General features: G+C 39.3%; 2 protein-coding genes across 4 annotated transcripts in view; one reads left to right on the forward strand and one right to left on the reverse strand.

Annotated features, from left to right (window-relative positions):
- cd164 (CD164 molecule, sialomucin) overlaps positions 1-11,280 on the reverse strand; it is a 14,279-nt gene extending 2,999 nt beyond the window's left edge. The window contains exons 1-6 of the mRNA XM_017712986.2: positions 11,094-11,280; positions 9,691-9,759; positions 2,302-2,370; positions 2,113-2,181; positions 1,801-1,860; positions 1-715 (exon numbers count right to left, since the gene is read on the reverse strand). The exon at positions 1-715 is cut by the window's left edge and continues 2,999 nt beyond it. Of these exons, the coding sequence (XP_017568475.1) occupies positions 558-715; positions 1,801-1,860; positions 2,113-2,181; positions 2,302-2,370; positions 9,691-9,759; positions 11,094-11,160 (492 nt within the window). The 5' untranslated portion in view covers positions 11,161-11,280 and the 3' untranslated portion in view covers positions 1-557. The remainder of the gene's footprint in view (positions 716-1,800; positions 1,861-2,112; positions 2,182-2,301; positions 2,371-9,690; positions 9,760-11,093) is intronic.
- A 6,093-nt stretch (positions 11,281-17,373) lies between these two features.
- grm1a (glutamate receptor, metabotropic 1a) lies at positions 17,374-60,431 on the forward strand. Of its 3 annotated transcripts, none has more exons than XM_017712987.2 (10): positions 17,374-17,491; positions 19,572-20,419; positions 25,096-25,345; positions 45,819-46,054; positions 48,415-48,423; positions 51,783-52,029; positions 53,253-53,424; positions 54,260-54,386; positions 56,245-57,187; positions 59,085-60,431. In XM_017712987.2, exons 2-10 carry the CDS (start codon positions 19,684-19,686, stop codon positions 59,833-59,835), a joined length of 3,471 nt encoding a protein of 1,156 aa, XP_017568476.1. In that variant the 5' UTR covers positions 17,374-17,491; positions 19,572-19,683; the 3' UTR covers positions 59,836-60,431. The 3 variants fall into 3 exon arrangements, with proteins under 3 accessions (XP_017568476.1, XP_017568479.1, XP_017568477.1); XM_017712990.2 differs by having other exon boundaries at positions 59,120-59,369; XM_017712988.2 differs by lacking the exon at positions 48,415-48,423.
- The last annotated feature ends 517 nt before the right edge of the window (positions 60,432-60,948 follow it).

Genomic DNA, 60,948 nt, shown 5'->3' on the forward strand with positions numbered 1-60,948 from the left:
CATGTTATTTCCATAGGCAAGCATGAACTCATGGTATCAAACTTTCACATTCCTAGAGCAGTGGCATTCAAAACCAGCTTACCATTTTTACAGTTGCAGTAACACAAATGGAGTAAAATGGCAGCTTCAACATAACGACCTTGGATTGGCTGAGGCAGTAATCTGCATATGGTCCTTAATTATTATAAAATGCAGAAGTGTTGAACAAAAGACAGTTACAGCGGGGAGCAGCTCTGAATAAGAATACTGTAATTTCTAGAGACTACAATGCCACTGCTCTAGATGCCACACTTAGGGCACCACTTTCTGTTTGTGTGTAGAACTACACATTTGTGTGAGCCTTCACTTCATTGAAATGTAAAACTCAAACCACAGGCATCAAATACATTATAATGGCTGACAACACAGGAGGATTGAGGAATACAGGTTGTGTGTGTGAGAATGTGTGGGGATTTGTATGTGTGTATATATATATATATGTGTGTGTGTGTGTGTGTGTGTGTGTGATAGAGAGTGTGCATGTAGTGCAACGTGCTGGATCCAGGTGCCTTCATGTGTTACAGAGTGTGGTAGTTGCGGTCCTTGGACTTGCAAAACTTGTAGAGGAAGAAAATGACAGCTTGGAGGCCGAGTACTAGCACAATGCCGCCGATGAAACTGGCAGCATCAAATGTAGACTTCTTCGAAGGAATTGGTGGTGCTGCTGTCGTGGTGTCTGTTGAAAAAGCATTACCTGAATCAATTTATGGATGAAGCAGTCAAATGCTATATTTGCATTTTTTGTTTTCTAGGCTAGAACAACAATGCATTACATGGCCTAAACCTTTTGGACATCTGACCTATATGAGCTGGTTGGTCACCGTAATCCAAAAGCGTGGGCATTATAGGGAGCTGGCCTTCCCTTTGCAGCTATAACAGCCTCCACTCTTCCAAAAAGGTTCTCCACAAAATTTTGTATATTGAGTGTCTGGGAATTTGTGCCCATTCAGTCAAAAGAGCATATGTGAGGTTAAGAACTGATGTCTGGAGGAGATAATGGTCCTTCTCAACACCAAACTTTACTATTTGCACTATACATTTCAGTAAGTAGGGTTTTCTTCACATCCACCACACCCGGATTTGTTCATTAAACTGCTAAATAGTAAAGAGTTATTCATCACTCCAGAGAACACATTATCAGTGCTCCAGAGCCCAGCAGGGGCATACTTTACACCACTCCAGCAGATGCTTGGCATTGCGCATAGTGATCTTAGGCTTGTGTGCAGATGCTAGGCCATGGAAATTCCTTCTATGAAGCTTCTAATGCACAGTCCTTGTGCTGATGTTGCTTCCAGAGGCAGTTTGGAACTCTAGGGAGTTATGCAACATAAGACTGACACACAAACTACACACTTCCACATTCAGCAACCCTGCACTGTGAGTGTGCGTGATGTACCAGTTCATGGCTGAGCTGTTGGTGCCCCTAGAGGCTTCCATTTCACAATAATAATATTTGCAGCTGGTCGGGGCAGATCTAACAGAGCAGAAATTTCCCAGTGATTAGTGGCAAAGTTGGCATCCTACGAGTGAGCAAGGCTAAAAGTCACAGAGCAGTATAAGCCATTCTACTGCGAATGTTTGTCTATGGAGATTGCATGGCTGTGTAAGCTATATATTATATATATATATATATATATTTAAAAAAACATGTTGGCAAAGGTTGCAGCTGATACGCCTGAACTCAACAATTCAGAGGAGTGTCCACATACTTTTGGCCACATGATGTATTTTCAGAAAAGACAACAGGTCGGGAGCACTTACTCGGTGTGGTGCTGTTTTGGGTTGGAGCAGCCGTGGGTGGTAGGCTCGTATGTTGAGAAGCTAAAAAAAAATTAACAACTCTAGAAACTTCAGTAAGTCACTTTAACTTAAACATGTGGATGTTTGTGTAGATTCTCTATTATGAATATTAAAATGTGAGTGCAACAAGCTATTATTTGTGCTACTTCATGCAAAGAAGGTGTGCTAACTACAATAATGTGGGTGTGCACTCATTAACTACTATCTGTGTAGAAATATATGCGAGTGTTATGCCAATTGTGTAGATGGTAAAGCATATAAGAGCCATTTTACCTGTAGGAGCAACAGAAGTGGCGTTGGGTGTCGTGGAGTTAGATATGGGAGCCGCAGTACTTGGTTCAGCTTGAGAGAGAGGGAAGAGGTAGTTAGGTTACTACTGAAGGCTTATAACATAACATATTGCTTATTGATGTTTTAAGTGTATTATTTAGGAAGCATTTTAGATAACAAAAGAAAGCTTACGTAAGCAAGAGGTGTTGGTGCAGTTCTTGTCATGGTCAACACTGGCATTAAAACAGCTACTGTTATTGCCTAAACAGTAAACAAAAACAAGTTAAATCACACATCCTGAGAGAGAAGGAAAGAGTGTGGGTTTTGATTCAGAGTCTTCAGTTACACGTACATATTTACAGATTTAGATCAATTAATATTCTTCAACTGAGATGGCATACATCTTAATATTATTTGTATTTTAGCTTGCACTTCAGGCTGTTGGATAAAGAATTTAACTATTAGTCCTCCATCTCTAGTCAACAATACTTATAAATGAGTCTTTTACCAATAAAAGTGATCATACAAAGATGGACATTATTCAATTTCCTTTGATGTAAATCTCCTAGTGTACAAAGGCCTCTGTTTACCAGACAGATACAATGCAATCCTGATCAAAACAGTACACCCAGGGAATTTAAGAAATAAAGGCATATTTCACACAATTAAAGGGTTGGTGTGAATAGCTTTCCTAAGAATAGGATAAAGGTGATCATAGATTAACTTTTTTAGTTTAAGATACGCAATAAAACTCCAAGCACTGGCATTGTGAAAAGGGGTGCCTGTCATAAATCCTGCTTATAAAAAATTTAAAATGGTGAGAAAAGAACAGAACAGAATATTTTTGAGTCTGTGAGAGTAGGTGTAGGGACATGCAATAATTGGGACACCAGGAACAGTATAGGAACAGCATGTGCTGAAATTTTCATCTCACATGCATATGTGAAAGGTAGCACAGTCTTGGGCATTCCGTACTGTGATGCCATCACTCAAAGCAGGGTCACTCTGCACACCAAACGCAGTCACAGAAGCAGATTTAACAGTTAAATACCTTAAAAAGCTCTTGACTCTCACTTTCCAAGAGAATGATCATTTTATTTTTACAAATTCTATGCAGATTATGTAAATCACACCAGGACGTCTACAGACAGATCCTACTGATCGTTTTATTTCAAAGTGAGCGAGCAAGCTTTCTCTATCTTAATATGGAAATATTTTAATGATAATACATGGAAAATTTTTAAAATAAATTATAGCTGGTTTAGTGGAATGCATCACTAATTCATTCAGTGCATCTTGCCTATTTTGTAAGAATAGTGATAACTGAATACCACTGTGGAAACTAACTGTGGTCAGCATAAATGCATTCTGTTCACATAACTGCAATAGGCCTAATGCCTGCTTTCAAAGGTGATTCTGAGAACACTGAGAAGCATTTGCAGCCTGTAAACTGCTGTTCCAGTCTGCCATAATAGTTTTACATATAGTTTCGCACAGGTCTTCACCCAGTCATGATAGCGTTTATTGGCAGTGACGGTAGACACTACTTAATACAGATGTCTGCAGCTTCTTCCCATCTTATCAGTTTAAATGTATTTAACTGGGTCAGCAGATATTTCTGGATATGGTCTAAGCAATTCACTTTTTTTTAAATATCACATTAATTCAAGTTCAGGTTGTTTCTGTGCAATCATGCTGCGGGTAGTCTTCTATATCCAAGCATTGTGGCTCAGTGACAACCACGCAAATCTCTTGGACCCCTCCAGTTCAGGCCTAGTCACTGCTGGGAACCACCCAGACCAATGATGCCACAAATATACCACAGAGCAAAATTTCTAGATTAATAATCAACACTGCAGTGCAATTAACATTTTGATTAGTGACCTCATAGATTGCAATAAAAAGCTCCTCAACTTCTTGCTCAAAAAAAAACACCATAGCACGCCAATGGAACATAATGATTCTGTTATGTGAGATATATACAGTATTTCACAAAAGTGAGTTCACCCCTCACATTTCTGTAAATATTTTATTATATCTTTTCATGGGACAACACTATAGAAATGAAACTTGGATAGAACTTAAATACAACCCCAATTCCAATGAAGTTGGGACGTTGTGTAAAACAAATAAAAACAGAATACGATGATTTGCAAATCCTTTTCAACCTATATTCAATTGAATACACTACAATGACAAAATATTTAATGTTCAGACGGATAAACTTTGTTTTTTGCAAATATTCACTCATTTTGAATTTGATGCCTGCAACACATTCCAAAGAAGTTGGGACAGGGGCATGTTTACCACTGTGTTACATCACCTTTCCTCTTAACAACACTCAGTAAGCGTTTGGGAACTGAGGACACCAATTGTTGAAGCTTTGTAGGTGGAATTCTTTCCCATTCTTGCTTGATGTACACCTTCAGTTGCTCAACAGTCCGGGGTCTCCGTTGTCGTATTTTGCACTTCATAATGAGCCACACGTTTTCAATGGGAGACCGGTCTGGACTGCAGGCAGGCCAGTCTAGTGCCCACACTCTTTTACTACGAGGCCACGCTGTTGTAACACGTGCAGAATGTGGCTTGGCATTAGCTTGCTGAAATAAGCAGGACGTCCCTGAAAAAGACGTTGCTTGGATGGCAGCATATGTTGCTCCAAAACCTGTATGTACCTTTCATAATTAATGGTGCCTTCACAGATGTGCAAGCCCACTAACACAGCCCCATACCATCAGAGATGCTGGATTTTGAACTTTGCGCTGATAACAATCCAGACATTCCTTTTCCTCTTTGGCCCGGAGGACACAACATCCATGATTTCCAAAAACAATTTGAAATGTGGACTCGTCAGACCACAGGACACTTCACTTTGCGTCAGTCCATTTCAGATGAGCTCGGGCCCAGAGAAGCCGGCGGCATTTCTGGGTGTTGGTGATATATGGCTTTCGCTTTGCATGGCAGAGTTTTAACTTGCACAATTCTCCAGATTCTCCAAATCGTTTGATGATATTATGGACTGTAGATGATGAAACCCCTAAATTCCTTGCAATTGCACGTTGAGAAATGTTGTTCTCAAACTGTTGGACTATTTGCTTACACAGTTGTTCACAAAGTGGTGAACCTCGCCCCATCCTTGCTTGTGAATGACTGAGCCTTCCAGGGATGCTCCCTTTATACCCAATCATGACACTCACCTGTTTGCAATTAACCTGTTTTCCTGTGCAGTGTTTTTTGAGCATTCCTCAACTTTCCCAGTCTTTTGTTGCCCCATACCAACTTCTTTGGAATGTGTTGCAGGCATCAAATTCAAAATGAGTGAATATTTGCAAAAAACAATAAAAAGTTTGTTTGAACATTAAATATCTTGTCTTTGTAGTGTTTTCAATTGAATATAGATTGAAAAGGATTTGCTAATCATTGTATTCTGTTTTTATTTGTTTTACACAACGTCCCAACTTCATTGGAATTGGGGTTGTATCACACAGCCATTAATGTCTAAATAGCTGGCAACACAAGTGAGTACACCTCATAGTGAACATCAAAATTGAAAAAGGTTTCACTCGGAAACAGGCCTCACCAGGGTCAACCAAAGAAGTTGAATACATGTGTTCAGCGTCATATCGAGAAGTTGTCCGCAAAAAATAGATGCATGAGTACTGCCAGCATTGCTGCAGAGGTTGAAGAGGTGGGATGTCAGCCTGTCAGTGCTCAGACCATATGCCACACAATGCATCAACTCTGTATGGCTGTTGTCCTAGAGAGAAACCGCTTCTGAAGCTGACACACAAGTAAGCCCGCAAAGTGAGAGCAAAGTGTCTAACATCCACCAGCTCTGTGATGTCATCATGGAGGAATGGAAGAGGATTCCAGTAGCAACCTGTGCATCTCTGGTGAATTCCATGCCCAAGAGGGTTAAGGCGATGATAATAATGATGATAAGGCAAATAATAATGGCGGTCACACAAAATACTGACACTTTGAGCACAAACAATGTTCACTGTGAGGTGTAGTCACTTGCGTTGCCAGCTATTTAGACATTAACGGCTGTGTGCTGAGTTATTTTCAGAGGACAGTAAATCTATACTGCTATACAAAGTTGTGGCATTGAGTTTGTATCGTTTGTTTGCATTTGGGTGAATTAAAAAGATATGGCTTCTGCAACCCTGAACCCTGCTTCCAGTGTACTCCTTCAGCCTGGGGTAGCATGCTACAAAGCTGTACACTGACTACTTTAAGTTATATCCAAGTTTCATTTCAAGTGTTGTTCCATGAAAATATTTTATTTATATTATTTATTTATATATATATACATATATTACACACACACACACACACACACACACATACACACACATACACACACATAACAAACAAACCTAAAGTGAACGCTGCAGGCTTTGTTATGAGAGAGCGCTCGGTTGCGAACGCCAAGTCTGCCCAGTCCTGTTGAACCACTTTCACTCCACCCTGCGCTGACTTTAAAAGCCAAACCCACTGAAACACACGCTGGGTGTGGAAATAGCTGCCTTCTGATCTGGCTTTGAGAACAAAGTCTACTCTCACTTGTTTGTCACAACTGTAAGGGAAGTGGTTTATATAGTTTCAAGTAGTTTGAAGGGGGAACTCCATTTTTACCAACACCTTGCAGGTTCACAGGTGGATAGTCAAATGTATATTTAAATTTGCATTAACAAACTTATGCAGGCTAACTATACTTATGAAACAAGACATTTTGTTCATTCGTTTTCTCAACAAGTTCCCAAAAGATATTCATTTACATCTGCAATGACTACAGCATTTGGGGGGTCTATCTCACTTGATGATCAGTTCTTCTGACAAATTGAAAATGCACTCTGTGGCCTATTTGTTCTTTTCAAAACTCTGACAAAGTGTCAAACACAATGCTGTATTTCAACAACAGCAAGTTCGCTACCTGACACATAACTTTCAAGTCTTGGGAAATGCACTACCTTCAAGGCTGGAACGGCAACACAGCCAGCTCTAAAAGGGTTATGTGCTCATGTGCAACTGGGTGGGTCAGCTAAAACATTTATAAGCTCTGGACACTAGTAGTGTTGTAGACCATTGTAAAAGAAACATTTATCCAAACAAATTTCACTGCTGAAAATAAACCACATTATTATGTGTTAAATACTACAATATTATGCCAATACTGTAGACCAGTGATAATTTGACCTTTCTTTAACACCTTGTTAGGAAAGCATCTCTGTAATAGAGATTAATGATTGTTGATCAAACACGTGCCTCCACTGTCCAGAGGCTTGTATGTGGGTGAGGCAGGGCTGCTGGCCTAAAGCCAGTGCCTTAAAAGTTACTTATAAACACAATGGGCATATTTAACCAGCAGCAAACCTTCTGATAACATTGCCATCCTATTTGCTTTGGCATATTTATTGTAAAAGCTTGGAAAGAAATCACCCAGACTGACCACACTAAAGTAAACCTCGGCAAGCACTGCTGCTTATATTGTTTATTCTCAGACTCCTTTTCTGTCATCTACTAGCAAAGAGGCTTCACAAGCCGGAGACAATCGGACAACTCCCACGCTCACTCATTAAGAATAAAACTTTCCATTTAATCCAATTTATCACTGTAAGCATTACATAGGTTTATCATAACACCTCCAACATATTTTCCACATCAACAAGAGCTTCTTGAAATCACCAGTATTTGCCCATAGGCACTTCAAGCGTTGGCCCTATCATCAAGAGATTGTGAGTTCGATCCCTGGTGATGCTACAGCCATCTGTAGCTGGGAGTTCAGGAGAGCACAACTGGCCTCGCTCTCTCTGGGTGGATAGGATGCCCCCATGTCCCCCTCCCCCCATCAATCAACATGATGCTAGTCAGCGCAGACGTCTGTTAGCTGACGTAACAGATCTGGGGATTATTGCTTTCCTCCGAGCGTGTTTAGCTGTCCAATGACGTCGTGTGAGCAGCAGTTTGAAAAGATGAGGTGGCTGGTTTAACAGATCTTGGAGGAAGCCTGTGCTAGCCTTCACCCCACCCTCCTAGCGTTGGTAGTATTGTGTGTGTGTGTGTGTGTGTGTGTGTATATAATGTATAATATATATATATATATATATATATATATATATATATATATATATATATATATATATATACATACATACATACATACATACATACACACACACACACACACACAATATATATATATAAAAAAAAACACACACACACACACACACACACGAGTCTGACTAGTTTTTTTGCTTACTTAGATAGCAGCAATGAATCAAATTAAACCCAGAAATCTGAACATGTTTGTTCAGATCAGTTTTCTGTATACCCAAACGGATGTCTCTAATTATCTTCATCTTTCAGCTCCGTGGCAGGTAAACAAGTGACTGAGGACACACACAACTTCTTCCCTTGAATATCTTAAAGTAACTTTATCTAACACCTACAGACCACCTGCTACAGCGCTATATAAATGTGGAGTGCGTCATTCCTGTCTCAGAGTTTTGTAGTATTTCCCAGATGCCAAAAGTCATCTAACCTCAGTCTCAATTCAGTCTAGTATGGAAAAAAATGAATCCTACACCAAGAGGTTTGGTCAGTCTTTGTCAATCTCATGCCAAATAAGCCTTGAATGTTTGCAACCTGCTTGGGGGGGGGGGGGGGGACTTAATATAATGCTACCATGTAAGTCAACGTGGTTCTCTCTTCTGATGATGGGTATGCGGGTACCGAATTCCGACTCCCTGACAGAATCCGACCTATACTTGCACGCATGTGCATCATACAGCCATATGGACAGTACACTCATGATGACCCTGACGATTTCAGCTGTTTATACACTGAAATAACTAAAATCATGAGCGTAATCTATAGTGTCCATATGCTGGCACGACACGTGCACTCACACAGAAGCCGGATTCTGTATCCTTAAGCGCACATGTACAGCTGTCCATGAGGCTGGCTCAAAGTGTGATTTGTACAACAGTGGCGTAAAAGTAAACTACATTCCACAACTGTAGGGAGCCCCAAGAGCAAAAATATCTAGCACAATGCTGCTCTAACAGTCAAAACTACAATCAACCTAATTATTTGTCTAATTTGGCATTTTTCATTTAATGTTGTTTGCCATTTTAATATATTTTACTGTGCTGCTTTAGTTTTCCAAAGAAAAGGGATGATGGAACAAAATTGTAGTGGCTGAATTCAACTTTTAACTTTTCTAAGATTATGTGGGAATGACATTTTTTATAGCCTAACATCACACCCATTGCTAAGCAAATTGTTCCTTGTTTTTTTATTTAATGTTTTATTTAAAACAGTGATAAATAAGCCTCCTATCTGAAAACTGACAGGAAAAGGGTTAACAAACGACAAAGCTTCTGAACCACGAATAAAGAAATGAATACTGCTGTAACAAACAAGTACTCAAGTATTAGAGGTTTCCCGGGCAGCCTTGGTGAATCTATGGGACCAAGCCGTTTACTAAAATGTGCTGTGTTACGATTGTTTGGCTAAGACCAGGTAGATTTCTGTAAATGTAATAAGAAAAAGTGATAAAAAGAAATAGAAACTCACCACATGTCCGCCAAACACAGCCAGTCGCATTTGTGCACTCATCGCAGGAAGAGAATTTACAGTCAGCATCTGAAAAAGGAAAACAATAAACAAACACCAGAAATACACTTAACCTTTCACTGCTTGTTCACATCATATCAATACACATCCAACCAATATGCAAAATTACTTTTACATTCTACAGGGTGTGTCAAAAGTCACAGGACACCGTTTTATTTTATTTTTTTTACGCTGTCACAAGCCTCCACGACGTGGTGCTGAAGGTGGTGTTTGTTGCAGATTTTCCCTGCATACACAATTTGTTTAAGATAACCCCACAGATAAAAAGTCGATTTAAAAAAAAAAAAGGTGTCCTGTGACTTTTGACTCACCCTGTATATATGTATACATACACACACACACACACTTAGCCGGCGGTCTTATCTACTTTCATGGCATAGTAGCACGCATTTTACTGACAAAAACCTGCCCTAATTTTCTCAAGCATTTTTTGCACACTCAGTAACCCGCAATCAAATTTATTACCTCAACTTAACATGGACAAAATAGTCTATAACAATACTGGAATCACCTGGCTACAGTTTAATGGCTCATTAGGCCACACCGCCGCTGACAGAAAACCGCCCAGTCTAGAACTATCCTGGCTAACGGTTAAGGACGAGTTTGTGATCTGTTCAGTAACTATACGAACACTAGACAGGACAAATAGTAACTAGTTAGCTGTCGCCAACAGAGACGCCTCAAATAAGGTTAGATCTCTTCGACCACGCACACACGGCTAGTATCACACGATGTAAAGACAGGAAATAAACAAAGAAGAATTGTTGTTAAGAATCAAGGTTACGACAGACCATCACCTTAGCGTAACATTAATCGACATTAAAATATAACATTCATTGCCCTGAACAAATCTAGAGAGACTTTAGATACTGTTGACGTAAACTGACGTTACGCGTGTTGAAAAACAAAAATGTAGGCATATGTATACAGCTTTTTACAACACAGACAAGATTGTTATGTTTAAATATATTAAAACCTTAACAGACAAACCCAACTCATCTGTTGTTAATTACAAAAAAGAAAGAATCACAAATTAAGTCCATTTGTCTACCCTGAAGTGGCTAACCTGGCTAGCAGTTAGCAACGCGAGCTGCAGTTCGGTTACACCTTGGCCGGCAGAAACACAGTCTCATTTAGCTAGTTTTCTATTTAACGTTAATCATATTTATCAAATATCCTTAATATGATTACGACAAACGCAGTCCAACGCTATTAAAGAAATTCTTAGCTAACGTTCATGTTATTTCGGTCGAGTAAGAAGTTCTCCCAGACTTAACTAGCTTAGATGCTAGTTATCTTAGCTTAGCTGGCTAATGGGCTAACAGATCAACAATCTCACTTACTCGTATCCTGGATGCTGGATCCCAGAATAGTTAGTGCGAGTGTCACGAAGAAAATTCTCCAAAGCATCGTCTTGGTTTTATATTTTCCCCGTTTAAGTGCCTAAAATACTGGACACCAAGCTCTCGGAATCAAATTTCAGGTGGATGTGTTGCTGCTCAGCGGCGTTTCCTGCTTTGTAAGTCATGTGGCTGTTTTTTTGGCCCTAATGCCACGTGTTCCCTCCCCCTCCGTCCAGGCGTAGTCATGGTAACGAGCTCGATTGCACCAGAGAACCTGTAGAGAGGAGAATTACCACTCTGCAATGTCTTCCGCTTTTCCCAAACGCTAGAGGGCGCTCCCGAGTGAGTCCAAAATGAAAGGGTTGATCTGGAGCATTTATAGTTTATAAATGCTTAAACATTTTAATGTAAAAGAATACTATACTTTCCTGAGCACGAAACAGCATAAACATTTTAACGCCTCTGTTATATTTTTAAGACCTTTTAAAGTCGATTTATAAGAGTTTAAAACGGCACCTCAACTATGTCCATGACGTCAGTGAGCGCGAACAGCCAATAAGCTGCTCCGCTCGCCAATCAATCGTCACGCTCTAGCAGTAAGGCCCGCCTCCGGATGCCCAAACCAGAGCCGGTTTATGAGGAGCCTGGCCAGCTCCTATCCCCCCGTTATGACCAAAACAGGACTGCTAATCAGCAGAGGGCGCTCCCGAGTGAGTCCTAAATGAATGGGAGTGAATGGAGCCCAACGGCTAAAAACGAAAAGTTAAAATAGTTTCTTATCACTCGTCCAGAACGTTGCTTTAATTTTAGAAAGTTAGAAGGATGTATTTCACTAAAAAGCAAAGAAAACTCACCTATATGTTTCCTTTTTGATGCAGCAAACGGGTTTGGGGCAGCAGGAGGCGGGCATTACTGCTCGGGCGTGATGATTGATTGGCGAGCGGAGCAGCTCATTGGCTGTCATGGACCTACATGAGGCGCCGTTTTAAACTCATATAGCTCGAGTTTAAAAGCTCTTAAAAATATAATAGAAGCGTTAAAATGTTTTATTATATTCATTGTTCAGGAAATGATTGCATTATTTTACATTAAAAATTTTAAGCATTTATAAACTATGATTTTGCTCAAACGCTCCATAAAAACCCATTCATTTTGGACTCACTCGGGGGCGCCCTCTAGCGTTTGAGAAAACCGAAAGACATTGCAGAGTGGTTATTCGAGACTCCACAAGTTCTGCTGCCCAAACCCAGTTTGCTATAGAAAAAAAGGAAATATATTTTAACTTTTCGTTTTTGGCCGTTGTGCCCCTTTCACTCCCATTCACTGAGGACTCACTCGCGAGCGCCCTCTGCTGTTTATCAGTCACGTTTTTGACCTAACGGAGGGCGAATAGGAAGTGGCCAGGCTCCTCATAAACCGGCTCTGATTGCACTTGCATTCAACATGTACCGAGTTCTAGGTTTTAAAAAGAACTGATTAAACACTATATTAACGCTGGAAGCACTGGCAGGATGCTAATAGAAGCCCGTTTCCACTAATGAAAAAAATAGATATAGCCATTTAGTAAGTCATAAAATGAGAAGGTTTAGATGATTATGATTTACTATCTCATAATTATAACTTTCTCACAATTGTGATTTAGCATCTCATAATTCTGAGAGAATTTTCTCATTATGATGTGATAGTACGTAATTATTATAAGATATTACTCCTTAACGATGAGGCAGATGTTTTTCTCCACTCTTGACTCTTGCAAAAAAAAACAAAAAACAAAAAAACCACTCCATGTCGTACAGCGCCGCTTGCTGGAGCGCAGCCTCCAAGTCGCTCCTCTGTAATCATGTAATAGAATCTTATCTTAATAGTTTTATAATTAACTACAGGCCGTCTCGATTCCACACTGAATTCTTGGGTCAAGTTACACCACTTATGCACAAACCTATTCCTGTGTTTCTATCCGTTTTTCCATTCAATCCTAGGGATCAGAAAGGATGTGTAGTTATCAGGAAAACATTAGTGAGAGCGATGGAGTAAATTTGCACTAGAACACACTCTTGATATCTAATATGTGGAGTAAGATTTTACGGATTGGCAAGTGTAACGTCCTTCACACTTCAGTGGTCCATATATGGAAACTAAGCTTCAAATGTGATCTGTTTTACGATTTGTTGTTTTTGTGGTGACTTGAAAACCAATAGAGGCCACTAGTTTCCTGTCGTATACCTTTAGTTCCCATTAGTAGACCATCAAATGCATTTAGAATCAGCCAATGGTAACCTGTTAAACCATTAGGATCCTTTATATCGTGATATCAACCCATTTAAAAAGCCAAAACACATTACAAAACCATTAGGAACCAACAGAAACACTTAATGGTTTCTGTGGATTTTTCAGCCACAGTAACAAAATAGCCTGTTTAATTCTAAGATTAAAAAAGTGAACAAGGTTCATTGAACATAATTATTGACTGTTGAATTATTGACTATCGATGAATTATTAATTGTATATACATTCAAACAACAGCATGAGTAGACCCCAGAGAAAGAAAAAAAAAAATACAAGAAAAAATCTAAGATTTGTCTGTTCATGTAATTTAGTGTCATTGTTTTGACCAGTAGGGGACAGCACTGTATCGCGACTAAGTTTAAGTTGCATTCGTTCCCTCGACACGAGATTTAAAAGCTGCAACATTTTCTTTTTTTTGGCTCATTGATAAAACACCTGTCTATACTCCAGCTATCACTTATACAAATTTAGTCAGTTGTATGAAAATCATAAACATGGGAATATTTCCATAAATACTGCTCATACTGGACTGGGAAAAAATCTGAGGTCTATAAAGCTTGCAACAGCCAGATGGCGATCTACGTGTAAAACTTACACTTCGGCCAGAAGCACTTTGGCTGCCTTTATGAATTTATCAGTAGTACAGTACTATATTTGTCACCCTGCGCTGTTGAGAGAGAAGGGTGGAATGGTCTTCCTCATTTATTTTGTACTTTTTGGTAGTCCTATTGGTGCTGTGTAGCATGTGTATGTTCAAAGACATTTCCTCACAGACATTAACAATATACTGGTAGAGCACTGCATGTACTCCTGCTATCATTTGAATGGCACATAACAAATAGGGGCACCAATATGCAGGAAATATGAGAAGAGCTGAAGTTTTCACCCTTTTCTTCTTTACAGACCTTCCAGAGTAGTGCTACACTTTTGTGCCTGCAAACTAGTGCAGTGTTTCTCAACCCTGACTCCGGAGGCCCACTGCCCTGCACTTTTTAGTGTTTTCCATGCTCCCAACACTCTCTATCCAATCAGTCAGCTCACTGGCAGCCCAATATTGACTTTAAAAGCAGGAAAGTGATAAAATGTGCAGGGCAGTGGGCCTCCAGGACCTAGGTTGAGAAACACTGGACTGGTGTAATGTTAGTCTACTAGTATGCCATTCCAATGTAAAAGTAAACATACCTTTATGTAAAACAGCTTGAGCTGAAGTACAAGAGTAGCAACATTAAAACTATCTAAAAGGGGGGGATTTCTACATTTAAAAAATGGTTAAGACAAACAAATTCATTTAAAGTGGTTTGATGTGAATGTGACGTCATAGAGAACATATTGAGTCAAAATTGTACACTGTAACGTACCAAACATCTGCAGCGAACATTACCTCAGAAATCCATATCACAGCAAGTAATTACACAAAATAGATATAAATACACTGACTCATGCCTGAAGCATTGCTTCACAATATATTTTTTGACAGCAGTAATGGAGGAGAGGTGCATGCAGGGCAAAAAAGGCAAAATAGTACCCAAAGAAAAGGATTTTTTGGAAATACCTCCAAAACATTGTATATAAAAATTAATTAAAAATGAGGTTCACTAAGCATTTTGCATTGGAAATACATTGTCTATATTTGCATTGTAGACGTCGCAACCTCAGTTCCTAACACCACCACTGTAAACAAATCAGTGATAAGTCAGTAAGTTAATCTACAATGAACAATTTTCCATCAGCCTTCAAAATCTTCAAGTACTGAGTAACTCATATAACTGCGGTGAAACATTTTGGTACAGGGGCAACAAACTGTGCTCCTGTACGGCCGGCCTAGAAGGCCGAGCACAGGTTGATGATTATTCTGCTCTTAAAACACCTGCTGAACCCCTGGCAATTAGCCGCTGAATTGAATCAGGTGTGTTTGAGCAGGTAAACCACCAAATTGTGCCAGACTGGAGTTTGCCACCTCTGTCTTAATATATGCGGCATCTGTCAGCAAAGGTAATAGAATTTGATAGGCTCTGTTCTTCTCTAAAATAAAATGCTAAACCTTCAAAGTTAGAGGTGTGACCAAAAGCAAAGCAGAACTTATGCTGCCAGTAAGGTAAATTGAATAAACATGGAATTCGTGGCTACATTTTAATGACTAAAATATAACAAATACAAATACATTCCATTACATTCAGAATATTTATGTAGAAGTTTTTGTAGAATACAATAGAAGCACTAATTAGCCATAACAAGCCATTTCTGATCTCCATACACAGTGTGTGTGTGTGTATGTAACAGTATATATTTTTAGCTTATTGTGGGCTCCAGATATTCCAAACATAGGAAAATAAGTAAAGTGCAACAAAGCAGTGTTTAAATCCATTATTACACAAGTCAATGGCAATACACCAAGATAACCTTGTGTGTGTGTATAAGTTTGTATGTGAGACACAGTGAAACTAGCTCAGCTGGTGGTACCCCAACAGTCCTGCTCCCACTTGTGGCAGAAATGGGCAGAAAGTGCTCTACTCATCAATATGTGGTCCATGGTCCAAAGCCAAGCAAGAAAATGATCAACCAGAAAACACAGCATTCAGGTTAAAGTGCTCAAAACAGGGTCATTATCATCATTATTATGAATGCTGCACCATGAACTAACTAAGTTTGTCCAATGGAGCAAAGTATTAGGATACATTTGAATGTAATTTGACTGGATCTGGATCTGCCTTAAAGTATTTTAAAATATTATTACAGTTCTATAGAGCCATTCAGCTATAGAGCTACCAACATACATATACATACACATCTACAAATCAGTGGTGTCAGAACAAAACCTCATATATCCAAACGATAACTTAACAGGGGAAGCAAAAAACTTTCTTAACTTATAATGGGAGTTAATGTAAGAACATTTTGTCCAAGTCATTTTGGACCATTTCTATTGATGTGTTCAAATGTAAAGGGTAACTGGATTTTTACAATTTTGACACTATTTTATCATCATCAGCATTATATACAAAAACTCAGCAGACACATGTAGGTTCACTGGTGGTTTTGGATGGTAAATAACATGGCAACATTTGCTCTGTATGATGAGCCCTCGTTCCTATTACCACCACCTTAAAGACATCTTTAAGAGTCTGTAAGTTTTTCTGCAATAAAACATTTTGCATCAAACCACTCTGAAAGAATGTGTTTACATTGGAACGATCAAATAATACAGAAATAAAAAAAAAGTAATTAAATTAAAATTAAATGTGGCAGGGTTACCCTGTAAGGTGAGTTTATGGGCAGATTAAATGATCCAGTAGTTCATTTACCCTGAGAGTATAATTTCACCAGAGACTAGACTTTGTGTTTGCTTGGAAAACCAGTTAGAGGAATGCCAACAAGAAAGACAACATTTTTATTGTGTGTCTACTTCCTTTGTATGAATAAATTTGTTATGTTTTATTTCAAATGTTTGTTGATGTTTGTGAGGACTAATATTTTTTTTTGTTAGGATAATTGCATGAACCTTCAACTACAGGACGTGCTTTTAACATGAGGGCATCTAGCATCGCACCAGGGCAACTTATCATGGACTAAAACATTAAGGCCAACTTCATCATCTCGGTCTGAAGATCTACACTGACAATCAGTGCGCTGTATCAACTGATACCAAAAAATGCAGCTTTTTAACTCAAAGAAGTAACTAACAGTTTTGAGTTCATTGAACTCATATTTAGTGAACAGAGAAATAAGTTCAATGAATCCAGTTGGTTCAGTGATTCGCTTGTGTTTATGCACACCATGGTTTATTTGTGCACATTATTATTAGTAGTAGTAGTACTGATAGTATTATTATACCTATATGAATTGTAAACATTGTTGCTGTTGTTGTACCAGGATGTATTTATTTTTGCTTAATCTGATTCAGATGTAATGCAGGTTCTGCCAAGATGTGGCAACGGGCGAATGAGCACAGGAGGAGGAGGAGGCAGAGCAAGAGAGAGTCACACACACACAGAGAGAGAGAGAGAGAGAGAGAGAGAGAGAGAGTCTCTCGTTGGTTGAGGGAGCAAACTGAAGTATCACATCCCGGCACCGGCTGCTCCAGAAGCTGGGAAGGCGATGCATGAAGGGCTCAGGTGCGTAGCTACCGAATTCCTCTACAGATGTCAGATGTCCTGACCGGCGCTCGCGCGTTGGTCGGACAGATGTAGGGAAACAGCGCGGATGAGGCAGCGCGTTGTTTATTATAATTCTATATGGCCGTGTGGTCGTTCAGCTGAATGTGGACGGCTGAAGCCAGCGACGTTTGCAAACGGGTGAATGAAAAGGAGAAGTCGCTCGCTCGCTGCGCTGAATTGTCTCTCGTGACGCGGCTCGTCTGTAACGGATCTTAGTATAGCTGCTATAGGCTGCACTTCACTGAGGAGCGAGGCTGGCGCGATGTTTGTTACACAGAGAGCGTCCATGCTGAAAAGCAGACATGGGTTTGTTCTCGTTTCTAAAACGGCGTGACTGCCTATCTTTGCAGGCGAGTCGGGTCGTCCAGCGCGTCGTGGCGCGCGGGGTAGTTCTCCTTTCACCTTCAAGGCGCGTGCTGGTGTCCATGTGCGCTGTCCACGGTCCTGAACCAGGCTGCAGGGCGACTGGGCCCCCCAAAAGGTCGATTTCTATATTAGTCTTCTTCCATCCTTGGACTAGATCTACTGTACGCACTGATATATAGCCATGCCCCGGCTATTACGGTAAACTGATTGCGAGAGATTTGCTTGTACAGTTTTTACACCAAACGATGCGCTGTAGGCGTGTATTCAAGCGTTATGTGAAGGAGCGCTGGTCTATGCCGAGCAGGGTTTACCCACAGTTGAACGTGGAAATGTTTTCCAGTATACGTTTCACGGCTTTGACCTTTACACAGCAAAATCGCCAGAGCTGTTTTCACTCGGAGAGCTGAATTCAATCTTACAACCTTTGATTCACTCCCACAGTGTTTGATTCACTGTCCTAGTGTTCAATTCACTCTTAATAGTCTTGGCTTCACTGTTACAGTGTTGAATTTAATCTCACAGCGTTTGACTCACTCTCACAAAGTGTGATTCACTATCCTAGTGTTGAATTCACTATTCATAGTGTTGTTTTCATTTTACAGTGTTACACTCTCACAGTGTTTTATTCACCTATCCAGTGTTTGATTCACTGTTATGGTGTTAAATACGTTGCTAATAGTGCTGGCTTCACTTTTACAATGTTGAATTTACGCAGGTGTTGAATTCACTTTTAGTCATGTTGGTTCACTTTTACAGTGTTGGACTCACTCTTATAGAGTTGAATTCACTCGTCATAGTGTTGAGTTCATATTTACAGTGAAGCATTCAATCATAGAGTGTTGAATTCATGCTTATAGAGTTGAATTCACTCTTACTTGGATTCACTCTTAATAGTGTTGGATTCGCTTGTGCAATGTTGAAGTCAATTATATAGTGTTGAATTCATGCTTGTAGAGTTGAATTCACTTTAGTGTTGGCTTCACTATTAAGAGTGTTGGATCCACGTGTACGACGCTGAAGTCAATCATACAATGTTGAATTCGTGCTTATAGAGTTGATTTCACTCTTAATAGATGAAGGGCTGAATTCACTCTTGTGCAGTGTTGAGTTCACTCTGACAGTGTTGAATTCACCCTTACAGTGTTGAATTCTCTACTAAAAGCCATGGGTTCACTTTTACATTGGTGAGTTAATGCTTACAGTGTTAAATTCACTTGGACGAACACAATTTGCCTTTTAAGTATTGAGCGAAAATTCACATGACGTGTCAGTCAGTTAAACATAACCACAGTGTTGCATCAACACATTAAAAAAAAACTTAAAAACAAGGAAAAAACAACTGAGACATTTCAATTATATAAGTTAAATGCTCTATGTATTGTTGGTGTAGCTGTAGTGTTTGCTCTTAAAGTGTTTTTGTTCCACTCTAACAGCGTTGAAGTCGTTCTAACAGTGTTGAATTCACCCTTGGGTTCCCTCTTCCAGCGTTCATTCGTGTCAAACTGGGCTTTAATAGACACTGTAGGTGTTCATTTATCACTGCAGGTCTGCTTTGGCCGCTGGGGATTCTGCTGCGTGCGGCTGGGTAATTGGGGATGCTTAAAGTGTTACACTTTCTCTGGCCTACTTTTCCTTCCTGCACGGCCTTTAACTGTCTGCTCTCTCTCTCCAGGATGCTCGTGGACGCTCCTCCATCCTCCTCGTGCCAAGCCATGCTCGCTTCGTTAAACACGGATCCAGCGCGCACCCCCAGCCGCTCCTAGTCCCCGCAGGCACGCCTGAACATGTATCATCGCCCGTGGCGCGCGCCTGTCCCGCTGCTTCTCGCGCTGCTCCTACTGCTGCTGCCGGCGGCGCTCTTTTCCTCCCCGCGCGCGTTCGCAAGCCTCCACGAGCGTTCGGCGGTGCCGCGCGCCGTGGCGCGCTCCGTGGCCCGCATGGACGGCGACGTGATCATCGGCGCGCTCTTCTCCGTGCACCACCAGCCGTCGGCCGAGCGCGTAGCCGAGCGGAAGTGCGGCGACGTGCGCGAGCAGTACGGCATCCAGCGCGTGGAGGCCATGTTCCACACGCTGGACCGCATCAACGCCGACCCGAACCTGCTGCCCAACATCAGCCTGGGCTGCGAGATCCGGGACTCGTGCTGGCACTCGTCTGTGGCGCTCGAGCAGAGCATCGAGTTCATCCGCGACTCGCTCATCTCCATCCGGGACGACTCCAAAGAGGGCGCCAAGTGGTGCGTGGACGGAACGCCCTCCAGCCACCCGCCGCCCACAAAGAAACCCATCGCGGGGGTCATCGGGCCCGGCTCCAGCTCCGTGGCCATCCAGGTGCAGAACCTCCTGCAGCTCTTCAACATCCCGCAGATCGCCTACTCGGCCACCAGCATTGACCTCAGCGACAAGACCCTCTTCAAGTATTTCCTGCGGGTCGTGCCCTCAGACACGCTGCAGGCGCGAGCCATGCTGGACATCGTGAAACACTACAACTGGACTTACGTGTCCGCCGTGCACACAGAGGGTAAGACATCAGTTCTGTCTTATTTTGGAGAAATGTGCCTAATGAATAACGGATTATCTATCTATCTATCTATCTATCTATCTATCTATCTATCTATCTATCTATCTATCTATCTATCTATCTATCTATCTGCCTATGTGTCTGTCACATTTTAATATACAACTTTTTAGTATATCACTTAACGTATTGGGAAAACAATAAAACATAAATCTAATATATTTTATAACTTTTTCAGAGGCCACTTTTTATGTTAAATTCAGCACAGTAACTGTGCCCTTAAATGCGCACAGTATCTATCTATCTATCTATCTATCTATCTATCTATCTATCTATCTATCTATCTATCTATCTATCTATCTATCTATCTATCTATCTATCTATCTATCTATCTATTTATCTATCTATCTATCTATCTATCTATCTAGGCATATTTCTTTTTTAATCTATTTTGTCTGTATATGTGTGTCTATCCATCTACATATGGGTTTGTGTCTGTTTGTCCATTTGACACTGACTTTTGCATTAAAGACTAAACACTGAAATTGGCAGTTTGATACATTGAATTTCAGTATAATAGTCAGAGCAGCACTCTTTATTCCTGTCGATGTATAATTAAATGCTAATTCTATTCCATTAGATGTGTACAAGTGGGCTCTCTATCTCTCTAATTATTTGCATATCTAAGCATGCCTTAATTAATCAATCAGCTTCTCCATATTTAATGAGGGAACTAATGCATTCTTCCCTCTGCCGCTCCCCCTCCTGAGGCTAAATGGCCTGCACAGCTTTAGATTTACCAGTCACCACTGACCATTGAAATGCCTTTTAATGGTCTTATGCTTCTCTGAGAACCCTGAAATATTCTTGTCATATTTCAAAACTCTCAGATTACCGAGCTGACAGATTTCAACCTGTCCAATGTCTGAGCTCACCAACATTCCAAGCTGTCAGGTTTCTAAATGGTCCGATGTCTTTGCCATCTGATTTTTTTTATGGGCAATTTTTTTCTCTGACAGATGCCCAGACTGATACATTTCTTGGCTGCTCAAACAGTCAAAGTATATAGGCTAGGATTTCAGAGTTGGCCTCTGTAGAAGCTCAAACTCAGTTGACATTGGCTCATAAAATGTAAGTGAAGCAGCAGCTGGTTTATACACACAGTATAATCCCCTATGTTGTCTCCACCTCTATGCAGTGGTCTGTAGTGTACACTGTGTGGTCACACCTGTACAGCTGGTTCCACATATAAGCAGTTTAAGCAGACACTTAGGGTCCCTGAGCCATAAAGGGCCCCACAAGTAGTAATAGTTCGTGAAATAATACACATACCACTTATAATTTATTCTCGTGTTTCCATATTATAAAAATTTTGTTTGTCTATTGTAAGCTATTATAAATAATTGATTTGTTCATATAGAGCTTTGAAAGCTGAAGTTTATTTACACAAACATTATGGAAATTGCTGAAATATTTGTTCATTCTTGCTTACCGAATAATATGACTGAAGTGAGCAGGGGGACCCCAAATATAATGTCGCTTGGGCCTACATACAGCTGTATGCAAAAGTTTGGACACCCCTGGTCATTATGTTTTGTCGGTTTTTAAGTGAATATAAGTTATCACATCCTGTATAGAGAACACATTCCTAAACAAATGTTAATGCACAATTACTGTGTTTTTGTTTTAAGATATTGGGGAGAAAATTTGACATGAAATGTGACCTGTGCAAAAAATACAGTACATTTCAATTTTATGGTTTATTTTTTTCTGATGTGTTAAACTTAGCAAATAACAGAAATGGACATATTTAAGGGTATTTACTGTGGAGCATTAGTTCACTTCAAAACATTCAATTTGGCTGGAGATGTTCATACTTTTGTGTACAACTATATGCTCAGAAATGGCCCTAGCTGGTTTGACACTCTATGTGTGGCAAAGTTTTTGATGTGAGTAATGTTTGATGTCCAGAGAAGTATGAAACTGAAAATTGTGTCTCTCAGTCATAATATACTTTGGGAGTTCAGTTCTCTCAGGCCTTACTGACCTTACTGATTGAAAACATAATTGATGTGGTAACAAGCAGTTTAGCTGTTTTTTGAATATGTTATTTGATTACAATGGCGTTATATTCTTCATCAGCCCAGTGGCAATTAGGCATGAAATGTCCTTTACATGTTTATCTTGTGACACCAATGGGTGACCTCAAAATGCTGTTGTTATACATTTGCAGTAGCTAAAAATACAGATTTGAGATTGCATTTTTCATAAAAGTAGGTATGCATGAATTTAGCATTGAAAGTGGACCCATATATAAGCACACACACAGTTAGGCACAGCAGCAGCAGCTGCACTCTGCCACAGACATCTTCAATGCTGCCTGTTGCCCCTAGCAACAGCAGAGGTCCTTGATTGCATTAATTACCTGGCCTGATTCAGATCTATCTGTCTGACTAGCTAAAGCATTTTAAATGGCCAAGTCTCAATGAGCATCAGTTTGTCATCCCTATGATTGGCAAATGGCAGAAAAATTGGATTGCATAATTGTGTCCCTGGTGCAGCGATGGAATCTTACAGTCCAGTGTTATCAAAGCAACACAAGAGAGAAATGATGGAATTAGGGTTGTAGTGCATTGTTGAGATAGATTAATTTAGTATCATAAGTTAGAGGTCATAAAATGGAACACACAGGTCACAATATGTGAAACTGAGAGAGAAAAGAGAGAGAGAGAGAGAGAGAGAGAGAGAGAGAGAGAGAGAGACAGACAGAGTGGAAGAGAGACATTCAGAAAAAGACACTACAGCCTGAAGGAGCCAGTGTGTTAAATACAAAACATAGAAAGTTATGAACTGTCAAGGTTACATCTGGTATGGCAGCCCTAAAGGGCCATGGATTTGCATGTTTTTTACTCCAAGACATGATATTAATGTCATTATCACATTATTTTTTTCCAAGTTATTTATATCATTACCACAATATAATGGATATTTTAGCGAGACAACATTTGTTATGTTGTGACAGTAGCATAGAAATGTTGAGAACCTGAGAAAATAATATTCATTGGATCATGATAATAATATTAAAAAATGTAAAGAAATTACATAAATTTTTTATAATTGGAAAAAAAATGAGTAAAAAAACATCTTTGGCTCATGCATGGCTTCTGTAAGTTGGGGCTTGTGACATCTTTATAATAATTCTTCTCATTCTTTTGTTTTGCATGTTTCACTATTATTTTATACTACATCTTTAGAATGTACATGGAAAAACTCCATGGGGAGAACTCCTAGCAACACAAAGCTAATCTCAGTATATAAAACCATTCATTCACTCTTTCACTTCATTCTCTAATCCACCTAATAAGAATACCTTGCATGTTCACACCTCTGTTGGATTGGAGTTTTAGTTCATTTCTAAGAGAAATTGACATTGACTTGCACTCAGTGTCCTCCAGAGGCACCTGTTCAACTTCAGAGTCAATTCAATTCAGTTTAATTCCATTCTCTTCAATTCTGTTCTGTTCTGCAGTTCACTGCACTTCACTTTGGTCTCGTTCAGTTAAAATTAGTTCATTTCATTTCAGTACAATGAATTCAATTTAGTTTAATTAATTTCGGTTCAGTTTCATTCCATTTTGTTTAATTCAGTTTATTTCTAGACAATTCATTGAGTTCGCATCACGTCACACCACTTCACATCACATCATGTCAGTGCAATTTGGTTTAGTTTAGTCCAGTTAATTTACATGAATTTGAGTTTAATTCAGTTCAGTTTAGTTCTGTCTAATTTAATTTGTTTCAGTTAAGTTCAGTTCATTTAACTTCAGGTCATCTCAGTTTAACATTTAAAAACTCTTTGAAATTGTAAGGTCTTTTTATATTCCCTGCGGTTCCTTGCTCCAAACAAGTTTCCCTTCAAATGTCGCTCCAATGTGTTACTGTAAATAAAACTTCATAAGAAGTTGACCTTTCAAAGTCAAAGGGAAGAATGTAATGAAGCTGATATTTGGGTACAGTGTTATTCAAATCAAGCAGTATTATCAGACTTTAGTCTGCATCTATGCATGCAATCACCAGCTCTCTCGTTCTCCCCACTCTCATGATTAAAAGAGCTGTCCAGAGTGCATGCAGTCAACAGCAATGACCTCTACTCTGGGTACTGCACCAGTTGTATTGCACTGAATTATGCATGAGACTGGATGGCTTTTGTCTTTTGGTGGCACCATAGAGTTTAATAGCAAGTGACTTCCCATCCAAATTGCATTTTGTTGCATACTTTGTTATGTGAATGTGTGATATGTTGAAATAAACAATGAGTGTGAATGCTAACTGAAAGTCTATAGTGCATTTGGTTTTCCAAATGAATATTCATGTTATGTTTTTATGTTGACCATTTCAGATTGAACCTGGCTGCCATTTGCATCTCAAATGGTAGTGACCATCTCTCCATTTCATGTCTTTTTCAGTTGCCTGTGTCCATTTTGTGTCTTCCATTGTGAACTGTCGTCCATTTCTAATCCCGGGTTCTGGCTGCTCTGCCTGTGTTGAGTCACTGGAGGTAACCCAGCCTCCATTTTGGATCTTTTAAAAAAATATGCTGCACTTCTTTGACTTACTAGTTTTCATCAGTTGCATGCATTTCCAATCTGGCCAATCTGCTGTTTTCTGTTTCAACTCAGGCAACTATGGTGAAAGTGGCATGGAGGCATTTAAGGAACTAGCATCAGAGGAGGGGCTGTGCATTGCCCACTCTGACAAGATCTACAGCAATGCCGGGGAGAAACACTTTGACCGTCTGCTGAGGAAGCTGCGGGAACGCCTGCCCAAGGCCCGTGTGGTGGTCTGCTTCTGCGAGGGCATGACCGTGCGCAGCCTCTTGATGGCCATGCGACGCCGAGGCGTTTCTGGAGAATTCTTGCTCATTGGAAGGTAAGGATGTTTGAAATCCTTTTGAAAGTAATGATAAGAGGCATGTGGGGAGATGCCAGTGTGAGCCATGTCTATCTTCAGGGCATTTCCTCAAAACATAGTCAAGTCAAATTTATTTATATGGCACATTTTAAAATCAACAAAAGTTGGCCAAATTGCTGCAAATCTTATTAACTGTTGGGATTGAATAGTCACATTTCATTGCAAGAGTCAAACAACATCATTCAAAGAATATCCCTATGAATCCAAAGCCATCAAACCAGGAAGGTCAACAACCAAAACACTACAAGAAATAAAAACACAAAGAGAACCATAGCAATAAGGAAAAAGAGAAGTGAGAATAACCATAGCTTGAAGTAGCAGTGTAAATGTACAACTTTGCAACCAATGTATCAGACACATGACATTCAGTCTACCCTTATCAAGTCGTAAAGACATGAAATTGTCACCAAACCTTAACTACTACTTATCTGCATTCAGCTAGTTGTGAAGTAATTTTATTACACACTTCTATAACCTAAGAATAGCTCAGTTGGTTTGTGTTGAAGTCACTGTAGTTACTGAATAATAAGCCTTAGCATGCCATCAGTTTTGGATTTTAAGGGGTTAAATACATGCATTTTAAATACCTTATTACCACAATACTAGCCAACCACAGAACACAGTAGGATTTTACATTACAATGTGCATTATTAAATTCAGAGCTACATTGTATAAAGTTGTTTATTCAGTGTACAACATCACTCTATGAATGCTATATATTTCTACAATGATCTGTGACAACTAACTATTGGACAGTCCAAAACAACTGTAAATATCTCTACATAGATTCCACATGGGTGGTTGTACTTTACACAAACAATCTGTGTGGTGACCCAGATATTGTATTGGCTTTTCTTTCCAACCATTCTCTTTCACCTTTCAGCGAGTGGTCTGTATAACAAATCCTTTTTGAAAATCAGTCTAAGGTGCATAAAGATAATTGGCACGAAAGTTTCTTCTAGATGTGAGTGAATCCCTTTTATAAAAGCTTTCTTTTCCAAACAAGCACAAGATGAAGTGCCAAAACCTGTATTTCTTTCACTGACTCAAAACGATGAGGCAGTGGAATGCTTAGCTGCGTGTTACCACCAAGCACACAAGTGCAAAGACAAACACACACAAGTTTCCAGGGAAACTGATTGAGATTTAAAATGTTGGGTGCCAACAGAGGCACTTTTCACCACTAATGAATAAGTTGTGATGCAGTCGCTGGAACACCAATCTAGAGGGTGAATTCTGCTCCCTGTCAACACTCTGCTCTTGTCTTCTGCTGTGTGTGTGTATGTGTGTGTATGTGTGTGTGTGTGTGTGTGTGTGTGTGTGTGTGTGTGTGTGTGTGTGTGTGTGTGTGTGTGTGTGTGTGTGTGTGTGAAAGAGAATAAGCAAGAGAGACAGAGAAATAGAAATAGAGAGAGAAAAAGAATGAGAGAGAGAATGGTTTGATCTGAAGTTTGGAAAGATGCTGCAGGCTGAGCATTAAATATTCAATCTGGCAGCCTCTCAGGAAATGTAGGTTTATGCCAAAAAACCTGTTGTTCTGTAGTGTTTCTTTTTAATGCCACAGTACAATATGACGTAAAATCATTACTGATGCTTTAAATATGAATAGGAATTAATGACACTTCTCATAAACAATGCACCAAACCAAATTCACTGATTTACAGTATTAGTGTGGTAGTCAAGACCACTAGTGATGAGTATGAGTCAACATTGAGGTCTGGACACATCGATCCTGAGTCAAGACCAAGATTATGTAGCAGTAAAGTCTGAGTTAAGAGCGAATATTTTATATATTTATTTTATATAAATAAATATTATTATATAATACTCAAAGCCTCACACTGCACTGATATTTTTGGAGGCAAATGATGGTTATTCTCTGTCCCTTCTTAAAAACATATTGGGACACACCAACTAAAGTCAGCTGAATATAGACCAAACAACATCCACACATTATTATTAAATTAAAACAACCAATCTGCCCAGTTAAGATATCATAGTAAGGATCAATTATATTCACAATTAGCAGCAAACAGTTGTAGGGCTGAAATCTCAAACTCAGCTTACCTCGGGGCCAATAGCCAGTTCACCTTCTCTAAAAAAGTCAATAGAAAATATGTATGAAAATATGAGAAAAAGTGAATCCTGTATTTTTTTTCAAAATATAAATTTTAATAACATATATGAATGCATTTAAATGCATCTAAGTCAATGCTTGTTAGCAAATCTTCTGTCACAACAAACCACCACTACGACTACTAGTACTATTACCACTACTACTACTTCTTCTTCTTATTATTATTATTAATAATAATATTAATAATAATAATAATAATAATAATAATGCATGGAGTGTTTAATAAACATTTTAGCTTTCACTTGAATTAAATAAACTAACATTTAACTGTCAAATTACTTGGGAATATATAACATTGGCGTTTCTGCTAATCGCAAGTGAAGTTTTTGCAAGTGACGAGTTGGGATTGGAAAGCAGTTATCAGCATTCTCAGTGGTTTCGTTTAATGATTCTGTTCATTTCTTAATTATGACAAGCTGTATCTACCACTGTGTTAGGAATAGATAAATTATGAAAAATTCAATTTTTAATTACCTCAGATAGAGACACTACACTCCTCAACAATTTCAGAGTCCACCTTCCCTGGAGACAGAGACACAACCAAGTCCAAAGATGCCAAGACCAAGACAAAACTGAAACCATCAATCTATTCAAAGTACGTTTGTGTTTGTGAAAGTACCTGTGCCAGTAGAGTGAAATGCAGTCAGAGTTAAATGCATTTTAACAGTAGTCACCATTATTGTCACTATTGCTGAAAGAAAAAAAAAATTGCCAAGCATCATCAACTAGCTGCCAAACAGCTATATGTCTTAGATGGTGCTTTGTTGTCATTTCACTGCATGTCAGCTCCTCTGTTAAAGTTAGAAATACACAGTAGGAACTGTGCTTCTTGGAAATTGGATTTTGTTGAAACTTCTCAAACTGACATTTCTCACAACAGTACCTGTTGTTGTGTCTGGAGCTTCACAAAAGCCCCAAATAAGTTTTTGTTGGTTTTGTATTGTATGTTGCAAATGCAAAGAACACACTGAAAGAGGAACCTCACAGAAACAAACATCTGCCAACAAAAGATCAGCAGTCTAGTCCATACAAAGAAACAGCTTTTGCTGAACATTCAAACTGAAATTAAACCATGACTAAGAGGTTAAAATGCAGAATGTCACTTTTAATTTCTGACCTATCATAAAAAAACATGTATCTCCAAAATGGTAACTTTACAGGAGAAGGCAAAAACACACTTTCTTAACTTTTTTAAAAAAGGATGGACTACTAACTAGGCTATGGTCAAGTGGCCTGGTACTGCTAGGGCCCTCAGAGAGCCTTGGGGGTCCTCAGAGCGGGAAGGTCCAAGGTGCATCCAAAACCAGTCCACTGCAGTGAATGAAATAAAGGCTCTCGGCCCCTACCCTGCCACCTCATGCAAATAGAAATTGAACAGCACGTCCCTCAGCCCTCTTCAATTAATTACACACTCAGATTATGCACACATGATTTGTGTATAATCTATTTTGTATAATGACATTTAAAATCATTACAAGCCCCCTAACACCACAAATGCACAGGAAAACAACTGTGAAGGAAATAATAGGTTAGTGCACTCTGACTGAGAATGAATCATTTTGTTTATTTACATTACATTTTCATTCCTAAATAAACAAACACTAGGCCATAGTCAGAGTGTGGGGGTGGCAGGGCCTTCAAAGATGTTTCTTCCCAGGGGCCTTGTACGACAGTGACTTGCCCCTGCTTTTAATGTATTGAAATCTGAAAAAAGATTTTATTCCAAGTAATTTCGGACCATTTTAATTGATCTATTTAGCTGCTGTACAAATGTATTTTTACTTTATTTGATAGTTAAACAGTTAAACAGCCTTTCACACTGGTAATGACATACAAACACAAAGGCAGGTCTGTAGTATAATCTTAAAACAACAGAAAGTGAAAAATACATATGAGTGTGACAGACTCATTAGTCAGAGCTAATGGGGAACAGATTAGGCTAGATGTCCTGTATCACAGGCTTATACAGCTGTATATCTGTGACAGAACTATATTTTACATGTGTAAAGATGTGTTGACACCTACGTTAATTAAAATAGGTAGCTGAATGACATTTACAATAAAACATTGCAACAGTTTAATAAGTATTGACCATGTTATTCAAAATAATGTCTAAGGCAAAAGGAGGAAATGCATTACCTGCGTAGCCAGCATAGGTTAGCCAGTGAGCTAATGGCTGGTTTCTTAGGGTGGGAGTTTTGTATTTGTGAAAAGCAGACTTTGGTATGATTCAGGAGGCATAATTGGCTGCTGATTATAATGCAATTTTCTTTTGTTCATGTGAAAGAAATGAAGATGGCAAATTGGATAAAATATATTCATTGATTGTGCTGGTAACTTTCTCCTTTGTCTTTCTCTACTAAACTTAACATCTTACTAGACTCTAGACATCTAACTTACTAGAGCTGTAGTTTTGAAACTTCAAACTTTTGAAACTGTTGCTCTGTTTTGATTGGCTTTCAGTATTAAATCTTATAAATTTAAACAGGCTTATGGTTTATGAGCTGAAACGCACATTTATTTTTGCTCTGGTATTCCATGGTATGTAAAAATGATGACAAGATTTTAAAATGACAATTACAAAATCAAATTATGTCAAATTTTTATTCCACATCTGAAAGGATAAATAAACACATTCTACCCATTTATAAAATAAAGGGCTCACTGATAGGTGGTGTTGAAGCTCACGATCGGTGCTGCTAACTGAAAAAATCAGAGCCATGCTGCTAAGCATGATAGCAGCTCAGGCAAGAGCTACACATATCGGACCTGTGCATTGTCTGCACACATCACTGAACATGTTAGATTTCAGCTTTCAGTCCAACACAAGTCACTTGACTTTTTGCTATCCTCTAAATGGGGCCACTATCCTCAAAATGGGTGTCATTTACCATCATTTAGCTACAGCCAAGCTTGTGCAGTGGTGTGGCAGGTTGGGACTGCTAACTAAGCTTTCTCCCAAACATCACAGAACAAGTTGGATTTTGGCTTACTATCGCTGTACTTTTGTTTTCTCAAACATTTTTATCAAATAAATTTATTTATTTCAAGAGAGTGCTGATTTTCAGAATCAAACCTGTGCTGCACTAAACCTGTGCTAGATGGCACTGATTGGGTCTGTAGCTTGCGTTAAGATCTGAACAGAGAACAGCTTTACACCAAAGAACAGATTTAAGTTCACCTTTCTGTCCCTTCAGTGGTTTCTTGACTCCACACTCTCAGATTTAAATTATTATTTGTAATGATCTAAACTTTTGTCTATGCTTTAGTTAGCCTGAATAGAACATGTTCTGTGGTGGGCAGAGCTTTTAGCATGCTAGCAAAGCTAATGCTAACCAGCTCCTCTCTGCTAGTTTGCAGCACAGTTTAACATTTATGAATTGGTCATTAGATAGTATAACATTTATTGAATGATGCCTTGAAAATCATGCACTATGTTCACTCATTTGGTAACCATGTAAAGCGAACTCCTTTTTTCAATATTGAAATAACGCTAGACAAGATTGCAGAAAGTGTTATAGGTGCACCCACCAGCAGAAGGTATTAAAGTTTTTAAAAGTATTAAAAAAGTCTCTAAAGGCTGGAGCAAAGTCTTATGGACAGATGAAATGAGGATTAACCTGTAGCAGAATGGTAAAAAAATGGAGGGTAAAAAGTGATTTAAAGTGTATAACATCATCTGTGAAACATTATGGCAAGAATGGTTCACTTGGAACTGGCTCACTTTATTTATGATGTGACTTCTGACAGCAGCAGTATAAATTCTAAGGTGTAGAGAAGCATCTTAACGGCTTAAATCCTACCCAGTGCCTCAAGACTCTGTGAATGGCATGTCATCTTGCAGTGGGGAAATAACTACAGTGTTTTCCAGGGACAAAATGTTTGTATATTTTTGATTGGTTAAACCTGAGCCTTGCTTGAACATGAACTTCACATTCTGAAGAAAAGACTGAAGTTAAAAAAAGCCTCCCAAACAAGCAGGAACTGAAAAAGACTGCTTTACAGCCTCAGCTGAACATCACCAGGGATGATACTTGGCATCAAGTGTCTAGGGGTCACAGACTTCAGGCAGAAACTGACTGCAAAGGATTTTCTGGATAATTCAAGATTATGTTAATTTCACAGTTACTTATCACATCCCCCCCCCAACCCCTGAAGTAGAGGCCTATGTGTAAAAGGACTGCTGTTTCGCCTTATATGGATATAAATATCCTTACATTTCAACTTATCAGTTCCAGTCTTTAGCATAATAGGCACCATTCATTTTGAATGCAATGTGCTGGAGCCCAGAGAAAACAACAGAAAAAAATATGTCACTGTCCAATTACTCATGGACCATACTGTATGCTTATCTGCTTATGTGCGCATATTAAAATATTCATAGCTGTGAGCATCCACTAGTAAATGAGGGTAAGATTACCTACTGCATTCAGATTTGTTTTGTGTGTGTATATATATATATTTGTGTGTGTGTGTGTGTGTGTGTGTGTGTGTGTGTGTGTGTGTGTGTGTGTGTGTGTGTGTGAGAGGGAGAGGGAGAGAGTTTGCCTGGCTATGGCATCATGGTCAAAATAGCTTTAGGGCCGTAATGGAGATTTATTCATCAGAAGCTAGTCTGATGCTCTCATGCTAATTTGTGCCTCAGCCTTCAAGCCAAGACAGGAGCTGATGATGTTTATCTCGAAAAGATGAGCTAGAGAGAGAGACAGAGACAGAGGGAGAGAGAGAGAGAGAGAGAGGGAGAGAGAGAGAGGGGGGTAAAGAGCATGTGGATGGCTCTTGTGTGAAAAGAGTGGCTTTTCAGTGTTTAGTGTTCCTCTTCAGCAAAGGTCTACATATAGTCCTCCAGTGAAAATTGTGTGAATCTGTGTGTGTGTGTAGTGTGTGTGTGTGTGTGTGTGTGTGTGTGTGTGTGTGTGTTAAAGAGACACTCTGGCCTAAATTAAATATTTCCCCATCGCTACATCGCTGTTTGAAACATGCCTACCTGCCTCTGTCTCTGCCTCTACAGTCTGTGAAGTGAGATTTCTTGGTTTAAAGACCTCATGATTATGTATCTTGAGGTGGAAGTCAGGGGTGCCAATGGCCAACAAGTACCAGGACCCGAATCAGGGGGCTATAGCTTACATGCAGCAATTCCAACGTAAAATTAAGTAAACAAAGTCAGCCATACATTTTAACTTATAATATTGGTGTCATGTGCTTTATTTTTTTCTATTGTGCTGCTACAATTCTTATTCAGAACTACTTTTATACACACACACAAATATACTTTTATACACACACAAAAATAGTTTTATATATCACACAAATATGACGATAAGAAGAAAAATGAAGAACTATTAATAATTGTCACAGCCAACAAACAATTATTGTAAAGTAAAGAAGAGTTTGTGTTTCTTCTCTTTTGTCATTACTGATTATAACTATAATGAAACAACAGTCCATTTTGGCTTTAAAAACCCAGGGAACCTAAACCTAAATTTCTTTCTAATTAGCTCTAATTAGTAAGTACATGTACTGTAAACTCTGAATAATATTGCAATGACCAATAAATGACCGATATACACTCACCAGCCACTTTATTAGGTTACTATAATTACTTTATTACTAGTAAAAGGTTGGATCCCCTTTTGCCTTCAGAACTGCCTTAATTCTTCATGTCATACATTCAACAAGGTGTTGGAAACATTCCTCCGAGATTTTGGTTGGTTATTTGAGTTACTGTTGCCTTTCTATCATCTCGAACTAATCTTTATCAGTCAGATAAACTTAGTGAGCTAGAGTTAACCCAGCATAACCAAGAGCTAACAAGCTAGACCACCTATCTGTAGCTGCCTGTCGCCCATTCATTCATTTATCCACACACGAACGTGTTTGTTTATCAGGTTCATTCACGTCTTGCATTGTCCATCTGTTTGTTTCTTTGTCCATCCTTCTGCACATGTATTATATCAGTTATTGCCACATAAAAGCTGGATAATTATTTTAATTCCTTATGAGTGGCAGAGCAAGCTAGGAATGTTGGCCCGAGAGCTGTCCATCAAGCTGTTTAATAGCCACACCCTTGCAGTTGTAAGACAGGTCTTATCAGCTGTATTTAAGCCATATTTTATGATATTTATGTCTTATATTTTTTATTCAGACTTTGCTGAATGTTTAATATTACACTCAACTGGGGTTTAACAGTGTTTAACTGACAGGTTTATAATAACTGATATTTGACAACTGTTTTGCAGCTCAGCTATTACTAGTTTTGACAACCATCTCACAACCTCCAAATGATCTTGCATGAATTCAATTATGCTGACAGAATGTATTTTGATGGGAATTTGTATAGAGTTTGTAGGTGAGCATGCATCTAAATCTACATTATTAGAGTGTTTTTTTGCTTGAATGCTCATTTTTGTTGTGCAGTTGTTTGTGGTTTTTGATACCATTTGAAGCTGAAATTGTGCTAACCTCAGCATGGTTGTCATTATGATGAAGTGTGAATTGTTATTACAGCAGGGGTTCTCCCTCGTCCCCTTTGACCTCTCATTACTCATTAGCAACTCAATACAGAGTCACAGCATTTCACACACAGAGAACTAACAATATCTCGGTTAATCTGATAACAGAGCTGCTGAGGAAAATGTTATATTTGATTATATTATGTGGAGTTTGCATGTTCTCCCCGTGTCTGTGTCCTCCCATAGTCTAAAGACATGCTGTCACCCCAAGTGGACATGCTAAATTCCCCCTAGGTGTGAATGTTTGTGTGATTGTGAGTGTATATGTCTGTCTGTCTGTCTGCCCTGTGATGGGCTGGTTCTGTCCAGACTGTATCCTGCCTTCCGCCGTGACAGCTGGGATAGCAGTTTGGAAAATGTGAGTGTGTGTGTGTGTTTGTGTGTGTGTATCTGTGTGTGTGTTATAGGCTGGATATATACAGATATTTTTTTTTCTATAAACCACTGAAGCTCTACATTGCCTTGGGAAGCATAGTTGTTTAGTAAAAGGGGTCAGGTATATGCTTTACACCAGTAATCTGGATGTCCATTTAGCTCTGCTTTCACAGACTGTGAATTTGATCTCTCTCCACATTCAGACATATCTGATCTTTCTTCTTACATCTAAAAGCAAGCTCATTCAATGTCTGTTCATTTCAGATTTGAACCTTTATATACAGAGACAGTAATTATAGCTAATCACCACATGTTGACAGCATTTCTAATCTGATCAGGTATAACAGCAAAGCTGATCTGAGCATTTTTTCTCCACCGTCTAAGTACACGATCAGGCATTTATTTTCCGAAAAACAGATAATCCCTGTCACTCTCTAGCCTAACTTCCTGGCTTTGTAGCTCCGCTGTATCCTAGTATTACTTTTAACGTCAGTTCTGGGACAGCTCTCTCTTCAATGTTTAATGAAAGCTGTCTCTTCACATTTTGCTGAAGCACCACTTCTGCACAATGCCCTGATTTTTAATTAATAGTTTAATTTCATGCTTGATAACAGTGTTTTTTTTTTCACTTCCACCATTGTTTAAAAGCTGTGGCTGTGAATGACTATAGTAAAATCACTGCAAGCTCCTGTTGTTTTTAAAGGTCTCACAGTTTAAGAGGTCTTCTCTTTTTTTCACAAGATGTTTAAACAGTTTAAAACACTAACAAGAAAAGTATGAAACCAAATATCAGTAAGCAACTCACGCTTAATCATTGACAGTGATGTATGATGATGAGAGAAAAAGGACGAGTTTTATACACTCTTAAAAATAAAGGTTCCTAAATTGTTCTTGGCTTGAACAAATAGTACATGTAGGTTTTTTAAACTTTGAAAACTACACATCTAATTAAAGGAAAAGTGGTTCTTCTACACTGCTAAAAAAGTGATTTTTACTAAAAGCAAGGGTCAGTCTTGCACTTTAGATTAAAATGACTTTGCTTTAAATGACCTTATACTTTAATTATGTTCATTTTAGTAATTTGGTGGAGGCACAGGGGGTACAATGGGAAAAAAGTAAATAGCTGAATTAGAAAAAGAGCTGTCAGATCTCAGTTGTTGCATAGCTGTTGATTACAGTTTAAAACATTAAGTCCAAAATAGATTGTTATTTCATTTAGTTATAGTCAGTAATGACCTAAAGAAAGCAACTTTGTAGCAGTGCCATGTTCATTTGTTGACTTATATGTATACTTTCTTTTTTTTTTAATTATCATCAGATTTATCTTTATTGGGTTTTTTGCTAAATATTTATACAATGGAAAGAAATAAGGGAGGAGGAGACAACCCCCCCCCACCCCCCCAGACAAGAGACAAAAAAACACCTCAGCATTAGCACACAGTTCCACACACACAAAGTCCATGACTTGCAATGGGGATGGGGTGGGGGGGTACAGACAAACCCAGCACAGCAAGCGGCCATCCGGATCTGCAGCCATTAATCCGGCGCTGATCAGCAGACCCGTCATACCATACCGGGGGGGGGGGGGGGGGGGGGGGGGGGGGTTAAAAGCGGCGAAGGCGTTGAGATTTTTATATAAAGCATGAGCTATCAATATGATAAGTGTAACTGTAGGAAGACATTATTTACACAGTACTGTGCTTTTAGTTGTACATGGGCAATATCCTCTTGACATGGGGCATCTTATTGAGCTGGTAAGTAACTCACTTGTGCACTCACTCACTTGAGAAGGCTGAACATTCTCCACAAGGAAACACAGTGAAATAGCTTTTAGTACATTATAAGAGTAATGCTTTGCATCATTGACACTTTGGAACTTTGTTGAGTGGTTGGTGGACCAGTCTCAACCTAGCAGCTTATGGAGCTTATAAATGGACAGTGAGGAAGTACATATGAAACTCTTTTTCAAAATGAAGTGTAAAACAATTGTAGATTGTATTAACAAATACAAAATATAAAAGCAGAATCAGTTCTTGTTCTACAAAGCAACTCCCTTCCATATGAATGGCATGAAAAAAGACAGAGAATTAAAAAAGGAAAATGACAACAAAATTTCACTCCAATAAAGCAAAGAAGATCAAGAGAATAAAAAGTACAAGTTCCTCCCAAATCCACTTAATCATAACATACTGTCATTCAAAGCCACCACTGATTAAGTCTTTCTAATCCAAACTGTATTTTCATATGATGTTTTCATTTCACTCCACATGCTCACCTCAATTCAAATCAGTCCTCAGCATAGATAGCACTTTATGAGAAATGTACCATTTTTGATTTGCTCACATTCTTTCCAGTCCCTATTTCTCATTATATTACTAAACTTTTCCCATTAAAAAATGAAAGACTGCTGCGAGAGCCTCCGTCTGTAATTAGCAGTGTGGTGCCTCTCAGCTCAACTCATTTTGAGTGAATATTGCAAAAATGTATTTGCATAATCTGCCGTCATATTATTGTTTTTTTTAGATGCGTCTGCTTGTGGGGTAAAATTGAGGTCTTATCACTGTCACAGTTAGTGTTCAATGAGGTGGACTGAGGGATGGCGGCAGTAGGGTGCGTGTATGTATGTGGTTGTCTTTCTAGGGAGAAAATGTAACATTCTCAGCATTGTGAGACATTCTGCTAATTGGTATGAAAATAAAGAATACCAAGCATCTTTCATCTCAAAAACCAAAAGACTACCTGTCCAGTTTTGAAATTCAAAGTAATACTTCAGAGGTTTTCAATCAGTCTCTGGGAAAACACACTTATAACAGAAGCCAAAGGGCAGTTCATTATAAATGTATTTTGAGTGAACAGGTGTTTTTTTTTTTTTTACATGGAAAATAATTTTACTTAGTAATCAACTGTGTGCTAAAGATGTGGCATATAGATTAGGTTGAAAAATGCTGGAGCATTCCTTTAAGTTTGGGTTTAGGTTTAGTACCTAAACCTAAACCCAAACTTAAAGGAATGCTCCAGCACCACACTGTGCTAAAGTCAGAGACCACCCTTCCAGGAAAAAGAAATAAAAATTGGCCAGTCTTCTAAGAACTGATCATGTGAGCTCCTGCTTTGCTGTATGTGAAAACCTGCAGCCACACCGTAACTGGTCCTACGAGTCCAAACCAGTGCAGAATGGCAACTACGGCGCTGACAGCCATTTGACGCGACAGTGGAAAAGAGGCCTATAAGTCTGAAAGCAGCCATTACTAAGAAAAGGAAATAGAAAAAATGCACATAATTAAACAAATGAGATCTGTAAGGTTCTCTGGATGACTGACTCTAAATTTGTCAGCTTCTAAGACTAAACTTTAGAGGTGTAGTAAAATATCTCTGTAGATGTCTCCAGAAGCCATAATAAAGGTAAAGGGTGAACACACTAAATACTGAACAAATTGGTGGATTCTGTGTAATTTTCCTGATTTTCTTCCAGATACTGAAAAAAGAACAACCTATACTTAATATCAGTTCTGACTGGAAATTGAAAAAAATGAAAGATGATCTCGCAATGTACACACTTCACACCTAAAATGATAGGAATACAGTTGTGAGTGTGTGAGTGTGCACACACATGTGTGGTTTGGCCCTGAATAGTTTAGCTGGGCCAGAAGTTTATAGCGTGGTAAACATCTGTCTGTTATATAATAGGATAGCAGATTTCGCACATCTGCTCCAGGTGGCTCACCTGATTCTTTTGACCTCTGACCTCCAGGCAGCAGCCAATTATAATTAATTGTACCAGAATGTGGCCTAAATTGCTGAATTCTGCAATGTTTATTCTATAAGGATTTTTTCAGCATCTTCATGTTTTGCACTATTATTTCCAGCTCTACATCAGTGTTTTATTTTACCCATCTCTGGGGAGGGCATGGATCTGCAGCAGATATCGCCGCTCTGTCCAATAGGCAAAGATCAGATGCTGCTTTAAATGCTTCATGAGTCTCTCTCTTAACAAAGAGTCTGATTGTGTCTATATGTGTTTAGCTAAAAGATTAGATCCCTGGGCTCACTTCCAGCTCTAGAATCTACTCCCGCCTGCGCCTTTCTAAGTCTCCTAACACTTTGCCAAATCCTGCTTCAGATTTTTTCCGGCCTGGCAGCGTCCTTTTTTGGTGTCTTTTGAGGCTTGGCAGCGGTGGAGATGGCCGCTGCTTTTGCTCAACTGGGTCACCTCTTCTCAAAGGTGTTTTTTTTTTTTTTGAGTTCTCTCTCAGTTTGTCCTGAGGTGCTTTTGCAGGATGGAGTTTTCACAGAGGCTCGGGAGCATGCAGCGTGATAGCGTTCCGCTCCTGCTCGCACTTCCGTTTCTTCGTTTTTTTTTTCTTTTTTACCAGAGTTATGATTTGAAAAGACCTCTACAAGGCTCTGGGGAGGCTGGGCTCACTTTCCAGAACATCTTTCTTTCATTAGCCCTCCATTTTGAATACATTAAAGGATATATTAGTCATGAGGGCAGTGAGGGAGAGATAGAGAGAGTGAGAGAGAGAGAGAAACAGAAAGAGGTGGGGAGAGAATTATGTGGATGTGTGGGTGTAAGGTTCTTAACCCCAATGGTGTAAAGAACTTGTCAGAGAGTGAGAGAGGAAGGAGTAAAAGGAGTTTTTTTTTTTATTTATTCATTTTTACACTTCTATCACAATCTCATAGGCCTTTTGGAGAAATTACCACTTTTGATTTTGAAGTGCTACTGTGGAGAAATATGAGTTTAATGTAACTTCACTTAATTGAACTTGAACTGGTCTCAGTGTGGTGCTTGAGTATGTGTGTTTGTATGTGTGTCTCAAGGCTATTAGATGCTGGTTTGTTGGTGTGATTGGCAACACTAAAAGCCTGGGCTTTAGTGATCAATAGCATAGCTACATTACAGTGAACTTTGCCTACAGCCATTCCAGCTTATTCTTCTGTCTTACACTTGTCCTGTGATGCAAGTTAAAGTACAGATGTGGTTATCATCACTAGCAATATAAAAGGAACAGTGAAATTTGATATAAATTGCTTACAACTAACAGACACTAACAGAGAAAGGCAAAAATGGGGATTCTAAATCTTCATTTGATTCCAGTTTTGTGTGTATAAGTAAAAGAAGAGGATATTTTGTTGAGTTCGATTTAAAGAAAAGTTATTGCTGTGCACAGAAGTGTGAAATATTTAGATCCTGACAATAATAAAAATAACAGAACAGAAATGGTAAAAAAAATCACATTACATCAAACACATAATTTATTAAAATATTTAAATTATAATATTTAAAAATGTAAAGAAAAGTTATTGCTATGCACATGGTCTTATTTTGCAAAATGAATTTTATATTCTTGTCATTTTTTGTCATTTCTTTATCTTGAAATTACAAACAAATGGAAAAAGTTGGAAGTTCACACTCAAACTTGTTAGTACACAATAACTGAAAATAAGTGCAATTCATTACATAATTAAGATTATAATCAACATTGTGATCTTATTTTAATTGCAGTATTATTGCAATATTACAGGAAAATGAATAGATTCAAATGGAAATTCCAGCAATTTTTCAAAATTTCTACATAACTCTTTCATTGCTTTGTAAACAACATTATTCAGAGTGGTCATGCATTTGACATCATTGAGATTTTCAGATTAAACACAGATTTTCTTCAAAGTGGTGGTCTTAGGAACCAGGTGCTGCAATATTTGCTTTGCCAATATAGCCATTGCATTTACTATCTAAAGTGATTTGTGAACCTACAATAATGTCTTCTGAGTGTAGAGTATATACTGAGTATATTATTTATATGTAATATGGTAACAGCAAAGTAGTTCTAAATCAGAAAAAAAATTTGGCCACTGTTTTACAAAGCCCTGCATATACTTCTGCACTATGAATGTATTTTAAAACAATATCCCAGCCTAATGGATATCTCAGAATTATCATAAAACAATGCCTCAGGCATGACACAATGTAAAAGTCAATAATGAGGATTCTAAATCTTTTCATGCTTTTCAAGTTTTTTAGAGACATTCAGATGTCTGGGTCCTATCACCACCACTGTGACCAGTTCCGACTTAGTAAGTCTCTCCTAAATGGCACATTTGAAATCAAATCACTCTGAATGACTTTGTTTACATTATAACTATTTAATTATGCATAAATATAAGTGGAATTTGCTTTAAGGGTTAAGCACTTGAGTTTAAAAGCAATTGTAAAAGCTTCATCATGCTTAACAATCAATGTTTGCTTGCATTGGTTATGTTCTCATGGGAACTGGCTGGATGGATGGTGGATGGTTTAATGGATACATCTACAAATGAATGGATGAATGGACAGACAGATGTATGGATGGGTAGATGAAAGGGAAGAGACACGTGCAGAAAGGCTTGCGATGCACAAGTGATGGAGGGCCTGGGTTGGAGATAGACAGATGAAAGCTGGAGCACAGTGAACGAGAGAGAGAGAGAGAGAGAGAGAGAGAGACCAGGCATGATAGAGGCAGCTTGTGGAAGACAGTGCCAGGCTGCTGCTAACTGGAGCACCATGAATTAGTAAAGGCCTCTGGATAAGCTTTAATGGCCCTCAGCCTAAGCCTGCAGAGAGGAGCAGGCCACATCCAACTGCACCCAGCACATAGGCGCAATGCTTTGGATCAGGAGAGCAGGAGAGAGCTGGAAGAAAGAAGAGAGAGGGCAGGAGAGGATGGCCAGGGGAAGAGTGTGTCATGAGAGGAGAATGAGGGAAGGTGAGTAAGGAGAGAGAGAGGAAAGGGGGATAGAGTGAGCACAGTGTACTACAACATCAATGTGAAAAACATGTTTAAATCAATAATATCATAAACAAACCCTTAAAATTAGTTTTAGATTTTAATTTTGGGCACCATTTAATAAGGACAGCTGTGCTTTACATTGTGTGGACATTTCAGGATGACTGTACCAATATCACTGTAAAAAACATTCACTGTAAAATTATAGTATATTACTGTCTTCTAGTTGCATTACTTTCAATGCAATTTTCTGTGCCATATTAACAGCAAATAACAATAAATTAGTAATTGTATACTGTGACTTCACAGTCACCTAGACCACAGTATTACTGTGAAGTAGCTGAATTCTAATATAGTTATCTTCTGTATTTTTACGTAACGACTGTTGAAGTAATGCCACTCAGTAACCATTAATTAGTCAATTTACTAGAAATTTTAACTTAAAGTTTTTTACCAGACCAATAAATATCAATTAATAACAAAAACAATATCAACTAATATATTTATTCCCCGTTTTTGCATCGTATATGCACAGAGTATTACAAAGTATAAAAGTATAAAAGGCAAATATACATTTTACAGACATTTCAACAACAACCATCCAACCTTACACTCAAACCTGAATTGTCAGAAAGAAAAGTAAACCTTTTTAACGTTTAAGTTTCTGTCATATCCCATAATGTTATGTGGTACAGTTCAACCTTCACAGTAATTTGGTGTTACTACACACAATATCTTATGATTATAAATAGTAAAATGATGAATACAGTATCTTACTGTAAAAATTAAGTGTGAAATATTTAGATCTGGACAATATTTAACATTATAGAACTGTTAAAAAAATCACATTACATCATGCACATTGAAATAAAGTTTTTTTTTTTATTGATGTAATTGTATTTTATTTATGTGGAGTACATTTAATTAAGTAAAGTCAAAAAACACATCTTTCAGTGTACACCAGTGACGATCTTGATGTCAGTAGTTGATTTATATCAGCACTATGAGCCAAGGCATGTTGACTTTTCACTTTTTAGACTCCTGCCTTCAGGGCACACCTGAATGTGATTCTGAATTTGAAAACAATCCTTTTGCTTCACTTAGACAAAAGCAAGATCCTTATCTTGTTAACTCAGAATTATACTCCAGCCTAATTACAACAAGCACACCCTGTTTGCACTCGTGTGTTATTGTGAATCCTTGCCCTTTGCATTGTTTATAGCTCACCATGTTGGTTTGAGGGTTGCAATTAGCATAATGAATGTAATTATACAACCTAGAAAAAAATACTGACCTCGCATACTTTAATGTAAAGATGTTAGAGAGCAGTTTAGTTAAAAATCAAATGTATACAGTTTCTCATTACTAAGAGTGTAGTCAGTTAGCTAAGATAGTCAAAGATTTTTTAGCTTTTTTAGACTAACGTAGCTAACAGGTAATGGAAGCTTGTGCCTCACCAATTAGCATCATATAAGTCTATTTATAAACACAGTTTGAGGCAAGTGTATGATGATTTAGCCATGCAGTTTGGATGGTGCTAATTTGACATGGTGCTAATTTGTTAGCTTCTTTAGTGTCATAGCTCCAGAGTAAAACTAAAGACGCAAACTTTGGACATCAGCCACGTCTTGACTGATTGACTACAAAATCTGATTTTCAGCTGAACTACCACTTGTGTAAATCTGAGCGCCAGCAGGTCTGTGCCTCTGATCTGCTTTAAACCCACCTCTCAGCTCTGTCTCAGAGCTACTACGGAGCCACGGCTGTATACTTCATGTGCGGCTTTGCCAGCAAAGCTCTACCTGGGCCCTCTCTTCATCCATTATTCATTGCGGTAATGAAACACTCTGACGAGGCACACTTCTTCTAATCTCTGCCATTTTATGCTCCGCTATTGAGAGCCGTGCTGGTTTCGGGGGATGTGTTTTAGGTTAAAGCCGTTGGAGGTGATTTTGTAAGGCATGCTGAGGAGAGAGACTTCAGACAGCCATCCAGAGAAACAGGGGACTTAAGGCCACTTCAGTTTGTGTAATGTCATCAGTGTGCTCTTTGTATGTGTCTGCATAAGTGAGAGAGAATGATGTGGCTCACATGTATCTCATTCAAAGCAGGGCTTAGAGGGAAAGTCCCAGAAACATGGATGAAATCAAATGTACAAGGAAGCCAAGACAGTATATACGATACAGTACGAAAGTCATCTCAAACAGATAAAGTAATAGACGAGCTTGATGCATAAAAGCATTTAAACAAGCTCAATTAAAATGGTACCTTTGAGATTATTGAGTATATTGGTAATTCTGTTAATTTCTGACAAATGGTCAAGTGAAGCAGATAATGCAAAAAATAAGAACTCAAAAATGAAAATAAGCTAACATATGCCCCCTATTTAATCAGGCAGAATCTGTCACAACAATGGTGATGGGAATCAGACATCTGAAGCATTTAGAGACTCTAAAAGCAATCTTGCAGATTTTTTTTTTATTGTGAAATGGTTATGAATAAGTTGCCTGAAGCCTGACGCATTGTTCTGTGACAGTTTTGAGATGAGGTTTTGGCCTAAGATGTATTTTTAAAATTCATTGCGTAGAGGTACATGTTGGGTGTTCTATGACAACTTAGTCCCCAAAGACAACTTACTTTTTTACAGACTATTTTATCATTATCAAGAAGACACATGCAGGTTCACTGGTTATTTTGGATAGCAAATAAAATGGCTAAAATTGCATAGGCATTGTGACCCCTGGTTCCTATCACTACCACTGCAAAGAAATCTTAGTCAGTTAAGTTTCACTACAATGAACCATTTCACATCAACCCGCTCTGAATGACTTTGTTTACATCTCAACCACTGAAATTTTGAAAAGTCTGTGGAATTCCTCTTTTTTCAAGCAGTGGTATTATACAGTATTTGAGTGTCTTTTTCAAAAAAAACATATTGGCTTACATTATTATTATAAACACATGCATGCACACACATGCACACACACTTATGCATGAAGACAGAAACTCTTCAAACAATTGAGTCACTGCAAACGTGCCATGTGGAAAAAAGCACTTATGTATTCTGTCTCTCCTGCCTCCACTCGCAAAAGGCCTTTGCCATGCACTTTAAATGATAAAGCCTGTAGAACAAGTGGCTTATAATTGATAGGCAAGAAAGTTATATATGGTGGGTAAACTGAAATAAAGTGTCACTAGCAAGACTGTTATTTCCATACTTGTACTGCTGCCAGTGTCTGTTTTATACTTGCAGCCAGGCAAGAACCTAAAGCCAACAAGAATGGGAAATCCAAACATATTTTTCTTTTTAATTTAGTAAAATGTTTTTCATTACAAATTTTATTGATTGTTGACATAACAATTTGAGTGACGAGTAGAATCTTTAAATGTTTACATGAATTTCAAAATGTCTTTGAAAACGTCCCCCCTTTTTCATTAATGACAGTGTACACTCAAGCTGGCATGGACTCCTGAAGTTCACAAAAGTTTCTGATCAGTAGATTAAATCCACCAGAGAATCAACTGAACACACGTTTCACTGGAAAGAAAAAGACTAAAAAAACTTTTGTACAAAGGTGTTAACATGGTCAGTTTCACAAATTTGCTTCAATTTGAAGAGTGACCTATGAATAGCATAGCATTTTTGTTATTTCTTCAACATTGTGACAACAGTGTGTTTCAGATTTTTGGACCAAATTTCCAAAATTACATTTACATTTATGGCATTTGGCTGACGCTCTTCTCCAGAGCGACTTACATCTTTGACTTTGATCATTTTACATAGGTAGGCCAAGGCGGTGTTAGGAGTCTTGCCCAAGGACTCTTATTGGTATAGTGTAGGGTGTTTGCCCAGGTGGGGATTGAACCCCAGTGTACAGTATAGAAGGCAGAGGTGTTAACCACTACACTATCCCAACCAAAAATTATTAGGGAGGGTCTGAGTTCCTACTGGGATCTGAGCAGCTGAGCCAGCTGTTTTCTGTTTTCTCAATGATAATTGGGGGTGATGAGAGGGGCAGGTGAAATGTGATTTTATTGGTTAATATTTTTGGTCTCACTTTAGTTGGATAGCCCCTGTTGGAGTATCTGTAGATTTTATTACCTAACTATGTGTTGAAAGACAGTGTTAGGGTTATATTTAGGATTAGTACCAGGGTTAGGCTTAGGACCAGAGAGTAAAGGTTAGGTTTAGATTTTGGGGTGAGGTTAGGGTTAGATCAGGGCTTAGGTTTAAGGTAAAATTATACATATATTTAATAGATAATTAGCAGAATGTAGGTCAAATGCAAGATAAGGATATCTAAAGCATTTCCAGTGGGCTATTCAAATAAAATATACCAAATATATCAAAATATACCAAAATGTAAAATTGTATTTTTCCCCTTCATAATGCTACACAATAATGTATTTAAAATATGTTTTTAACACTGCCACATCAGTACACTTTAATCAAAGATTACAAGAAAACAAGAATTTAGTCTTTCAAATTACAAAATACATTTAATTATTCTTAATATGACCAGGGCCAAGATAAAAAGAAGTCTATTCTGATCTCATATTGACTTTCAGTGAAGCAGAAGCAAACATTGGAGTTTAATCTTTCCTCCTCTGTCTCTCTCTCTCTTGCTTACTCTCAGTGATGGATGGGCAGATCGTGATGAGGTGGTGGAGGGATATGAGCAGGAAGCAGATGGAGGGATCACTATGAAGCTGCAGACAGAGGAAGTGAAGTCATTTAATGACTATTTTCTAAAGCTGCGCTTGGACACCAACACCAGGAACCCATGGTTTGCTGAGTTCTGGCAGTACCGCTTCCAATGCCGAATACCAGGGCACCCTCAGGAGAACCTGAACTACCAAAAAATCTGCACAGGTAAACAAACAAACAAAGCAAAGTGCACAACACAGTGACTAAATATGAACAACTATGTTGCTCTTATACTTGCAATGACACACACTGAAGAATTTTAATTCTCTATTCATTCTTTCATTCATTTGATGACTTTTTTAATGCACAACTTATGACTACCGATTAGCCAACCAACATGCTAACTGCATGCCTACATGCTACTATACCAACATGCTACTGCATCACACATGTGTGTGAAAGGATGTTGATTTGTCCTCAGAATACTAGCCAAAGCCTTATGATATGGAGTGTGACATTTTGTCAATGTACATTTTTTGACTAATTATCACTTAACATTAAACATTCAAACACATATAAGACTCCCATTAAGATAACAGTATTGTGCGTGGATGTGAATGACTTTAACAAATAGGCCTGAACTAGCTGGCTAACATGTTCAGATAGCAAAGGACAGACAAACTGGATTCTCAAACTCTAGTCCCGCAGGGCCTTAGCATTGTACTGTTTGGAGTTTTCCTTGGGAAAACACTGAAAACATCAACTGTTTTAGGGGGGTTCACACCAAATTCGCACTAGACGTGCCAATAGTACCACAAAAATGTAGCATATGTAAAGCTTAAGTGTAATCCATACTGCCTTCATTTCCATTGCATAAGCATTTTAGGTGAAAATGTCCTCTTTTTCATTTTTGTCTTTTCTGTTTTCTAATTTAAAAAGTTTTATAGCAATTTTAAACATTGGTAAGTTGTTGTACAGTGTCAGCTGTGTTAGCTGGTTGTCACCACAATATGTATAAGCAAAAAGTTGGAGTACTACTATTACCACACAAACAAGGAGCTTATCACATAGGTGTCAACTCATATTGTTTACCCATATAAATAGTTTTTTTTCCCACAATTTGAGAGGTATATCGTCATACAAGGCTGGGATATGTGAAATTTGCTGTAATACAATTTTTCACCACTTACCGTTGGACAATTATTTTCAATAATTCTGTTGTGTCCAAATCAGGGGTTTTTCATGTAAGGACCCAAAGAGGTAGTGTTTCTCCTAAGACCCTCCAAATATTTGATGAGGTGATATAGCACATAAACATAAATATTATTTTTTAATATACTGTTCTTTAAATCAACACACACAACAAAAAAATGCCTTGATTCAGCTATATTACGACATTGCTACATTGCAGCCCACCAGTGGGTCTCAACCTACAGTTTGAAGCCTGGCATAAGTGATGAGCTCAGTCTCTGGTTGGAAATGTTGTCAGGCTGTGCATAGACAAAGGTAAAAGTTATTGCTACATGTGAGCAATGATCCAAGACATCAGAGCATCAGTTGTGTTATGCCATAATAATCAGAGTACCATTAGAGTCAGAGTGTCCCACACTCAAACACACCTCAGTGAAGACACAAAGATGCATTAGCAAAGACATGTTTATTCCTGCATTTCACATTGCAGATTATACTGCAATTCAGAGGATATTTGCTCTGTCAGCACATCATAGCACACATGACTCTTACTCTTAGACTGCCTACACTGTGATTGTTATTTAACTGTAAGTAAGAAACAGTTTAGTTTCCTTTGCCTTGCACACAACCTACACACTAGAAAAAGATGGTTCTTCAAGGGTTCTGTATGAAAAGAAAATAGTTCTATATAGAACCATGAACACTGAAAGAACCCTTTGCATGATTAAAGGGTTCTTTGCATCGTAAAATGGTTCTTAAGTAGATGGATGGAGATTGTGCTATAGATAGTTCTATATAGATCCTTTTTGAAAAGGGTTCTATATAGCACCAAAAAGTGTTCTTCTATTGTTATGATGTCAATATTGTATAAGAAGAACCCTTTCTTCAGAGAACCCTTTTCAAAAAGGTTTTATATATTCTTTAAAATTCAGGTGGGTGACATTTTAGATTTCCTCTATCAAAATATCAGGTCTTGCTTTTGAATATCTGGAGTTTCAAATTCAAAGAGCATTCAAAAAGTTTGACCAAGGTAATGGGATAATGTAACATTTGCTAAGCAGTGTTTGGAGGAGTAAATAAAGGAAAGATATGGAGAATGCCTGTTACAAATTACAAATTATTTAGTTTTTTTTTCCACTGTGCAGCTAGTAAAGTTTCCACTGCACATTCCCCAGTAGCTCTGGCCCTTAACCCATTTGAGGATGTGGACCTGATTTCCCCCTAAACTAAACTGTGCAGTGCTGTGGTCCTCAGGTACTGGAGTATGAGAACACTTAGATAATCCTAATGTCACATGCATGATGGCGATATGGAGATTATTATATGTGGTAACTGTGTATGTATTTTACTCCCCATTTCTTCACGAAATGACCGTGTCTCGACTGGTTCAAAAGGTGACATAGGTAAATTAAGCTGTGTCCCTTACCTCTCCCCATTCCCTGTACTTTCCTATCTCCTGTCCTCATTGACTGCTGTCTTTGCGCACAAGCATGACATTTCCTATCATTCACAATGATTTGGGATAGTGCCTGAAAAGCATTGAATGTTGCTCCTGCTATAGCCAAAGGCAGATTTTACTGTTTGTCATGTTTTGTGCTTGGATAGACGTAAACAGATTTCTAAATGCATACAGTGACACAAATTCATATAGTGAAACTACTGCAGATTAGATACAGTGTAATCAAACAGCCACACTGCTAAATGCTCTATGTCTTCTGTTGTTACTTTTTCTTCCCTCTGAAAGATATAGCTGATGGTAAGTTTGGAAAATGTTTTGGTGATGCTGTGATCGATGCACTTATAACAGCACTAAAGAAGCACCTCACTATGGCAAGAGCTGGTGCGAGGAGTTGGATTGTTGATGAATATTTGGCTGTTTATGGTTGGCAGAGCTGTTTTCAGCTGTGACGGATAGTAGGACATGCAACTCATGTTGTTAACTTTGTGAGAAAACAGTGGGAGTGACAAAGAATTCATACAAATGCAAATCAATTTATTAAGGCTAAAGCCTGACAATTGAACAATGCAGTCCAAAATCTAACAGTCGGTGTTGACTGAGGAGCTTTTACTGATTATATTAGCACTTTGTCATCTACATTGCTCATCATACACTGCAATTTATGTTCACACATTGCCTTGCTTGTTCGCTTGGAAAGGCATCAGCCTAGCATTGATCATAAAACTTTCGTTTGGCAAGCGGCATGTGCAACAGACTCCTATTTAGCTTAAAAGACAAGCAAAGTCATTCAGTAATGGGAACAGCAGAGGACTGCCAATGGAAGATATCAGTCCAACTCCTCTGTACTGCTTGCGGGTTGGACTCTTGCACTGAAAGCACAAGAGAAGCCTGGTGCACATGGAGAAAAAAGCCCCTCTCTCAGTGTGTGTGTGTGTGTGTGTGTGTGTGTGTGTGTGTGTGTGCGCGTGTGTGTGTGCATGAATGTGTGAAGATGACCACAGTGCTCACAGCGTGCATGGAGGTCCCCCTCACAGCTTCCAGTATGCATGTGTGTGATTGTTCAGTTGGTGTGTATGTGTGTGTGTGTGTGTGTGTGTGTGTGTGTGTGTGTGTGTGTGTGTGATATGACTGATTTCTTCACTGAAGGAACTCAAGGGCAGAACACTTCACTATTCAGCTGTTTTTTTTTTCACTTCTTTTAGTAAATGAAATAAAGAAATGCAGCATTATAGGAGCACTTTTAGCTTTGTTCCATTGAGAATTTACATGCTAGCATCTTATGTGAGGAGCTGTTATTCATTCAAGAAGTCTATAGCTTTGGATGGCTGTGAGGCCCACAAGTAATGCTGTATGGCTTTTTGCAGGCTGGCTGTCAGCTGCTTATATCTAATGTCCATTATAAGTGTCCAGTGGCTGGTTGCTACTTAAATTTTCTCAGGCTTTTAGGCTAAGGTACACTGTCCATTTGCACTTGATTCTAAAGTAAATAACTCACCACCAGTACTGTGAAAAGTCATGTATATTGATGTATAGTCAAAATGGCTATTAAGCACAAGTTATTCCATTTTTAAAGGAGATCTATTATTTCCTGTAGTGTGTTATATAGCTTTTTGTGCATGCAAACAGTTTGCAAAGTGACAAAGCTCATAGTGTACGCCAGAGGGAGTAACTCTCTTGCATAGAAACACCTCATTAGAATTCCAGCTCCTTCCCTTCGTTACAAGATGATGCAACCCCGCAACACAATCCTTAATGCCTATCTAGTGGTAGCATGGCATACCCTAATAAATCGCACAGCAACTACTAGATGCCGGGAAGAGTTTGTTCAGTTTTGTAGCCATGTCGAGAAAAACCTGACCTGACTTTCAGAATTGGGCTCTGGCTCAAACTGATACAGCATAACTGATGCCAACCGGTGTCTACAGCTGCTCAGGAGGGAAGGGTCTATCTTGCATGACAGAGGTGACACAGTGGTGGAACTGCTCTTGCGGTTGACCAATCCACAAACACACACACACACACAGACACACACAGACACACACACACACACACACACACATCTTCTAAGCCGCTTATCCTTCTGGGTTGTGGGGGCGAGCTGGAGCCTATCCCAGCAGTCATCAGGTGGAAGGCACAAAAGGTGAATAGAGATGTAAAATTTGAGAAAAACAATGTGTTTTTGGAACATTGTCACTGTCAGGTGAACAGTACAAACAGTATCTTTGAGTGAAAATCAAGCTCCACTCTTGCTTCAGATCTAAAATCCACAGGTATTTCTGTTCATCCTTCCACTGTAAGGAGATAACTCATACACAGGATGTGTAGCTGTCAAGAAGCTGTTTCTGACAAATGTAAATAGGCTAATAGCACTAAAACACTGAGATTGGAGAACTAAGATATGGAGTAAGGCTTTATTTATTTAACTTGGATTGTAAGAAAATGCAATCAACCAAGCAACAAGACTTTCTATGAACTTTTGAGATGAGGAAAAATATCCCTGCAGATTAAAAAAAGTCTCCTAAAAAGAACGCAACCGATATATGTATATATATATATATATATATCGGCGTTGTCTAAAGAAAACCTCACACTCCATTTTTGACATTTTTCAGATTTTGACATAATTTGAAAATAACCTTTACATTGTTTGTAAATTTCATGCTTGAATTACATTGTATGTAAATGTCATACATGGCCTGAAAGGAATGACCCAAAATGACATCCATTGACTTACATTAAAAGTAAAATATGTTTTTTGCTTCTCCTGTAAAGTTACCATTTTGGAGATACAAGGTTTATATATATAAGGTTTATATATAAGCATATATATATATATATATATATATATATATATGGTTTTTCCTAAAGGTGAAAAATGAAAAATTAAGAACATACTACAAATTCACTGCAAATAAATAAATGAAATAGGGGTCACTGACTTTTATCACAGTATTGAATGTCACACATGTACACTATGGAAACGCTCATTATTATTGAGATCTTGCCGTTAAACCCACCAAAGCCATTGGACACTGTGTTATGATTTCATGTGTGCAAATGTTTAAGTATACTAAGGAAAAAGTCTAAGCAGTGATCAGCAGGTCAGTTTTTCTATTTACAGCCATGGTGGTACAGTCTTTGCAGCTAAGATTAAAAAAAAAACATACAAATCTAAAATTGAATTTTAAAAATGGAGTTAAAATGTATATAAAACAAATTTAAAAAACAAAAGGATACACAGCCATGTTTTCTAATAACAAATCATGTTTTGAGCCTCACTAATTAAGACTGCTTTTCCAACAGGAAATGAAAGCTTGAAGGATAATTATGTCCAGGATAGTAAAATGGGGTTTGTGATCAATGCCATCTACGCCATGGCCCATGGCCTCCATGACATGCACCGGGATATGTGTCCAAACCATGAGGGCCTGTGTGAGGCCATGGACCCTATTGACGGCAGCAAGCTCCTGGAATATCTGCTCAAGGCTTCCTTCACCGGTGTCTCTGGAGAAGAGGTGTACTTCGATGAGAATGGAGACTCTCCTGGCAGGTGAGAACAGAGACCAAGTGAGGGTTGTACAGCAATAGCAAGGGTAAAGCATGTATATAGCAATGCCCTATGGATGGAGGACACAGTCATCTTAGATGAGACCACTCCCATTAGGACAGAAATGTTTCATGGTATTTGCAGCAAGCACATTCAGATGGACCCAAGTCATGCAGCAAAATGCTCCCCCTCCCAGCATAATAGAGCCACTGGACCCCCACATCGTAAGGGTCAAGCATTAAATGGATGAGTGCATGTCAAGAATATGGTGAAGAATGGCCATGTCATTTTTTGCATAGTGCACTAATGTATGAGCATCACATGAATGAGTGCTTTCAAACACAATTTGCAACTCTCTTTACTGCTTTCTTTCCACAGATATAAGCACAGTCATTTCTTGCTGAAACACTAGCCAGCTAAGCAGTCTTTGTGACTGAAGCGCTCTCCATGGCTCATCAGTGAAACCTTTTGCAGAGTCACTTAGGTGTTTTGTTTTGTAGGCCATGTTGATTAAAAATCTGCCCACTGTTTTTATGCGACAGAGCATAATAGGATGTTAATTGCTTAATTGTATCATGCAGTACATACACTTATGTGTTTCTCTAATAATTTATTCAGGTTTATAATTTGTCACTGGTATGTATGTCTGCTATAAAAAAAAACAGTTACCATCAACTTAAAAGAGTATACAACACATGGTAGGCCTGTACACATCACACTTAGCTGATTTTGAATCAGCATTACCTCACACACAAACAGGTGCATAACCGAATGTAATGGGTTTGGAGTGGAACAGATTGCTTGTCTGAGGGTGCAGCTCCAGCCGTTTCCACTCCAATTCCTAGACATGGTCAGCTCCTGTCAGTGTGACTTCACACTCATGGAAGATGACACGTTGGGGCTACACTACTGTCACCTTTGCTATTGCTATAATGCACATGGATGTATACATGTGTGTGTCTGTATGTGTAAACACCTGCCCCTGGGGTCTGTGTTGCTCGCTTTCTTCAAAAGGGTGCGAGCATTATGGGTGAGGGCACTAACAGCTCTTGTAGGTCGCAGGTTCAAGTCCCAGACAGCCAATGCAGAGTGAGGACACTTTGTCTGAACTTGAGGTGTCATATGAACATGGAGTATGTAAACCTGGCCACTTGTAAGCCCTAGAGCTTTGACAACTCTTGGCCTTAGTGTAGCTGTCTCTCAATAATTTACTCTCTCTCCTTCAGGTATGACATTATGAATCTGCAGTATGTGGAGGAGCTGGGTCGCTATGACTACATTAATGTGGGCTCATGGCATGAGGGTCTCCTGAGCGTCGATGATTACAAGCTCATGACCAATCGCAGTGAGATGGTGCGCTCCGTCTGTAGTGAGCCCTGCTCCAAGGGCCAGATCAAGGTACCTTTTGTGTGTGCTCTGTTTTGATCGCTTCATACGGACATTTTGTCTCCACTTTGTCAGGAAAACATGAAAATTCTGACACTGTGGGGCATTTTACTGGTCCTCATAGCTTTTATTTGAAAATTTTCCTTTGAGAAATATTGCAAAGGTTAGCGTTAGATGTTGGCACAGCCATATTCAGAGTAATAGTTTGGAAAAAATTAAATGCACACAATCCTCACCAACCACAAATGTAGTCAATCCACCAAGACATGTTTGGTGTCTCAAGTTTTGCACAGGAACTGAGACCAATGTACCAAGCATGTAATGGAAGTTCTTAGCCACCAAGCATACACTGCATGTCTAAATCATCACACATTTCCCTTAAATTGCATCAAAATATTGAGTAATCTCAATTGACAAATCTCAAATATGTGTGCTAGTTGGGTATATGCGGACTAAGCCTAGTTGTGGATAATGTCATTGGTGTTTCACTGTCAAAAACTTGTGGGCATGGACTTGTGGGGCTGGGAGACCAGCCCAAAAGGATCTGTTATCTATAAAAATGGTTACCAAATATGCCTATGCTGACCAACTGTATGTGATTTTTCCCTCACTTTTTTAAAAACTATTGCTTTACAGTAATGTTAGAAATAAAGGTATAAATATATAGAAGGAAAGAGATATTACTTCTCTGTCAGGCAAAGGCATTAAATATGTTTTAACCTCAACTGATCAACTGACCCATTTAACCAATGATCCCTCTGTAATAGAGGCTTGTTTTTATTGTGTTAGCTTTTCACTGGCTTATGAGTGTTTTAAAAGGCCATGACCTCTGACCTCCCGGCTGTAGGTGATCCGGAAAGGGGAGGTGAGCTGCTGCTGGATCTGCACTACCTGTAAAGATAATGAATATGTGCAGGATGAGTTCACCTGCAAGGCCTGTGATCTGGGCTGGTGGCCTGATGATGAACTAGCAGGTAAGAGACTTTCATCTGTCTTTGTCCATGTTTTCAGTAAGTGGCTAATGCAGATGTTTTGTAACATGGGTGCATTCATTTCAACTATTCATGCATTACACTGTGCTACTGTGAAATGTCATCTCTACTCCCACATGTTGGAAATTCTGTGTCTTGCGTTTTTTGGTTCTGCTTTTGCAAAAGTTTGTCTGTGTGACAAGAGATTTCTTCTCTTATGGTACAATGCAATGAAATAATAGAAGCCATATCACCTAGGATGGATTACTGAAAGGACTAATGGCGCCATTGCCTCTGATTGCCCCTGGGGGCCTTAGTCTACCAGGCTCAAGTACTTAGGACAATCCACAGCATATATAAAAATTAACTGAATTAAACAAATGAAAAAATGTTATCTGTTGTGAGGCCCCACAAGTTCTATACTATTATTGCCTCATCGAATACCATTGTAATTTGTTGACTAATCGGGTTGATTGACCATCCACGCATCTGTCAATCGAACTGTCTGCTGATTTTTGTCCAGCTCTTCATTCAAACACATTTCAGCAACCTGAAAAATATGACTTTAATCCATAATTGGAGACACACTCCAGTTATCTGGTTCTACAACGTTCTCCCCTCCACCATCCACCCTTTCTATGGGTGTAGCTCTCCTTTTCTTACCCTTTACCTTCTCTCCCTCCCCAGCTTTCTTTCTCCCTTTCTCTCTTTTTCACTCTTTCCTCTGAGCTGCATGTTGTTTTGACAGCTCGGTGCAGTGGTGTGGAGAGAAGTGGGCAACTGTGAGTTTGGAATCCCATTAGTACCCAGGAGCCATGTGCCAGGCACAACAGTTATGGCGTGTGAGCTGGGGAATTCTGATTACCTGTGAGACAGAGCGATCTGAGATACAGAAGCCTCTGTTACAGTGAGATAGGGGAAGGAAGAAAGGCAGAGGGAAAAAGGTCAGCGCAGAGGTATGCAGAGGACAATGAAAGTGTGGAGAAGGGGGAAAAAGATTGAGAATGGTGAGGAGGATGCACTGCTGCCAAATGAGCCGCAGTCTGATTTGACAGTATGGCTCTCAATGAAACTAAATCATGAATTACTTATGCTCATAAATCTTTATAATTTCAATGAGCTCTCTTGCACATTGTCGCACGCACGCATACATATTTGTCTTCTCTTCATTCGCAGATATTCTCTTCCTCTGGTTATTCTTTCCCTTCATTTATTTTCCCTCATAGATTTTGTTTACATTACAGGATTAAAGGGATGCACGTGTGATTTTTTTTTTCCACTCAATGGGAAACGGATCTTATGTTTTCATAGGTGTATAAACACAAAAATTTCATCTTTTCAAATCAAATATCCTATCTAAATAATAATAATAATAATAATAATGATATGCATGTGTTACATAACTTGCATATGCAGTCATTGTCCCATCGTACAGTGTTGTCATCATGTCATCGGTGGTAACTTGTAAAATAAATAAATAATATATTTTTTTTTTTAAATCAGTGGAGGGACAGTAAAACAGCTGATTTGCTCAATATTTGTGGAAATGAGTCAGATGATCTTGCTTGTGAAGGTTTGTTCTAGCACTTCATTTATTTTAACCTTACTGCAATGTTGAATTGTCTCAGATATATGACATTTGTTTTTGTCATGACGCACATGGGCCATGCATGTGACATTATTTATGCCGAAAATGCACACATGCGGGTCCTTTCAGGGCAGAGGAGAAAAATAATGACAGATATGGGTCATTTACTCACACAAATTTGAATCTTGAAGGCAGAGAGATCAGATCTTAGAAAAATGCTGGAATTAAGCAAAAGAATTGCAATGTGAACATCTCTCTTTCTGTCTTTCTCAGGGTGTCAGCCTCTTCCTCTTAAATACCTGGAGTGGAGCAGTGTGGAATCTATCGTTGCTGTTGTGTTTTCCTGCCTCGGCATCCTAGTGACACTGTTTGTCACCTTCATCTTCATCCAGTACCGGGACACTCCAGTTGTCAAGTCATCGAGCCGCGAACTCTGCTACATCATCTTGGCGGGCATCTTCCTGGGCTACATCTGCCCTTTCACCCTCATTGCCCGACCCACAGTGATCTCCTGCTACTTGCAGCGCCTTCTGGTGGGCCTCTCGTCAGCCATGTGCTACTCGGCCCTGGTCACCAAAACTAACCGCATTGCCCGCATCCTTGCCGGCAGCAAGAAAAAAATCTGCACGCGCAAACCACGCTTCATGAGTGCCTGGGCGCAGGTGGTCATCGCCTTCATCCTCATCAGTCTGCAGCTGACCCTGGAGATTACACTGATTGTGCTGGAACCTCCCGAGCCCATCAAGAGCTACCCCAGCATCCGTGAGGTCTACCTCATCTGTAACACCAGTAACCTAGGCATGGTGGCACCACTGGGCTACAATGGCTTGCTCATCATGAGCTGCACCTACTACGCCTTCAAGACGCGCAATGTGCCAGCCAACTTCAACGAGGCCAAGTACATTGCCTTCACCATGTACACCACTTGCATCATCTGGCTGGCCTTCGTGCCCATCTACTTCGGCTCCAACTACAAGATTATCACCACCTCCTTCTCGGTCAGCCTGAGCGTAACCGTGGCCCTAGGATGCATGTTCACGCCCAAGATGTACATCATCATTGCCAAGCCAGAGCGCAACGTGCGCAGCGCTTTCACAACATCAGACGTGGTGCGCATGCACGTGGGTGATGGCAAGGCAGCTGCTGCGGCCTGCCAGAGCAACAGCTTCCTCAATATGTTCCGCAGGAAGAAGAACAACGCCACCAGCAGCACTAAGTGAGTTATGCAGCCTATCACAAGATTGAGTTACTGTGGTTTGAAACAAAAACAAACACATTACTTACTTTCTAAATGTAAAAGCACAAACAGCTACGAAGCATAATGGGCCAGTGTTCTTGTCACAGATTAAGCCTAGTCCTAGTCTATTTTAGGGTTGGGCAATATGTCAAAAATGTAAAATCACAGTACTTTAGGACATCTTCTGGATACCCAATATGCTTCACAGTTTTCTGAGGTTTAATAAGTTAGAACACACAAAAAGGCCACCAGGGGTGCTAGGTTTAAAAAATATTGAATGAACTCACTATAAAATAATTTGTATTCAATACTTCATTACACAAAATCCAATTAACCATTTCTACATATGCTCTCTTTATAATGAACCTGCTGTTGGTCAGTGTCATTCATGCACTAAGGATATTCAGTATAATATGTAATGCTCAGAGAAACATATTGTGTAATTTATCACAATAACAATATCACCATATTCCCCACCCCTAGTCTGGCAGTCACCAGTTCTGCTCTGGACATCTACCGCCCTGTATAGCTTTGTCTTTCTTTTCACACCCTCTCCTGGAGAACTACCTTCTTGCAGGTTCCCAACCCTGGTCCTGGATTACCCCTAGTCTAGCACATTTTACCGTTTTTGGGCTGTAACATACTTATTTCAGCTCAGGGGTCATTCATGAGATGATTAATTGGATCAGGTGTGTTGGGAGCAGAGAAAACACTAAAATATGCAGGGCAGGAAGCACTCCAAAACCAGGGTTGGGAACCACTGCCTTAACCTAATCGACCATACCTGATCCAGCTAAGTACTGTCTTAGAGCATGCTTGAATAGCTAGATCAGGGGTTTAATATTTTGGTTGATGGTGAAACCTGCATGAGGGTAGCTCTCCAGAAGATTTGATGGTCACTGTTTTAGTCTAAATGTATGTTTCTATGGAGATTCCACAGGTCCAAGGCTAGGCTAGGCTAAGCTTAATACATGAAAACTGCCCCACTGAAAATAACTAAGATTTTTCTAAGTAGCATATCAACACGTCGGATCACGTAGGTAGCTTTGCTAGTATTCTCTCTAGCATGTGTGTGTATTTCAGTCTTCTCTCTGATGTTAGCTCTGCCATGTCTTTCTTCCTGCTGCAAACTGGAGTATGTATGTAGCGTTTTGTTAGTGCCAGGCACCGCATAGCTGTCCTCTGTCTGTCCTGAGTTCTCCTCTGAAACCTAATTTTCATCAAACCACCCGCTCGCACAGTCCCCCTCCCCGATATTAACCCACTTCTCAAACCCCCACCCCCACCCCCACCCCGTCCTCCGTCTTCTTCACTGAGAAAAAAAAAAATTAACCCAGTTATTAGGAACGTTACTTCTTCAGTCTGTGCCCTGCTTACTCTAACAGAAGTGCAGCTTTCAGCTCTGAGGCTTCTCTGTCCCTTGCCTGTTCTGCTTAACTCTATTACACCACTGACTGCTGCTTGTTGTGTGCACAGCACTAAACCTGGACAGGGAGTGCCACAGGGATCTGAAACTGTTGAGGGGAATTCCATGAAGGCCTGTGTTCATTTCTGCATGATGCACAGCGCAAACAGAGCAGTGCAGGGAAGAGATGGCAGACAATCAGCCATCTGACTTTCATAATGCTATCTGAACCAGTCATTATGAAGCTAGTGATGAGCATGTTCTAACCCAGTTCTTTTGAATGCAGTTTTTAAATAATAATGATCTGCAAATGACTAACCCTTAGAGATGATTTCAGAGATGATTTAAGGAATGATGTTTTGAGATGTCATGACAATGTACTGATGATGTTGTCATGTTGTTCTGTGTGTCTGTGTTGCTCTTTGGCCGCATCCCCATGGGAATAACGTTGGGTCTCTGTCTCGTTCATAGTCCTAATGGAAAGTCTGTGTCATGGTCTGAATCAGGTGCCCGGCCCCAGGGGAGGGGGTCGAGTGTGTTCCACAGACTGTCTGTGCATGTGAGGAGGCAAGCAGTCGGCCAGAGTCAGACGGCGGTCATACGACCCCTAACTAATGCCTCGCAAGCCCCCCACCCCGAGTACCACCCTGGCCTCAACACAGACCGCAATGGCTCGCAACCTGACGACAAGGCTCTCTACAACCTCAATGAGGAGGACGACGAAGGAGGCCGCTGCCCACAGAACCTAAACAGAACAGCCCAGGACGGAAGGGAACCAGCCTTTTATTCACCTGCTCACCTGATGGACCACACCACTGACCATCTAGAAGGGGGACGGGTAGATACACTAAGCTCTAATGTTACCGCTTTTGAAGAAATAGTAACTGCTGGCAGAGTGAGTCCTGCCTATAACCCGTTAGTCAGTCAGCTACCTCTGCCCTTGCAGGGTGAGATGTTGTCTGAGGAGGGTTCTGAAATGGAGGCTCTCGACCTCATTCATGGCTTTCTTTATGACAGTGCTGTACAAGAGGAGGAGGAGGAAGAGGAAGGTGGAGAGGAAGAGTTAGCACAGAGCAAGCTCACTCTCCTAACTCCACCCTCGCCCTTCAGGGACTCGCTACGATCAGGTGGGTCCATCCCAGGATCTCCCGCCTCTGACAACAATCCAAATGCTCCCCAAGAAGTGACCTACGCTCCCAAACAGAGCTCTTTTACACTGTGAGAGCAGGTGCTCAGGACATAGGAACCGGGCGGCTCCCACTTCTCTGCTTTGTCTTCTACTTACTGATTTATCTTTTAATCACCACAGGATAGTAAGCGCTTGCTTATTTGATTTTCTCAACAAGATACTTGTCACGAATATGACATTTTGAAGAGGCAAGAAAGACTACAAAGGCAAACAAATGGAATATCCGGTTGGGATTATTTTTCTCAAAGGTAGTTCTAGCAGCCTCTGTTTTCTGGTATTTGGAAACTTGGAGCGCCAATAACACGATATTGTTGCTGTGCCAAAACCCACTGGCCAACATTGCATAACTAAGAGATTACAGACTAAGAGTCCAAATACCACTTTGCTGCTTCAGTATATCACTGTCTGTGTGAATATGGACAAAAGGAGAAACTCTTGGGACTATGCTATGTGCTTACAGACTATGTAGCTTGGCGTCATTGTGATTAACTTTGCTGGAAAATAATATCATTCATGAAGATTTTTGCATTCTCAGTGCAAACATATGCATAGACATACAGTGCACAAAATTGTGTAGACATGTGAAGCAGATAAAGGTGCGCACACAAACACACACACACACACACAAATCAGAGCTGTGGTCAATCCAACAAGATTGAAACTAAGACCAGTTTTAGGCTCCACGTCTGATAGAATAAAAAAAGACTACCTTATAAGAATGTTCACTGAGTACTGAGCATAAGTGGACATAGTCTTGCCCACAATATAAGCCAAGAAGAATGTTTCATGTTCTTGGTTGATTTCAAGATTGATATATGTACTTCAGCTCTGATGGATGCGGCTCCACACACACACACACACACACACAGAAAACATTGTGCATCCAGGTTATGAATGAGTGATTTCCTGTGGGACGTGCCAACTGCGACCTACTCTTTTCCTTTTCTGACCACAGGTCAACCTGTGCACCTGCGTTTCCAACAGTGATCTGAGTCAAATGTTAACGTTAGCACTTGCTTGGGGAGCTACATAGAGGATGAGTTTGATTGTATTGTTAAGCAAGTAGTTCAAATAATATTTTAGCCTAAATGAGGAGTTTTTTTCTGTATTGCCAAGGTCATTGCAAACAAGAGAGGACGCTGTTTT

Source organism: Pygocentrus nattereri, chromosome 4 (genome assembly GCF_015220715.1).
Source record: "Pygocentrus nattereri isolate fPygNat1 chromosome 4, fPygNat1.pri, whole genome shotgun sequence".
In the NCBI taxonomy this organism is placed as follows: Eukaryota; Metazoa; Chordata; class Actinopteri; order Characiformes; family Serrasalmidae; genus Pygocentrus; species Pygocentrus nattereri.

Excerpts from the sequence above, each read along its gene's own strand:
- grm1a (XM_017712987.2), top strand. The coding sequence starts at position 19,684 with ATGTATCATCGCCCGTGGCGCGCGCCTGTCCCGCTGCTTCTCGCGCTG. Across the intron at positions 25,346-45,818 it reads GAATTCTTGCTCATTGGAAG|TGATGGATGGGCAGATCGTG; the intron begins GTAAGGATGTTT and ends GCTTACTCTCAG. Across the intron at positions 52,030-53,252 it reads AATGGAGACTCTCCTGGCAG|GTATGACATTATGAATCTGC; the intron begins GTGAGAACAGAG and ends TCTCTCCTTCAG.